General features: G+C 38.2%; 3 protein-coding genes across 4 annotated transcripts; all 3 read left to right on the forward strand.

The window, feature by feature from the left end:
- The first annotated feature begins 16,965 nt into the window (after window positions 1-16,965).
- LOC145039714 (uncharacterized) lies at window positions 16,966-18,855 on the forward strand. Its single transcript, XM_078987733.1, has 3 exons — window positions 16,966-16,986; window positions 18,033-18,425; window positions 18,529-18,855. The coding sequence occupies exons 1-3, from the start codon at window positions 16,966-16,968 to the stop codon at window positions 18,853-18,855; spliced, it is 741 nt and encodes a 246-aa protein (XP_078843859.1).
- A 13,001-nt stretch (window positions 18,856-31,856) lies between these two features.
- LOC145042060 (putative hexosyltransferase MUCI70) lies at window positions 31,857-36,461 on the forward strand. Of its 2 annotated transcripts, none has more exons than XM_078990418.1 (10): window positions 31,857-32,218; window positions 32,287-32,642; window positions 33,242-33,550; window positions 33,632-33,842; window positions 33,921-34,030; window positions 34,117-34,316; window positions 34,471-34,574; window positions 34,862-35,049; window positions 35,239-35,438; window positions 35,993-36,461. In XM_078990418.1, the coding sequence occupies exons 2-10, from the start codon at window positions 32,369-32,371 to the stop codon at window positions 36,251-36,253; spliced, it is 1,857 nt and encodes a 618-aa protein (XP_078846544.1). In that variant the 5' UTR covers window positions 31,857-32,218; window positions 32,287-32,368; the 3' UTR covers window positions 36,254-36,461. The 2 variants fall into 2 exon arrangements, with proteins under 2 accessions (XP_078846544.1, XP_078846545.1); XM_078990419.1 differs by having other exon boundaries at window positions 32,299-32,642.
- Window positions 36,462-69,185: 32,724 nt separating this feature from the next.
- On the forward strand, window positions 69,186-69,884 carry LOC145039715 (uncharacterized). Its single transcript, XM_078987734.1, has one exon. The coding sequence runs from the start codon at window positions 69,186-69,188 to the stop codon at window positions 69,882-69,884; it is 699 nt and encodes a 232-aa protein (XP_078843860.1).
- The last annotated feature ends 2,205 nt before the right edge of the window (window positions 69,885-72,089 follow it).

Below are 72,089 nucleotides of genomic sequence, written 5' to 3' on the forward strand. Positions count from 1 at the left end.
CTAGTAAAACAAAATAAACTATGTGATTTTTCATATGGTTTCTACGATTACCTTCTTCTATCGATTATATTTTTCTCCAATCGGTATTTGTCAAAAAAATCATCTATCGATCATATCTTTTCTACAATTACTGTCGTATTTCATCTCTGGCTCATCATTCTTCTACTGCTTTGGTGTATCTATCATCTTCGTTTACAGGTAAACATCTCATGTTCAATTTTTCTGCAATTAACTGTGTTCAACCATTTTTTTTTATATATTTGTAATATGTGATTCATCTTTGTCTGATAGAAAATAGCATAATTTTTTAACATTTGTGCTGCTTACTACATCTTTAGTTTCTTTGTGTGAAGTATGAATAATTTTCTTTACATGTTATGTACGTTTATTGTCGTCGTATTATAAAATTTATTTTCTAATTCCTTTGTAAAATCAACAAACTAAACAGAAAACAGATTTCATTCCTTGTCTTCCAAACGCATTTCAGCTTCTAGTACATTCATATTCCAATTCCTTCAAATTCCAATTCTTTTGACAGATTCCATTCCTTCAAAAAATATTCTGCGAAACAAACGCCACCTAAGTATAGATTGAAATCCCTGTTGATTTAAGTTACTATAAATCAACATAAGCCAAAATGATAAACTCTAAACAATAAATAAATACACTATATAAGGGTTTTCGGTATTTGGAATCAAAATTTAAATAGATTTCGGTATATGGAATCAAAATGCAAAGGCGTTTTCAGTTGGAGAATCAAGAAAGCATGGGTTTTCGGTCATGTATGACCGAAATCATCCCTTATGAGACCGAAATCACAAGGACAAGCCCATTAAGAAATGAAATATTAAAGTGTAACACCCTTTAAGGCTAAAATCTACCCCTTATATATGTGTTTAGCCGTAATCAATCCCCATAATTCACTTTTTTACACAAAAATTCTTCCCATATTTGCTCTCAAAACTCATCCGTAAACAGCATATATTCATGAGATTTTACCCAGATTCCTTCAAATCTTCATAATATCCTCAAGAACATTCATAACCGTCTTCAAATCTTCAGTTTTTCACCAAGAACACCGAAACACCAAGAACACATTCAAATAATTCCTAAGACTTTTTGTAAGTATTTATTACATAATTTAGTGTTGTCTAACACTTTAAATTATTATTTAGTTTATTATTTAAATTAATATCTTATTGATTTAAAAATGATATTGTTTACAATTATTATTAGGATACGACTACTTACATGGGTTCTAACCAAAGGATCATCGCTACCACTTCGTATCCAAATGATAACGCACATCCGAGGTGAGTTCATACCCCTATGTTGTCACTATTTTTCAATGTTTTAAGGAGGGGGAAATACAAGTAAAACACAAGAGTTCTCGTGTTAACATTCAAACGATTTCAACGATTTCAAACTATTTTGAATGGTTTCAAACTATTCCAATTTATTTCAACTATTACAACTGTTTTTATTACCAAAACATATATATATATATATATATATATATATATATATATATATATATATATATATATATATATATATATATAAGGTTCAACAAGCCGCCTTAACTCCTATTCCGTATTTGGTTGTGGGCTTAGGGTAGAATCACTTGTCCGACTGTCTTTTTAATCTTAATTATATACGTCATATATATATATATATATATATATATATATATATATATATATATATATATATATATATATATATATATATATATATATATATATATATATTGTCGTACCAGGGTCCTGGTATGTATTTCATTCAAGTATGTTTCAAAATTTGGACTGAGATTCGGCGAGTTGATGGCCCAACTCGTCAAGTAGTAGCGGTTTGGACCCGGGGTTATGTGGACGACTCATCGAGTCGGCGGCAAGACTCGACGAGTAGTCTCACACTGGGAAAAACCCTAATCCGAGGGTTTGCACCCTATTTAAACAACCTTATACAACCTCCATCACCCCTTTATGCTCCTAGAACACTCCATACAAAACCCTAATCGTGTTGTGAAGATCTAAAGGCCTTTTTGGTAATTCTTCGTGGTTTGTGGTGGCAAGAAGGAAGGAGAAGCATGGGGAACCAAGAGGTTGGCCAAAGGAGTAAAACTTGTGCATCATCTACAGTTCTTCGAAGGTATAAAGTTGACAACTTGCTCCTTCTTGTATTAGATCCCTTTTTGGGAGATTTAGCGCTTTTATAAGCCATTCTTAGTGACCAACCATGATTGCAAGCATGGTTGGGGGTTAAGGCTTTAGATCCAGGCTCCTTAAGTAGTTAGAAGGCAGAAACGGACTGCCTTTGCAGCCATGGAAAGCTCCATGCAACTCAAGAGCTTCTTTTAGGATCTTTTAGGCTCATAGTCCCATGCATGCACAAAAAGTTCGTAACTTTACATGCTAGATCAATCTTAGGAGCCTAGATATATCATCTAAACAAGTGTTGTACATCAGAAATCGAGAAATGAGACTAGGACAACCTCAACTCAGTGGGTTGTTCTTGGGACTCGGCGAGTCCGAGCCTTGACTCCCCTTTTTTGTTAAGGTTCAAAGGAACCCAGTTGAGTGTTAGAAGGGTTTTAGAGGGTTCAAGGGAGTTACCCAATGTATTAGACTTACCCATAGGCCTGGAGTTCATAGAATTCGACGAGTTTATGAGCAGACTCGGCGAGTCCAAGGCAATCTCCCAACTTTTGAAGATGAACTCGACGAGTTGTTCATACAACTTGGTGAGTCAAGGACATGACTTGTTTGTAGGACAAGGATGAACTCGAAAAGTTGTTCATACAACTCGGCTAGTCGGATGAAGGTTCATTCGAGGTTGTTTTAGAAGGATAACTTGTCGAGTCATTGCTAAACTCGATGAGTTGAAGGGTGAAGAAGGGCAGATGAAGGGTAAGGACTCGACGAGTTGGAGGCCCAACTCGGCGAGTAAGGTCAACTGGAAGTTGACTTTGACTTTGACTTTGACTTGGTCAGCGGTAAAATAGTCATTTTACCCTTGAACATTCATCAGTGTTTGACTAAGTGTTTTATGGGAATTATAGTCGAAGGGTCACCGGAGCAGCAGTCATACATCTATCGATCAGCTTTTCAGTAGTCAGCCTTATGAGGTGAGTTACCTTCCAGTAGGGGTGGGTCTACGGTACCAATGTCGGCCCACCAGTAGGTGATTATGGGTGAGATGGTTATCTTTTTGATAATTGTCCGGTTGTTATATTTGTGCTGAGTATGTGTTAGTAGTAGTGGGGCATGCTAGCCCCTAGTTACCAGTTGAAAGATACTGAAGACGATTACTACTTGAAAGATACCGAATGGGTGGACAAAACCCACGCATGTATAGTTGTATGCTTATGATATGTCACTATGTGACTCCGTATGCCTATGTATGTTATCATGAATCCAATATGTTATGATATGTAATATGTGTTAGGGGTAGGGGTGAAATAGTCCCCAGATACCGGTTGAAAGATACTGAAGGAGAGGTTAGTTCCCGGATACCAGTTGAAAGATACCAAAGGGGAGAGTAGCTCTCGGTTACCGGTTGAAAGATATCGAAGGGGAGGTTAGTTCCCGGATACCGGTTGAAAGATACCGAAGGGGAGAGTAGGTCCTGGTTACCGGTTGAAAGATAATGAAGGGGAGGATAGTTCCCGACTACCGGTTGAAAGATACCGAAGGGGAGGGTAGCTCCCTCTTACCAGTTGAAAGATACCGAAGGGGAGGGTAGCTCCCAGTTACCGGTTGAAAGATACCAATGATTATGTGCTATGGGTATGGTGGGGGAACTCACTAAGCTTCATGCTTACAATTTCAGTTTTGGTTTCAGGTACCTCTTCGTCTAAGGGGAAGTGGCCGGCGGTGTAGCATCACATCAAGCACACACACATGTTTTCCATATGGAGTTTCCTGGGAGTGTACTCTGATTTATTTTACTTTTGACAAAATGGTTTTTATGGTGACATTTTTGGATTATTGAAATATTTAGTGGGACATGAGATATCATTATGAATGTTTTTATACCGATGGATTTTATGTTATAGTTTATTTAAAAACGAAATTTTTGGCCTTGAATTTTGGGATGTTACAAGTTGGTATCAAAGCCCTGGTTTGAGGGATTCGAACACACCCTCCGGGGTGTCTGGACTCAAACCGTGGGGCTAAATGATTTTTTCTAAAGAAATGGTTTTCTAAATCTAATAAAAAGAGTTTGAAAAAGAACAAGGTTTGTGATGCATGCGACCGACCGAGCTTAAGTAAGTTTTCCCCAAGATACCCATACTTGTTACGTTATGTTATATGATATATGACCCTGAGAACTGCATGCTAGATTTGGGATAAGGATCTTGGAGGATGGCTTTTATGCCTGGTATATGTTTTCGAGAACTGCATGCTAGATTAGGGCTGAGGATGTAGGAAGGATGCCTTATATGCCTGTTGTATAAGCTACATGCTAGGACTACCTAGTCAACAGTAGGATTGCCTGGTTAGGTAATGCTTGATATGGTTACTCGGTGCATGAATGTTTCTTGCTTTGTGCTATAGGGGTCCTGGCTAACTTCAACTAACTTGTGAGCGGATATGTAATAGTATCCGCAAGCTAGTTAGGGGAGGATGGTAAGGACTCCTGGTGCAGCTGATGGCAGAGAGTAGGTCGGAGAGTGTCCTAGGAAAGCCTAGGATGAGAATAGTTAGAAAGGGATATAGGTTAAGGGACTTGGTGAAGTCAAAGCAATCCTTGAGGAAAGTACGGATAGATGTGGAAGGTAGTATGGGTCCTTACTACTGAAAGCAGAGGATCTGTACTCAAGTCAAGGAGGGCCGAGATGGAACCAGGAATCTTGGAAGATGTGTGAGACCTTTCAGGGTATGTTTTGATCCTGAAATTCATGTGTTTATTTTCAGTATAGTGACCACACGACATGGAGCAGGAGGCTCAGGATCTGGGTCAGCATCGGGATCGGGATCGGCGTGGGATCCGAGCAGGTTGATGATGGGTTACGCGAGTTCATCGCGTCTGAGATTATGAGAGGCATCCTTGAGGCGACCCCGATCATTTTTGGGTCGATCAAGGAGAGGATCATTGAGTTGATGGAGGATCGCCTCTGAGCATTCAGGAGTGATTTGGCGTCTGGCCAGGCGAGTACGCGCACACTATCCTTCAAGGACTTCAGAGGGAGTGGTGCGTCAGATTTTCACGGGGTGAAGGACCCCATTGATGCCAGGAGATGGGTCGCAGACATTGAGTCTGCGCAGTTGACGAGCTTCTACCCGGAAGGGTCGAAGGTCCGCTTTGCGGCGGGATGTTTGAGAGATAGAGCTAGAGATTGGTGGGAATCGGTTGGCAACTCATTGGGGGCTTGACCATCGAGGCTATGACCTGGTCAGACTTTGTGACCATATTCAGGGTGGAGTTCGCGCCAGCTGTAGAGCTTCAGCAGCTGGCCAGGGAGTTTTTAGACATGAGACAGACTACAAAGACTATGGCAGAGATCACCGCCAAGTTCTGGGAGAGGGCCCTTTTGGTGCCCCAGTATGTAGGAGGATATGAGGAGAACCCGCTATCACGACATGTTGAGAGCCGATATCCGGGAGCATGTCAGTTTCTCGGCATGCCCAACCACGGATGATTGATAGGGTGCAGGAGAAGGAGATCGATCTGGAGCACCTCAAGAGGAGGAAGGTCGAGACTGGGAAGGTTATAGGGGTTTTGGGGAAGAAATCCAAGGGATTCGACTATAGGTCAAAGGGCCAGCAGGGTCAGGACTGCTGTGGAAAATGCGTTCGGTCACACGAGGGAGCTTGTCGCACTGGGTCGGGTATCGGCTGCTATAAGTGCGGCAAGGCTTCGCATTTTGGCAGGGATTGTACTCCCCCCTCCCCGGCCCCCACAGTGTAGATGCCAGACCTGATTTGCTTTCATTGCAATCAGAGAGGCTACAAGAAGGCCAATATCCCTAGATTGACAGCAGCAATAGCAGCATCGCTGACCCCAGCAGTAACACGGGTTACGGATGGCCGAAAGGCCAAGGTATAGGCTCCAATGGTGCGGAGCTGAGCATTTCAGTTGACAGCCGAGGAGGCACGCGCTGCACCCGATGTGGTGATGGGTATGGTTTCTTCTCTTATTTCTTTATGTTATGTCGCTGTGAATTTTATATGTTATGTGTATGATCTGTTTAGGATCCTTCCATCTGAACGGTATCCACGTTCAAGTGTTGTTTGACTCGGGATGCTACCCGATTGTTTGTTTCTCTTGCGCTTAGCAAGAAGTTTCCTCAATCTTCGAGCATGCTAGATTGCCCTCTAGAGGTCGAGATTACGGACGACCGATCAGTGCAAGCATCAGAGGTCTACCTGGATTGTGTATTGAGGCTGTTCGAGGAACGTTACCTGGTAGACTTAGTTCACATACCTATACGGGGGAACAAATTAATTATTGGTATGGATTGGCTAAGCCCCAATGGGGCAGTGATCGACTGTGCGCAGCAGTTAGTGCGGATCAGGACCCCTAGGGGGAGAAGTGGTGATCCAGGGCGAGAGGCCATAGCGAGGACCAACCTTATGCTCAGTAGCAAGAGCGAGGCGCTAGCTTCAGTAGGGTTGCACATGATTTGTCGCCTATGTTACAAATACCCGGGAAGCGGGTAAGGCGATGGTAGGCGATGTGCCTGTGGTACGAGAGTTTATGGATGTATTCCTTGAGGAGGTGCCTGGGATACCTCCGGAGAGGCAGGTAGAGTTCAAGATCAACCTCATCCCTGGTGCGACTCTGATAGCCAAGGCACCGTATCGATTGGCTCTTCCTAAGATGCAGGAGCTGTCTACACAGTTACAGAGGAACGTTACCTGCCAGACTTAGTTCCCATACCTTTGCGGGGGAACAAGTTAATTATTGGTATGGATTGGCTAAGCCCCAATGGGGCAGTGATCGACTGCGTGTAGTAGTTGGTGCAGATCAGGACCCCTAGGGAGAGAGCTAGTGATCCAGGGCGAGAGGCCACAACGAGGACCAGCCTTATGCTCAGCAGCGAGAACGAGGCGCTACCTTCAGCAGGATTGCATAAGATTTGTAGCCTATGTTACCTTCAGTAGCGCGAACGAGGCACTACCTTCCGCAGGGTTGCGCAGGATTTGTCGCCTATGTTACAGATTGTGACATCCCCAAAATCACGGCCATAAAAGACCGATTTTTCATTTATGCTTTTAAAATAAATTCAGAGTAAATCCTTTTGATTTGAAAGAGTTGCGGAATTTGTTCCCAAAAACAAAACATGATAAAACAATGTTTACCAAAGCATTTCATAAAAGAAATGTATTTTTCATTATATAATCAAAACTCGGGGTGTCATGTTCCGATACAGACCAATAAACATAAACGATAACATTACAAGTCGTTCAACAAGTATATACATATACAGACTTGTAAACAAAACAACTTGATGGTTCATCCATCTTACACCCTTGCGCCACTTCCTGTAATACAAATAAAACTGAGTGGGTCAGGCTTGGGAACCTGGTGAGCATATAGGGTTTTCAACCCACAATAAATAATTAAATTAATTATTATCAACCAACAATAACCCAGTTACCCATTCCTGTTATTCTCACTTTATGTCCCTAAAATAACTAACACAAGGGACCTAATCTAAGAATATTTTCATCGGGGTGACAACACATGCTGCGGGGGTTCCTCAGCAATATAAGTCAAATAAGGCAACCATGAGGGGGATGGAATACAGGGAATGAACACCCAAGTTCATTAAAACCTACAAGTTATGAGCCTGCCAGCGTTCCACTAGACTGTCTAGAAAAGTCTGTGGTCGTCATCTAAATTCCGCTAGATGACTGGATCAAAACAACAATGAGGCCTCTCATCTGTTTATTACGCACCAACTATCTACCCATGTTCTACCCAACATATTAGTAGATAAAAACATACATTTTTATACATATTTTCAAAACCTGTATAGCATGCTTGATCAATACATTTTCCATATAATAGATGAGGCACACACACACAACACATATTTCATATAGAAATAATCAGATCTGTAAGATAGAAGAAAGTGAATATATATTCACACACATAACAACAAAATATACACATAACATGTATCTCGTATAAAATACTTCATAATTATACGTTAGGAGAAAGTAACAACGCACTCACACGTATAAACAACAATATACTTAATACACTCAAACCGTACTTGTATTATTATTGCGTTTATGAAAGGTAGTATACACTCACTTGATCAGAAGATGATCGGACAGCACTACGACTTGCAAAAGTAGTAATCCTCAGCAGATCTGAAAGATCTCTACAAAAATCGAACTTCTCGCGGGCAGAGCTTCGGCTCGGAAACCGCACTTCTCGGGATCTTCGGGATCTCGGGACTTGCTTCGGGACTCGGGAATATTACCGGGGCTTCGGGATATTTCTGGCATGCAAATCGAGGCAAAACGGGAGAGAGAATGGAGAAAAATAGCAAAGAAACTCGGCAGCCTCACATCCTATTTATAGGAGGCTGATGCCTCGGAGTACGCGGGGCGTACTGGTCCGAAATAGTCACTGCATGCGTCATCTGAAGTCCTCAAGTGCGAGTGTCGACATCTTCGTTGTACGCAGGGCGTACTCCGAATGAGTCTGGTGACTCGCCTTCGGATGAGGCCGGATTTTCCAATTAAAATTAAATATAAATTATTTAATAAACTTCGGAAATTCATATCTTCTTCATATGAACTCCGTGTTCGACGTTCTTTATATCCATGCGAAGGTGAGACTACACTCTACAACTTTTGTTTAGACTTCGTCGGCTAATTTTGACTTTATTTTTATTATTTATTTTTAATAGGCCGGGATAGAAAATTTCGTTATAAATTCATAACTTTTTCGTTTGACGTCCGTTCTCGCCTAACTTTTCATCGCTTTGATACTAACAACGAGATCTTCGATTCTCATTTAGATCACTAAGGCTAAATATCGCTATAACGTAAATTTCACTTTTTACGTTAATCAGCGTTGCCGGTTCTGTCGCGAAACTTCGACATGTCATAACTTCCTTGTTATAACTCAGATTTCGGCATTCTTTATATCTTTGGAAACCTTGTTTCAACTACTAAAACATTATCTAAAGATATCAAGTTTATTTTACACTTAAATTTTGACGCTTATTTTTATTCTTAATTAATCAAACCACATAATTAAGCAATTAAGCACAAAACACATAATACTCAAATAATACACTTCTATTACTTCAAAACGGGTTACAAAGGTTAACCTAGACTATTACATTGCTAAAAATGGCAAGCCCAAAACACAGGCGTTACAATTCTCCCCACCTTAGAATGATTCCGTCCCCGGAATCACACCTCAACAAACAAATGCGGATAGCGACCCATCATGTCACTCTCCGTCTCCCGTGTGAGATTCGGCCCATTCGTGTGTTTCCATCGGACAAGCACTAACTCGACCATCTTGCGTCGCAACTTCTTAGTCTTTCGGTCAACAATTACCTCTGGTTCTTCAATCAACCTTTTGTTCTCATCGATTCTCAACTCCGAAAGTGGAATTATGTCGGGAACTTCCCCTGTGAACTTTCATAAATAACACACATGAAAAGTGTTATGAATTCCATTCAGTTCTTCTGGTAGCTCGAGCTTGTAAGCTTGGTTCCCAATCCTCTGAAGAACTTTAAACGGTCCAATAAACCTTGGACTCAACTTTCCCCTTTTACCAAATCTTATAAGTCCCTTCCATGGCGAGACTTTAAGCAAAACCGAATCCCCAACTTCAAAAGTCATCGGTCTTTGCTTTTTGTCAGCATAGCTCTTTTGACGATCCTGAGCTGCTAACATTTTTTCCCTAATTATTTTCAACTTTTCAGCAGTTTGATGAACCATCTCCGGTCCCATATACTGCTTTTCCCCAGCCTCAAGCCAACAAGACGACGTACGACACTTTTGTCCATACAAAGCTTGGTAAGGTGCCATCTTAATGCTCGAGTGAAAACTATTGTTATAGGAAAATTCTACCAATGGTAAATGTTCATCCCAGTTACCTAGGAATTCCAAGGTACATGCTCTCAGCATATCTTCAAGTGTTTGTATCGTTCTTTCACTCTGACCATCAGTCTGCGGATGGTAAGTTGTACTTAAACATAACTTGGTACCCATTTCCTCTTGTAGACATTTCCAAAACCTTGAGGTGAAAGGGCTATCACAATCTGATACAATCGTTAACGGAACACCGTGAAGCCTCACAATTTCCTTCACGTAAGAATTTGCAAGCTTTTCCATAGACCATTTCTCCCTGGCTGCTATGAAATGCGCACTCTTAGTGAATCGATCAACGACCACCCAAATCATGTCGTGACCATTCTTTGTCCTGGGCAGTTTAGTGACAAAATCCATAGCAATGTCTTCCCACTTACCCATAGGCACAGGTAAAGGTTCTAAACTCCCATATGGTTTCTAATGTTGTGTCTTGACTCTTGCACAAGTCACACACTCGGCCACATACCTTGCAACATCAAGCTTCATCGTCGGCCACCAGTAGTAGGGTTTCAGGTCCCTATACATTTTAGTGCTACCGGGATGAATCGAGTACATGGTCTTGTGAGCTTCTTCCATCAGAAGATCTCTAACTCCTCCTGTCTTAGGTATCCAAATCCGATCTTGGAATACCTTCAGTCCATGACTGTTTACACCAAACACCAACGTTCTGCCCAAACGTTCCTCCTTTCGGTCATTCTTCTCAGAAGCTTCTCTTTGAGCTTTCTTTATACTTTCTAAAATAGTCGAGACAACTTCAATTCTCAACGCTCTTGGCCTTTTCCTTTCAAGATTGACTTTCCAACTGAGCGCATCAGCAACTACATTAGCTTTACCGGGATGGTAAAGTATCTCACAGTCGTAGTCCTTGAGTAACTCTAGCCAGCGTCGTTGCCTCATATTCAATTCTTTCTGATTGAAGAGATATTGGAGACTCTTATAATCAGTGAAAAGTTTGCACTTCGTGCCATAGAGGCAATGCCTCCATATCTTCAGAGCGAAAACTACCGCTGCCAACTCCAAATCATGAGTCGGGTAGTTCTTTTCATGCTCTTTCAGTTGTCGAGACGAATATGCTATCACCTTTTCTCTTTGGGTCAAAACACAACCCAATCCAACCCCAGACGCATCGCTATAAACAGTGAAGTCTTCAACTCCATCATGTAGAGAAAGTATCGGTGCATCGCATAGTTTCTTCTTTAGCTTCTCGAATGCTTCTTTATGCTTCTCACTCCAAGCATAAGTAGCTCCTTTGTGGGTCAAAGCTGTCAACGGAGTAGCGATCGAAGAAAAGTCTTGGATAAACCTTCGGTAATATCCGGCTAATCCTAAAAAGCTTCGGATCTCCGTGGGACTTTTTGGTTGTTCCCACTTCATTACAGCTTCAATCTTTGCTGGATCAACCATTATCCCTTCTTGGTTGATCACGTGACCCAAGAATTGGACTTCACGAATCCAAAAATCACATTTGGAGAACTTAGCATACAGTTTCTCCTTCTTCAAGACTTCTAACACTTCTCGCAAGTGTCTGCCATGCTCCTCTTGGCTTTTCGAGTAAATCAGAATGTCATCTATGAACACTATCACAGATTTATCAAGGAATGGATTACAAACTCTGTTCATTAAATCCATGAATGCTGCTGGAGTATTGGTTAGTCCAAACGACATAACCAAGAACTCGTAGAGTCCATATCTAGTTTTGAATGCAGTCTTCTCTATATCCCGCTCTCTTACTTTCAGCTGATGATATCCTCACCTAAGATCGATCTTCGAGAAATAGCTCGAACCTTGCAATTGATCAAACAGGTCATCAATGCTTGGCAATGGATATCTATTCTTTATTGTTGCCTTGTTCAGCTCTCTGTAATCGATACACATTCTCATACTTCCATCTTTCTTCTTCACGAATAACACCGGAGCTCCCCAGGGTGATGAACTAGGTCTAATGAAACCTTTGTCCAATAGCTCCTGAAGTTGCATCATCAGCTCCTTCATCTCCGTCGGTGCTAATCGATAAGGTGCTTTTGCAATTGGCGTTGTTCCTGGTAACAAGTCAATTCGGAACTCCACTTGTCTATCAGGTGGTAATCCAGGAAGATCTTCAGGAAATACTTCCGGATAATCACACACCACTGGAATACTCTGCATCACCTTCTTTTCCTTCTTAGCATCAATCACGAATGCTAAATCTGATGTACATCCCTTGGTCAAACACTTTCTGGCCTTCATTAGGGAAATGATTCCAGAATTCACTCGACGTTTGTCCCCATACACCATAAACGAATCTTTTCCAGGCGGGTTTACTTTAACAATCTTCTTCTTGCATAAAATTTCGGCATCATTGGCGCTGAGCCAATCCATTCCCAACACGATGTCGAAACCGTTAAGTTCGATAGGTAATAATTCTTTGTGAAACTTATTCCCATTAAGGTCGATTAAGATGTTTTTCATACGATGGCTAACAGGTACAAACTTGCCACTAGCAACTTCGACTAATAAAGCATCATCTAGTCTATCAACAGGCAAAGCTAGTTTTCTACCAAATTCATGCGATATAAAGGAGTAGTTGGCTCCAGAATCAAATAAAATTTGGGCAGGCAATTTGTTAACGAGAAAGGTACCTGAAGCGACATCAGCTTCATCCTTAGCAGCTTCCAGTGTCATCTGGAATGCTCTCGCCTTTGGCTTTGGTGGAATGTTGGGCTTAGCTGCCTCCTTCTTCTTCGGACAGTCTTTCAAAATGTGCCCCTCTTCATTACAACCAAAACACATATTTTTGTTGTTCGGACATTCATTGGCAAAATGTCCAACCTTCCCACACTTGTAGTAGGTCACATCCTCGCTACATTTCCCAAAGTGCTTTTTCTTACACTTTTCACACCACTTCGCTTCTCCTCCTTTTCCCCCACCAAACCTTTTCGAATCAGATTTCGAAAATTTGTTTTTCTTACCGGAACCAGATGTTCCCTCAAACTTCCTCTTCTCACCAACCTCAACCTTGTTGGTGGTTCTCCCCTTTATCATGTTCTCAACAGACTTGGTAGCCCAAATAGCTGCCTCTAAAGTATGTGCCTGACGTACTGGCACCTCGTACTCCCATGGGAGTCCCTTCGCATACCGGTCCACCTTTGTCAGCTCGTATGGAATGATACGCAAGGCAAACTCCATCTTATCGGTGAAGTTATTGGTGTATTCATCAACTGACATGCTGCCTTTCGTTAGTGTCAGAAACTTGTTCTCCAATTCCAACAGATTTTGAGCCGAGCAGAACTTGCGCTTGAACTGCACCAAGAACTCTGCCCATGACAATTGCAGTGACTCATTTGGGCTTAAAGTCTTCCCTAGAGTGTTCCACCAACGAACGGCTCCACCTCGGAATTGGCGCACTGCATAGATAGTCTGCAACTTGCCTCTGCAGCCACAAGTTATGAAGGCTAACTCCATTTCAGAGATCCAATCCATCACTCCTATCGGATCCTCATTTCCATTGAAGGTCGATGGTTTGCAAGTTAGAAAGTCCTTGTACTTGCATCCCATTCCATCATTCCTTCCATCATGGTTGTCTCACCTAACTATCGGTGGGTTGTCTTGAACAATAGACCCACTAAAGTTTCCACCTTCCGAGTGCCCTTCATTTAATTCAGGCTCTTCCACATGAATTGACAGTTCTTCACGATTATGTTGAAGCAACCGTCTAGTTTTGTCCATATGACGATCCAACATTGTTTGAATCATCATTTGCACACCAGCCATGGTTATTGGCTCAGGTGCTGCTGCTACAATAGGTCTTTGTTCAATCACTGGTGGTTGATTCCTGTTTTCATCAGCATTTCCAACTCCACTTCTTGTTCTCACCATTTTTGATCTACACACCGCATAAGGTGAAATTAGATCCTTATTCACGATAGATATTCAAATCATCCTTATCACTCCGAAACGTTTACATGCTAGTTCTAATATCGTAGACGTACGCTTAGAATCCTACACACATAAACTTTCTAGATCCGGTCGGCAACAGACCATAGATCCGAACAAATAATATCATATATGGCAACATATAACATTTAGCACATAAAGCATTTTAGGCAACTTTCCTAAAATAAACTAGTTCTCGTGTCTAAAATATAACAGACACACATCTCAAAATTTCACTTAGCATTCTAAGTTTAAGTCTAGAAATCCTACAAATTCCTAGTTCGCTTAAACTAATGCTCTGATACCAACTGTGACATCCCCAAAATCACGGCCATAAAAGACCGATTTTTCATTTATGCTTTTAAAATAAATTCAGAGTAAATCCTTTTGATTTGAAAGAGTTGCGGAATTTGTTCCCAAAAACAAAACATGATAAAACAATGTTTACCAAAGCATTTCATAAAAGAAATGTATTTTTCATTATATAATCAAAACTCGGGGTGTCATGTTCCGATACAGACCAATAAACATAAACGATAACATTACAAGTCATTCAACAAATATATACATATACAGACTTGTAAACAAAACAACTTGATGGTTCATCTATCTTACGCCCTTGCGCCACTTCCTGTAATACAAATAAAACTGAGTGGGTCAAGCTTGGGAGTCTGGTGAGCATATAGGCTTTTCAACTCACAATAAAAAATTAAATTAATTATTATCAACCAACAATAACCTAGTTACCCATTCCCGTTATTCTCACTTTATGTCCCTAAAATAACTAACACAAGGGACCTAATTCAACAATATTTTCATCAGGGTGACAACACATGCTGCGAGGGTTCCTCAGCAATATAAGTCAAATAAGGCAACCATGAGTGGGATGGAATACAGCGACTGAATACCCAAGTTCATTAACACCTACAGGTTATGGGCCTGCTAGTGTTCCACTAGACTGTCTAGAAAAGTCTGTGGTCGTCATCTAAATTCCGCTAGATGATTGGATCAAAACAAGAACGAGGCCTCTCATCTGTTTATTACGCACCAACTATCTACCCATGTTCTACCCAACATAGTAGTAGATAAAAACACACATTTTTATACATATTTTCAAAACCTGTATAGCATGCTTGATCAATACATTTTCTATATAACAGATGAGGCACACACACACAACATGTATTTCATATAGAAATAATCAGATCTGTAAGATAGAAGAAAGTGAATATATATTCACACACATAACAACAAAATATACACATAACACGTATTTCGTATAAAATACTTCATAATTATACGTTAGGAGAAAGTAACAACGCACTCACACGTATAAACAACAATATACTTAATACACTCAAACCATACTTGTATTATTATTGCGTTTATGAAAGGTAGTATACACGACCTTGATCAAAAGATGATCGGACAGCACTACGACTTGAAAAAGTAGTAATCCTCAGCAGATCTGAAAGATCTCTACAAAAATCGAACTTCTCGCGGGCAGAGCTTCGGCTCGGAAACCGCACTTCTCAGGATCTTCGGGATCTCGGGACTTGCTTCGGGACTCGGGAATATTACCGGGGCTTCGGGATATTTCTGGCATGCAAATCGAGGCAAAACGGGACAGAGAATGGAGAAAAATAGCAAAGAAACTCGGCAGCCTCGCATCCTATTTATAGGAGGCTGATGCCTCGGAGTACGCGGGGCGTACGCCAGTACGCGGGGCGTACGGGTCCGAAATCGTCACTGCATGCGTCATCCGAAGTCCTCGAGTGCGAGTGTCGACATCTTCGCTGTACGCGGGGCGTATTCCGGATGAGTCCGGTAACTCGCCTTCTGATAAGGCCGGATTTTCCAATTAAAATTAAATATAAATTATTTAATAAACTTCGGAAATTCATATCTTCTTCATACGAACTCCGTTTTCGACGTTTTTTATATCCTCGCGAAGGTGAGACTACGCTCTACAACTTTCGTTTAGACTCCGTCGGCTAATTTTGACTTTATTTTTATTATTTATTTTTAATAAGTCGGGACAGAAAATTTCATTATAAATTCATAACTTCTTCGTTTGACGTCCGTTCTCGCCTAACTTTTCATCGCTTTGATACTAACAACGAGATCTTCAATTCTTGTTTAGATCACTAAGGCTAAATATCGCTCTAATGTAAATTTCACTTTTTATGTTAATCAGCGTTGCCGGTTCTGTCGCGAAACTTCGACAGGTCATAACTTCCTGGTTATAACTCGGATTTCGGCATTCTTTATATCTTCGGAAACCTTCTTTCAACTACTACAACATTATATAAAGATATCAAGTTTATTTTACACTTAAATTTTGATGCTTATTTTTATTCTTAATTAATCAAACCACATAATTAAGCAATTAAGCACAAAACACATAATACTCAAATAATACACTTCTATTACTTCAAAATGGGTTACAAAGGTTAACCTAGACTATTACATTGCTAAAAATGGCAAGCCTAGAAACACAGGCGTTACACAAATAGCCGGCAGGCGAGTAAGGCGACGGTGGGCGATGTGCCTATGGTATGAGAGTTTGCGGATGTATTTTCCCGAGGAGTTGCCTGGGATACCTCCGGAGAGGTAGGTCGAGTTCAGGATCGACCTCGTCCCTGGTGCGGCTCTGATAGCCAAGGCACCGTATCGGTTGGCTCTTCCTGAGATGCAGGAGTTGTCTACACAGTTGCAGAGGAACGTTACCTAGTAGACTTAGTTCCCATACCTTTGCGGGGGAATAAGTTAATTATTGGTATGGATTGGCTAAGCCCCAATAGGTAGTGATCGACTACGCGCAACAGTTGGTGTGGATCAGGACTCCTAGGAGGAGAGCTGGTGATCCAGGGCTAGAGGACCAGCCTTATGCTCAGTAGCGAGAGCGAGGCGCTACCTTCAGCAGGGTTGCGTAGGATTTTTAGCCTATGTTACAGATACCCGGGAGGCGGGTAAGGCGATGGTGGGCGATGTGCCTGTGGTACGAGAGTTTGCGGATGTATTCCCTGAGGAGTTGCTTGGGATACCTCCGGAGAGGCAGGTGGAGTTCAGGATCGACCTCTTCCCTGGTGCGGCTCTGATAGCCAAGGCACCGTATCGGTTGGCTCTTCCTGAGATGCAGGAGTTGTCTACACAACTGTAGGAGCTGTTAGACAAGGTATTCATCAGACCGAGTAGTTCACCCAGGGAAACCCCGATTCTATTTGTGAAAAAGAAGGATGAGTCGCATCGGATGTGTATAGATTACCAGGAGTTGAATAAGGTAACGGTGAAGAATCGTTACCCACTTCCAAGGATTGATGACCTCTTTGAGCAGTTACAGGGAGCACCTTGGTTCTCCAAGATTGATTTGTGTTCGGGGTATCATTAGATGAGGGTCGGAGAGGAAGATGTATAGAAGACTGCTTTTCAGACATGTTATAGCCACTATGAGTTCGTGGTGATGCCCTTCGGGCTCACCAATGCTCCTGCTGCATTCATGGATCTCTTGAACCGCATGTGCAGGCCGATGTTGGATCAATCTGTGATAGTGTTCATCGATGACATCTTGGTTTAATCCAATACTCAAGAGCTACATGAGGAGCACTTGCGAGAGGTTTTAAATACTTTAAGGAGGGAGAGCTAGTATGCTAAGTTCCCCAAGTGTGAGTTCTGGTTACGTGAGGTGTAGTTTCTTGGGCAGCTCGTCAACCAGAATGGGATATCAGTTGATTCGGCCAAGGTGGAGTTCGTGATGAGGTGGGAGGTCCCGAAGTCTCCACTTGAGGTTCGGAGCTTCCTGGGGCTGGTAGGCTATTATCGAAGAGATTTTTAGATCTAAATTGTAGAGCATTTTACATTCAGTGTTGTTGCAATTTTGTTAATCTAACATTATGTGATATGAATAACAAGTGTGTTAAAAGAAAGAACTTTTTTAGACTCATCCGATGCATTTATAATATATTTGCAAATTCTACTAAAAGGTGGGAAATTTTGAAAAATAATTTTAAAGCTTGGAGTCATAAGTAATTGTGTCAAACTCGTTAGGAAAGCCATGTTAAGAGTGTAAAGGCTATTAAACTGCAACTTGTTGATGTACGTGAAGCTTTACTTCAAGTTAGAGAAAAAGATAATGATGTTGCAATTGCAAGTAAAGCAAGTTCACTAGCAGAAAAAGAACTTGGTGGGTTTGAATTTTTGGTATCAATTGGTATCAGGCATGAAGTATTAAACCATGTGAATATTATGAGTAAAAGGTTACAATCAAAGTATATGCATCTTGAGAATGCGATTACAGAAATAAACAAATTGATTGAGTACTTCAAGGATTATAGAGAACCCGATTTTTCAAAATCGATTCATGAAGCTAAGGAGATTGTTATTGAAATGAGTGTTGATCTAATATTTTCCACAAAAGCGTTTGATTCCAAGGAAAAAAAGGTTTGATGAGAGTTGAGAAGAAGTGTCATTTACAGCCGAAGAGAATTTCAAAGTCAATTATTTCTTATACATTGTTGATGATCAAGTTATTTCTTCTCTTGAGACAAGATCTGAACAATTCAAAGAGTATCACAAAGTACATGGTTTTTTATTTCCACATAATTTGAGGGGAATTAAAGATAAAGATCTTAAGACATCGTGTCATCATCTTGAAAAAACACTCAAGTATGTAGAAAAATCGGATATTGATGCCGATGAACTTTATATGGAGTTGAAATTATTTGAGACATTGGAAGCCAATGAATTTAGCAACCCTATAGATGTTTTGAAGTTTTCAAAAGAACTTGATTATTTCCCAAATGCATTTATTGCATATAAAATATTGTTGACTATTCCAGTAACGGTGATATCTGTAGAAAGGAGTTTTTGAAATCTTACTTATGCTCCACACTGACCCAAGAAAGACTTAGTGGTTTGGCAATGATACTATTAAGAACAAAATTTTACAAAGTATAGACTACAAAGAGTTGATCAACCAATTTGCTATGAAAAATGCTAGGAGAGTTTCACGTGTTCTCACTTAGCTATTACGATATGTAATTACTCATTAAAATACTATGATTTTGCTATGTTTATTGCTATAAAGTTTATCGCGGTTAAAAAAACAAATATAGTTTGTCTAGTTTAATTCGTTACACATTAAGGCCTAAAGACATTATTTTTCCTGTTGGTCCTAAGCATATGAATCCGTAGGACCGACCCTTTATACAAACATACATTTAGGCAATGTTTGATAGCATCTGACCGAGTCAGGTCAGACATTTTTTGTTGACTCGGTCAGCTAAATGTGTTTGATAAACAAAAATTAGGTGTATAACTCGGTCAACAATATCTGATTTAGAAAGAAGTTAGTAGATGGTTGAGAAAAGAAAAAGGATTTTCCAATGATACCCTTAAAAATTCGGCACTCAACAAGACAAAAGGGAACAATGGGAATTGAACTCATGACTTCATACTCACAAAACAACATCATTACCACTATGCTAGCAGTTTTTTTTATGTTATATTTGTTCAAATGTTTTATATAATGTATAACACTAGTTAATATTAATATTATTATTATTATTATTATTATTATTATTATTATTATTATTCTTAGAAACGTAGAGAGTATCAAGGTAAAATTATAATTTTGTATCATTCAGTACATTCAATTAGATGTATAATCAAATAATATAGTTCTTACTCAGATATTTTCTAGATCAACACTTTTTCAGTAAGCAGCTAACAAACGGGGTATTAGACACACACCACAAACATAATATACATGACCATAGACCATGTCATTATTTATGTCAATGAATTAAACTAACCTCTTTAAGGTTTTGATTGGAATAAAAAGGTTACTTTGAGGGTGTTTGGCAAAGTTTATTTGAAAAAACTTATAACTTTTTGACTTATAACTTATTTGGTGAAATAATGAGTTTTTAATATGTAAAGGGTATGTTACTTATTATTTTTTGACTTATTAGAAGTTACCAACAGCTATAAGTTGTTTTTTATCCAAACATTTTTTTTACTTATATTGGTATCAAACCGGTAATAAATCAAAAAGCTCATTTTTTAAGTTTTACCAAACACCCCCTTTGTTGACTAAAATGAATGAAAAATATAAACAAGGGTGACTCTGTATATTTAGCATAATAAAAGGTACCACTTCTGTTGATGAATAAATAAAATGGCAATCAGTAAATATGTCTGTCCCCTTTCAATAATAGACTACTTGTAGAATCAATATTTCCAGCCATCAAGAAATACAGTTGTATGAAAAGGATGATTAAAAAACAAATGAAATATGAATATTATATTTAAATAAGTATAAAAGTACAGGTGGATGAATGAGACGGGATTATAGATGATAAAAAGTTCTAAAATTAAGAAAGTAATAATTGGGATCTTCAATGATTAAGTTGACGGATTAATTAAAATATTTTTTAATTCCAAGTATATGGCCACATTCTAGTTTGTACAAGCACTCGCCAATCTTTTTGTCACATTTCTTAATTTTTTATTTTTATCTATAAATATTGATTTCATTATATGGTTTTATAATTATTAAATTATTGTATTTGTTTTTAGCAAATACAAATTATTAGTTTTACAAATATAAAAAACGTATAGCTTACAACAATTAGCAATTTTAGTAAAAACAAATTATTGGTTTCTTTTGCATGTGCTCAAGGATCAAAGTATCATTCTAACAAGAGATCAAATTTGACGATTTAAACGTAAGCCGTTTTTTTAAGATTAAGTGCTTGTTTAAAAAATATATAGAGTTAGTGACCTGGTTTACTAATTAATAGAAACTCATATTAAGTAATATCCATCATTTTTCAAGAATAACAACAGTTGGCCATAATTTTTAAAATCCAACATATGATATAAAAATGATTCAAAAATCAGGTTTTTCAAGGTCAGATATGAATTTTCCAAAACCGGCTAGAAAATCAATTTTTTTGAACTTGATTATAATTTTCGATCTCAATAATGTCTTCTAAATTCTAATTTATGACAAAAAAAATATTTTGAAAATACTTTTTTTTCTAGGAAATTTCAAATCAATTATTATTTTCTAATTGTTTTTCTATAAAAAAAAAAAGGCGGTTAAAAATTTTAAAATATTCTAAAATATGGTGTTTTAGTTTATTTACATAATCGTTTCTTTGATATCAATTCACAATCTACACTTCTCTACTTATTTAGTGGCATTATTGTTTTTGATATATATATATATATATATATATATATATATATATATATATATATATATATATATATATATATATATATATATATATATATATATATATATATATATATATATGGGAAAAGTGAATATACCCTTAAGGGTATATAAGCTTAGGTACCCAAACACATAATATTACGTCGTTTTGTATCATATATATATATATACATATATATATATATATATATATATATATATATATATACTAGCCGTTACCCGCGCACAGCAGCGGGGACAAATAGCTTCTTTCAACGATATTTTTTTTAAAGAAAAATGTTATGTTCCAAAAGAAAGTTCATGTCGTGGGTGAGAGGAAGGGCGGTAGTCATGATAGTTGTTAGTTGAAGGCGGAAGGAGGCAGAGCGGCTGTGGTGGTGGTGGTTATACTGTCTTGGTTACTGGTTAGGGTTCTTCCAGAGAGTGTGCGTATATTTCTTACTTTGAAGGGATTATGAAGATAGATATTATGAGATGGCTTGTTACCAATGTGAGAGAAGAGATCCTCTATAAATTGTTGACATTGACCGCTTTAAATGGCTGAAGTGTTGAGATTGGCGGGTTCAATTTACAAATGAATTCTTATATTAATTTGATACCAGATTTTTAGGGGATAAAAGATAGGGTTAAAGTTTTAATATTATTATATTATAAATGGGTTGTACTTCAAGCTTAATAGTTTGGACGTCTTAAAAAAATAATATTATTATATTCAATCTATTTATAGAAATAGTTAGATTTTTTTTATAAGTAGTAAAGATATATATATATATATATATATATATATATATATATATATATATATATATATATATATTATAATTGTCCAATGTTCTTATAATTGTACTTATAACTTGATTTACTTCCAAGATTTTTATAAATTTCACATTTATCTCCCTCTTACATAATTTTCATTTTCAACTATAATATATATATATATATATATATATATATATATATATATATATATATTATAGTTGAAAATGAAAATTATGTAAGAGGGAGATAAATGTGAAATTTATATATATATATATATATATATATATATATATATATATATATATATATATATATAGCCTACTAGGTCTTTGGCAAAAATATGTGATGTAAAGGAAGATAATAGTGAAATTTCGAAAATCTTAATTGTAAATCAAGTTAGAAATTGAACTTAAAGAGCATTATAATTAATATATTAAACAAAACGATGTATTATAGTGGGTTTGGGTACCTAAGCTTATGTACCCTTAAGAGTATATTCACTTTTCCCTATATATATATATATATATATATATATATATATATATATATATATATATATATATATATATATATATATATATATATATATATATATATATATATATATCAAATTGCAAATATTAAACATTTTTTAAAACAAATTTTCAAAATTAATACAAACGAATCAACCAAAAAAAAAATACAAAATTTGGGTGTAATAATTAATTTTATGATTTAATTTTAAATAAGAATAGTGATGGTAATATGATAACAATAATTTAATAAAAAGGTTTTCAAAGTCAACAACATATGGACCAAAATGTGTACCAAACCTTGTAAAATAGACTAAAATTGAAAAAGGGTTTTATTTTGAACAAAACACGTAAAAATTAGAAAGCATGAGAACACTATTTTAATTCACTTTAAAAGAAACATATAAATTATGTGGTACAACCCATGTCGCCATGAGATAATTAACTTTACTAAAGGTTAGAAGTTGGTAATTTATTGAAATTACTCCAACAATATGATTGACAACATAGATATCTACCAAGCCCCATGCATTAATAAAATCCAAAAATTCCTATAAATAAACCTTGACCATGTCTGACATGTTGGCCATGTTGATCACCATAATTTAAGCAATCACCATTTATCTTACTTTGTGAATCAAAAAACTTACAAAAGTTGAAGGCATAAGCAAGAAGCTATGAAATTATCCTAGATTCTTTAGACTGCTTCATTTGCATGTCTTCAATTGCTCAAGCACAACCTTTCTTTTTACTTAGTGGGGCTGAAATTTGTAGCCATGGACCTACTGCATCAAAGAGGACTACCCATATTTCTTGGTCACTTTAATTCCTTTTTATTTTTTGTTAGAATCATATTTTATTACGTTTATAGTCCCTCACCTGTCAAATATTGAACAATAAGTAATTGAATCCAAAATATATTAAACTTCTTAAAACTAAATTTAAAGAGTTCCAATTAATTAAGGACAACAAATATGCACAATAATACTTAGGACATCCATATTTATAGGAATAATCATAAAATTGACCAAAATTGTTGTTCTCATTTAGTAACATGATCATATTTCATCATTTTTAAAAGTTGATCATTAGTTTTACAATGAGATCAATACATATTGTGAAATTGTTTTCATTATATATTTTGACCACAAAAACTATAAAAAGATGGCATGTTGTCATCTTCGCATGTGTCATATGTAGATTCAATACCAAAACATTTTTTTGGTTGAACGTGTAAAACATAAAAATGAATTTAGTTATTGACCTAACTTCCATTTTATAGAACCATAATAACTTACAAATAAAAAAAAATCTGAATCAACTAAATCGCAATGTTATACACATAATTATTTACTTATTGTATGAGTTAACAAAACATAAAAAAATCTATTTTAATTACCACTTACGAGGGTGTAATAGCGATATCCACCTATGTGTTTGTTGCGGGTCAGAAACAACAAAAATGGTAAAATAAATGAAAATGTACAAAGTTTAGAAAGAAGAGATTTTAATTTGTACCATCATGGTAGAAATTTTGCTATTTCTTCCTTGTTTGTCCTTGTGAATTGCATCTCTTTGATATTTATTGAATCTTCACCCTTTTTTTGTCAGCAACTGAATCATTAACAATAGTTATTTCAGTTGATTTCATGTAAGTATCTTGACATGAATTAGTTCTCCAAACTACGTAAACACATGCCTAAAGGTTTCATTATGAAGTTGGATATTAATATAAGTTATGTTTCTTTATGACATTTTGTCAAACACCTTATAGCTAGTATTCATTTCACCAGGTGTGAAACCAATTCCATGAATAACATAGAGTAAGAGATTTTAAAAGATGGTTGATTTAATATAAAATTATATACATGCTTATGGGTATAATGTTATTGCATTAGAAAGTGAAAAAAAGAAAAAAAAAGAAGAAGAAGAATTACCTCTAGAAGTTATATCTGCAACTTTTTAAAGAAGTTATTTGAATGTCCCAAGACATCTCAACACACATTCTTTCCTCTTCTACCTCTTCAATTTCACTCCCCCGTGAAGCTCCCTCATTGTAATAAGGACCCCACATATCAAAAAGATTTCCGAAACAATATATTGCAGATGAAGACATTATGATGTGGAAAAAAGGTATTCACATATAGGTAATACACAAATTTTGAAAACGGTAACAAAAATAATATGTAAATAGATAATTTACTACCTTAGTAACATTAACTTTTGTTTGAGCCTTAATTCTTCAGGTTCAAGGCAAAGGACAATGCCTAATCTTTATATAATCTAGGATTCTCTCCAGAAAATGAAATTGCTAGTGTCTTTCCCCATCAATAGTCATTTGCCTTCCGGTCGAGTACACAGTTCCAAAACTGAAAAACGCAATTGATCAAGTTTACAGTCATACGCCTCAAAAGTCAAAAAATCAGTTATGCTTTCACGTTATAACATAATCTTACACTGCTTCATCTAACTAAATCCTAAAAAACGAATAAAATTATCACGTTATCCATCACAACGAAAGTGCACAAAGCAAACATACCTTGGAGAGTTCGAGAAGAGCGTTTTCACGAAGATAAGGACTATTAAGATCGGGTACCAATTGCTTGGCTGACTGCATTTTTCGATGGATATTCTGATTTCCTCGACGGCGTTTGGGAACACAAACAGATATGTGGTAATTTCGCAAATGAAAAAAAAAAATCAACAAAGGGTTCCGTTTGGGAACACAAACAAAATATCGATCGAAAAAACTTAATTGCGGCTCCAAAACCAATTACAAAAAAGAAATTGCACCCAAATCGATTGTAGCTTAGTTCAAATCCAAAATCAAAGGCTAATTACATGGATGTAGTGTTTCGACGTCATTTCTTGCAACGAACCATTGATAGAGAGGGAAGAGGATTAGGGTTTAAGAGAGAATCTACCTTCTAAGAATCGGTGAATAAGTTTGGATATGATTGATTTCTTGCTATGGAATTCCTGATTTATTGCTATCAAATTCGGAACTGATAGCGGATAATTTTCTATATCAATTAAAACTACAAACGATGAAGCAAAAAGGTGTTTGAGGAAATTCACTTTGGAATTTTGAGCAGGATAAATTGATTGCGAGGGACTGATTGAATGCCACGTGGTAAAATTGCTCTTATTTATTAGATTAGGGGATATATATATATATATATATATATATATATATATATATATATATATATATATATATATATATATATATATATATATATATATATATATATATATATATATATATATATATATGGTTTGGGATATTCATCCATAATGGGCTAAGTTTATGTAAGTTGCCATGAAGAGTTAGCCCACATGAAATATCGATCATAAACCAAAGTGTATGGATTAGGGTTTACCCATGACTCTTGGATTCCTACATATATATATATATATACACATACATACATACATACATAACCCCATGGCTAAAATCGGTTACAACAAGTGTTCTTGGAGTTCATAACCGATTTATGTGCCTAGTAATCTCTTTTAAGTCATCCAATTGTTCAAGGGTGTGTTTTGAATTGTTTGAGGCATCACATTTGAGGTGCTAAGTTCTTAAATGACAAATACATCAAGCTATAACAAAGAGGTAATTATTCTTACTATATTTTATGATTCAAGCATCAAATCATATGCTAGTTGTAGGCTTATGCTTTGGATACATCATTGTATGTAGAATTAGAGAAAACATACATCCAAAGCATTAGGATTGTATGCGCACCATAGGATATTGTAGTATACAAAACCTAACACATATAACATAATAAATATGTATGGGCATTCTGGAAATCACGTACTTGAGCTCGGCCGATTGCACACATCACACTCCTTTATTTTGTTAGAAATCCCTTTAATAAAATATTTGTTTTATGAAAAATTTACCAAATCCTCAGTTTGAGTTCTGACATACCCGAGGGTATGCCCGAATCCATCAAACCAAGGCTCTAATACCAACTTGTAACATCCCAAAAACCACAAGGTAAAATTTTCATTTTTTAACATAATTAAAACACCAATTCCCTTTTTCTCACACATTAAAAGTATTTCATAAATAAACAATTATCAGAGTAAAGTCCAAAAATCATTAAGTTGCGGAAAAACATGGGTGTATGCATTGCGATCAAGTCGGACCATTCCTTTTTGAACTGGAAGGTACTGAAACCATAAACAACAAACTGTAAGCGCAAAGCTTAGTGAGTTCCCTAAGATACCACATACCATACATATCATACATACAATAAAGCATGTTATGTGTCAACCGTAGTCTTGCCATTGTGACACGAGCCGTATCATGGTCTTTCTTTTACAAGGCAAGGGCCAATACCCTGGGTCTTACAGACAAGTGCCAAGAGCCACCTCCTGGTCTTCCATGTAAGCATCATAAAGACAACAAACATACAATCTACAACTAACAATCTACTTAACTGCCAAGGTTCGAACCTTGGTCTTGCATACAGATTTTCCAGGAGTCCCATACGGGTCTTTCATTCATAGCCAAGGGCCGCCCTTGGTCTTTCAACAATATATAAGTCAATGGGCTAACATTGGTGCCTTCGACCCATAGATACAGTGAGGAGACTCACTTCGGACCAAGATAACCAAACACTCGAACTGTTGCTACCGAAGACCTCATACTGACATCATCAAATAACACTCCATCAATAATTGATTATCGAATCAATCAAGAATTCTACCCTAAAGACCAACCTTCATGGTAAAAGTCCATTTTACCCTTTTCTTTACTTTGCCGAAAATCCAAGGACCAATCCATTAGCATCATAAGCCCAAATCCATTAAATGGCACCACAAGGCCCAATAAGGTAACCCATCATGAGCCTAACCGACAAGTCCTAATATCCTAAAAGTCCCAAAATATCCAATGGTCAATGTTGGTCAAAATTCTAGTCAATGGTCCAAGGTCAAAAAGTCAACGAATCAAGAAAACCCAACTAACTGAGTATGCCATGCGTACTTAATATGTACGCTCAGTGTATGCCTATATGACTCAGTACGCAGTGCGTACTATGAGGTATGCCCCACATACTCACTTTACCCACAACCAACTTAAAAAATGTCTTAATCCCTTAAGCCACAACGTGTCTAATGCCAAGATCTAGTTCCAAAACATGCTTTAATCCATATAGTTATTAACGTTGTGCTTTTGAATGGCTCAATGGGTCCCAAATCCAAGTTATTACTTTACCACTTCAACAAAGAGGCTAATACATATGCATGAGTTGATATCAACTATCAATATCATATTTTTATGCATTTGGGACACCTAAAACATCCAGATCTAGTATCCAAACTCATGGGGAAAGCTCAACATCATAAAGACAAACCAAAGGGACCAAAATGTGCCATAAACTGCCCCAAACAAGATCTAACCAAAGAGATGCCAAGATGAGAGCTTTATACCTTCAATAGATTGCAAAAGATGAGAAGCATCTAGATCTATAACCCCCACTCCAAGTGATATTCCCTTAACAACCTTCAATCTCTTCAAAATGCACAAAAACACTCCAAGAATCCTCACAAAAGCTTAAGAACTCCAAGATGGTGGCCAAGGGCTGAATATTAGGGTTTAGGAGGCATGGAGGCTGATAAGGAACAAGGCTTAAGAATAAAAGATGATTAAATATGGGAAAAACCCTAATAATAAGGGTTTCTAACTAAAGGGGTATGCCCCGCCTACCCCTTAGTACGCTCGACGTACTTAAGAACCACCCGCAATTAGACCAGGCGTTACGCCCAACGTACTTAGTGAGTACGCCTTACTTGGTGAGTATGCCTTGCGTACTCGACCAAGCTCCAAAGCACCTAAACTTCATTTGGCCATAACTCCCTCAATTTATGTCCAATTACGACGAACTTTATATCGATGAAAAATTGACGTGGAGCCCTACACTTCTAACAGCTCACCCCCGCCTTAAGACTTCCCGAACAAAATGCAAAATTCATAAAGGCTCGAACTGCCAAATTATGATTATACCCTTGGGCTCCGAAACACAATCGAACACTCGGATCATTTAATCTTATAATACTCACATCCAAAAGGCCTAATTCTTTCTTCCCCCAAGGCTCGAAGCCTTAAGGTAACTGATGATCGGGCCACAACCCCCAATAATGAAGCAATTCAAAGCCGAGTGTTACATTCAATCTTATGAAACTCCTAGATCTTTTGAAATTCATTGATGTTTAATATCAAATTATGTTCTCACTTTTGTGACTAGGATGTCAAGGATCACAAACAAAATGTGAATAACCCACTTGGCAACCTCGACATCATTTATCATCTCACATTGATGTGTTGGTTAACCACATACATTACATCAACAACAGTAATTTTCGAGTTGTGCCATCATTTCAACTTTATAGTCCTAAATTAGTGTGCTGGTTAACCACACACACTCCACTAACGACATATAAATTATGACGTGCGTTTTCATGGATTAACATACTTTTCACATTTTTTCTAAATTAACTAGAGTAAGATTTTATAAGAAGGTTCTAGTACTTTATATCATTATACTTTTAATGTGGTTATGTCCTATCGAATCCATTTTGCTAACGACCCTCCACTACTACACAGGAGAGTAGTGAGTGAAAAATCCACCCATTCAACGGTCATTTTATAGGCCGTTTTCGTATACCCTCTTAATAATATTGTTTCGTGAATAAGGCGTACTGGCGATTCGACTGACTTTGTCTTATACATATAATAATTACTTTTAATAATATATAAGGTGTTTTTTAAAACTTTTCAAAAAACAAGGTTTAATATTAATATCCGAATTAAACTTCTAATTAATTAAACTTAAACCGTTTATGATTAGTCTTTATCTTTTAATTAAATTAATTTAAATCACTTAATGATTAAATAATTATTTCAATTAAACAATTAATAAAATAATTCAAATTTAATCATAATCCAAAACCCTTATACTTTACGAAATTAGGGTTGAAGGTTATCAGGTTTTAATTATTCAAATTTCAAGGCTTTTAAAACAATAATTAAAAAAACCATAAAACCTTAAGGAAACCCTAGCAAATTTTGAAAATAAGGGGTGGAGACTAGGGTTTCAAGAAACCGTAGCGATATCAAAATTTCAAGCCAAAAGAATTTAATTTCTATAAATCCTAATTTTAATCCATTCACTATTATGCACAATCAAATAGAAAATTAAGGCTTTGATACCATTGATGGATTTTATAGGTTATAAATCTATGCATGAGGTAGAAAATTACTTAACTCTTAAGTTCACATGCAACCTATATGGATCTATGTTTTCTCTATTGATAGCAATAAAGTATAAACATCAAGAACCCTAATGGTAACCTATTATGATCAAAATATACATAGGATTATGGTTACATAACTCTTAATTATTGTAGCAAATAATCACACCAATATCCTTCTTGAAAAACATTGGAAAGCAAGCACCAAAAGTTTAATGCCTCTAATGTTTTGTACCCAAAACCCTAGAATGAATAGGAGAGATAGAGAGAGAGAGGGGGGGGGGGGGGGAGAGAGAGAGAGAGAAATCTTAATTATTGTAGCAAATAATCACACCAATATCCTTCTTGAAAAACATTAGAAAACAAGCACCAAAAGTTTAATGCCTCTAATGTTTTGTACCCAAAACCCTAGAATGAATAGGAGAGAGAGAGAGAGAGAGAGAAAGAGAAAGAGAGAGAGAGAGAGAGAGAGAGATAGAGAGAGAGAGAGAGAGAGAGGAAAGGGATAGAAATTGCATTCCTAATCTTGTAGGTAAAGGTATGAATGAAATTTGATGCCCAATGGGTCCTATATATAGTTTAGGCAACTTGCCGGCAAAGTCAGATTTGAATTAAATAAATAATAGATTTAATCCCAATTCAAATCATTTATCTATCTGCATCCGTGAGGCTTCTAGAAACCCTAGGAATCAAGCCAAAACCGTCCATACCATGAATAGTTCTAGAATCACTTCTTTTGTTAAACTATTGAACAATTACAATTCGGCTCTTACACCTTTAATTAATTCCATTTACTTCCGAATAAATTACAGATTAATTCTGATTAATAATTAATTAATTCTAATTGATTTCTTATTAATTTATTAACTATATAAATTAATAAATCAATTATTTAACTATTGATCCCATATTAATTTATTAATCACATAACAAATTAACAGATCAATCATCTCTTTCCAATTAATATATTAATCATATAATATATTAACAAATCATTTCCTCTCTCTTCTAATATTATTTCTAGTTATTTTTTGTTATGGGGGCAACCCAAAAATGACTTTGTTTCTATTTATAAGTTTATACCAATTTAGTTATAAGCTTAAACACCTTAATCCAACAAGTGACTGAGAGTATAACACCGTTACCAACCATTATAGATTTAGAATTACGAGGTGTTAGAGAAAGCAACTCCATATTTGTTCGAATGTTGTTAAAACTGGAGATCATCTGGTTGTGTCGTGTGAATTGACTAAAAGTCTCTCGGGTATTGATAGGAAGATGATGTGGCGTCCGGATTCAATCGTGGTTGCACGTGTTCGATTAGTTCTCTTGGATTGATAATGTCAAATTGGTGCCAAGTTAAAGAATTATTTTGGAAGCGATTTGTTGTGTGACGATGTGGTCTATGTGGAAGTTTCGAAATGAGTTATTGTTAGGTGATCAAATCCCGAAAAAAATGCTTATTTGATAGTTTATAGATTTATCGTTTCAATGATTTATAAATAGGAACTGTAAAACTAAATGTAAATGGATCAACTGGATCCAAAATCCTTTGTTAGCTATATCTTTGTAACTTTTTTTTCTAACCACTTGCTAGTTTTGTTCTCTAAAATTTTAGTTGTTCAAAAAAATAAAAATAAAAACTTGTCGACTGTTGAGCCTCCGTGCTTTGTCTAAAATACTCATGTAGTGGTAGTCAATTTTGTTTTTTTTGTTTTTTTTTTATCTCATGTTCACTTATATATGTATGTTTTGCACATTATATTTACATACCCGATCAATAGGTTTACTTATCACATAGTAAATGTAATGTCAAGAACAACCACATGATTTGTCCATCTCAAGAAGCTACCTAATTGTAAATGTAATGTCTCAAAGACTTGAAAACAAGACAAACTATATTCTCTAAAGAGAAATATAATCTAGTACCTCCCATATCTTGAAATTAAATCATTTGAATACATCGAAAGCGACCCATCCGGTTCACATTGTTTTGCTTAGTTATGTGACGTAATAATACTATTTAAAAATCAAGCAATGAATGTGCTTTTGCTCTCATTTTAGGGTAAACTCCATCACATCCCGAAAATAAAAGAAAAAAAGGTAGAATTTTGTAATGAGAACTGAAAATTATAGGATGAAAAGGTAACGTGGATTGACTACCTATAGCACCACAATAGTCTATGCACATCTTTAAAAGGATCTTTTACAACAGAAAATAACAGAGGAGCTGAAAAATGCTCTGCACATCTTGTTCATCATTTCCTCAAAACCAGAGCCTGACTGCTACTTCTCCCCTCGTTTCCATCCAATCAGCAAGAAAACTCAAATCCAGTTCTCGATAAACAAAAACATTAACGAAGTCTTTGCGGGTTTTTTCTCATAGGGATTCAAGAACACAAGAAACGATCTAGATCTGCAAAAGAAGACGAGTTGTGGCTACTGATGAGGTAAAGATTCCTGCTTTCTATCGTTTTTGGATTGAGTTAGTATGTTTAACTTCCGAATTACATTACAGCTGTGTTCACAGATTTAATCGATTGTCGGCATTGGGTGAATGAGATGAAAGAGGAAGTTGCGATTTTGGAGGAAAGACAACAATGACTAGTGGGTCATTGGGTCTAAGATCATCAAGCTATGGGTCGTTATTACAACATCAACAACAATCACAAAATGGAGGAGCGTTCTTACAACAAAAACCCAATTCAACACCACCAATTGCTTCCAGGAAGACATCGAAGATGTTTGTTAATAAAGACAAGGAGAATATGTTCATGTGGATCTTCAAATCTGTTCACAGAAAGAAAGTCGGGATGCTGTTCTTGTGTCTTGTGTCCATCGCAGCTATGTTGTGGGTATTTTATGTTGGCAAAGGTTTGATTTCGTCAATCAATTTTTATTTGAATTCGTTTAATTTTAACTTCAATTTCATCAAATCAATTTTATTATTTCGTTCCTCCACACGTAGATTTCAGCTCAATTTATTTTCTGGGTCTGTAAATTTACCTCATTCTGCAACTTTTTATCACAATTTTCTCTATTGGGTTATGACAATAATTCATCGATATCTATTGTAACTGAATTTTGCAACTTTTTTGAGCAATTTACATTTATAGGTCTCAAATTTCACTACATTTTGTACATTTTTAGCCCAATTTACTTTCTTGGTTTCTGAGAATCTCATTTTAATCAAATATTCGCTTAATTTTGGTTAATATTGAGCTAAATTATGTTTCTATATGTAGTACTTTGTACGATTTTAGCTCAATTCCTATTTCTTTTTTGTCGGTGCCAATAAGTCATTATATCAACAAACTGTATCTTTATCGATTTCGAGCTCAATTCATCTATAGGTTTTTAATTTGACTGCATTTCGTACATTTTGACCTCAATTTACTATCTTCATCTTTCGTAAAAATTCATTTTTATCACTTTAAAGTTTTTATTTTTTTACATTTTATGCGGTTTATCAGGTGAAGTTCCACAACAAGTTCACATCCAAAGCTTAGAATTCAAGAACGATTCCATCACAACCTTTTCACTGAGCGTTGATGAAGAAAGAGTTCAAGCCATTACTTTAAATGACGACACAAAAACTACAGCATCCCCACCACCTCCACCACCACCACCACCACCACCACCACCACCGCCGCCTCCTCCTCCACCACCATCACCTCCGCCACCTGTTTATTTCACTGGATACACCCTTCCTCCTGACCATCCTTGTGAAACCTTCACAATGCCACCTCCACCAGCAGACAAGAAAAGAACAGGCCCACGTCGTAAGTTTTTAAATTCTGTTGAAACGATTTCCACCATTTCTGTTTTCCATTGAGAAAATCTGTGTTTTTTCTTCTTATCAGCTTGTCCAGTTTGCTACCTTCCTGTGGAAGAAGCCATTGCGTTAATGCCAAATGCTCCATCGTTTTCCCCAATTCTTCAAAATCTAAATTACATCCATGAAGAAAATCTAACCAGAACTGAATTTGGAGGATCCGATTTTGGTGGGTATCCTTCTTTGAAGCAAAGATTCGAATCTTACGACATAAAAGAGTCGATGAATGTTCATTGCGGGTACATTTCTCTCCAAAACTTGCTTTCTTGAAATAACATTTCTTCATTTTTATTAAATCTTTTTTGATTTGATGAAAGATTTGTGAGAGGAGATAAACCAGGGCGCCAAACAGGGTTTGATATTGATGATTCGGATCTTTTTGAGATGGATCAATGTCATGATGTGGTGGTTGCATCAGCCATATTTGGTATCTATATCTATCTACCAAATTATAGCATCCTAATTTTTGAGATGGATTAGTTTCTATTGATACTAATGATTAAAGTTTTTCAGGTGCTTATGATTTGATTCAACAACCAAAGAACATGAGTGAAACTGCAAAGAAAAATGTTTGCTTTTTCATGTTTGTTGATGAAGAAACTGCAAGTTTTTTGAGAAATTCAAGTGATCTTGATGATAGCAAGAGGATTGGGTTATGGAGAATTGTTGTTGTCCACAATCTACCATATACTGATCCAAGACGCAATGGGAAGGTATAGTATTCCATTTATAGCATTGTACTTTCTTTGCTTCTTCTTATTAGGATGCTATAATAAACAGATTAATGAAAGTACATTGTTATTTCTTGCATTTTTGTAAAATGGACAATGTTCTTAATGAGGATAAAATATGTATATATGTGTGTAGGTTCCAAAGCTTCTACTACATAGGCTTTTCCCAAATGTTCGTTATTCTCTTTGGGTGGATGGGAAGCTTGAGCTTGTTGTGGATCCTTATCAAATTCTTGAAAGGTATCATGTTTTGATTATTGATGCAACATTTTCTCGTATTACGTGAGTAAATGACCAATTTACCCTTCCTTTCTTGTTTCTTTTATTCCGTGTAAAGTAACGTATGGATATAGTGTTGAATGGATAAATGATTTCCATCGGTATGGAGTAAGTTCTGTATGACCAAAGATTGTTTTTCTTAAGGACCAAATGAAATGAGTGAGAGTAAATGACGATTTTACCCTTCTGTCTAGATTTGATATTAAATTTCTATTAATTCAAAAACTGTAATCATGTGTGAATTTCAGGTTCTTGTGGAGGAAAAACGCTAGTTTTGCAATATCTCGACATTACAAACGGTTTGATGTGTTTGTAGAAGCAGAAGCTAATAAAGCAGCTTCAAAATATGACAATGCCTCAATCGATTTCCAGATCAACTTTTATAAAACTGAGGGTTTAACTCCATACTCAGAGGAAAAACTTCCTATTAGAAGTGGTATGAAATGCACTCTTTTTAATTTTAAAAAGGTTAAATGCAAGAGTTAGCAACTTACTAGTTACTTCCATTTATTTGTTTATTATCTCATCATACTTTTCATTTCTTCATATTAAAACATTCTACTTTGAAAATCGATGCCCTCTAAATACAAAACAATATTGAAAGGATAATGTTGTAATTATGCAGATGTTCCTGAAGGATGTGTGGTGATAAGAGAGCATATTCCTATCTCAAATCTTTTTACTTGTCTTTGGTTCAATGAAGTTGACCGATTTACTTCAAGAGATCAGATTAGCTTCTCAACAGTGAGAGACAAGATCATGTCAAAGACAAATTGGACAGTTCATATGTTTTGGGATTGTCAAAGGCGAAATTTTGTAGTTCAGGTAATAAAACTTTCTTGATTTTGATACACTTTGACTTTCAAAGTCAAACAATATTATTCTCTAATGCAAATCTTGATTACCATTTACTTTCAAACCAAGCATAGGATTTTGATATGAAAGTCCTTAAGTTTGTTAAATTTTGTCGGTTTTGTCCATGTGATGATTTTTTGTTCATTAATGCCCAAAGTTTGCCAAGTTTTTTCCATTTTTGCCCTTGGTTTCCTAGGAAAAAACCGACAAAGTTTGAGAAAACTTAAGGACTTTCATGTCAATTTGAAAAACATACTTAGGGTAAAAACATAAAAGATTTGTAACAAGGGCAAAAAAAAAATTGTCAAACTCTAGGCATTGACAAACAAAAAAACGTCAGAAGGACAAAACCGACAAAATATAACAAACTTTAGGACTTTTTTGACCATTCGAAAATCATTGATATAATTTCAATATTCGTACAAAAAAGTTTCTCAAGATTCAAGAACTTTATTATATTTATAGATTCGAAAAGTATTTTTGTTGACCTAAAAAATCAATGCTGTTTTTATCCTCTTTTTCAGGGATACCACCGCGATATTCTTGAGCACTGGCCGCCGCCGCCGCCACCGCCACTACCGCAGCCTCCTCCAGGTGCACTCACTGTTTTTATGCCGCCACCCTCCACCCCAATTGATGAAACACCAAATATTTCTGCCTTAGAAACATCGATGGAACATATTGTAAGTAATCCCACAAAGATCCCACCAGCTAGGCGCCGGAGAGACAGGAGATTCAATTCAAGGCGGCACCGGAAAGTTGTTGCCGGAACAAACCAAAAGTAAAAGGATTTTTATACGGAAAAGAAGTCATTAGTTATTTCCTTCCCTCATTTTTGGGTTAGGAAAATTTGTGCAAGATGAGTATTTTTTTATCGGCTTTCGTCATTATATACGTGTTAGATTTTACCAAATTTACCATTTTTTGTTGTATATATACTTTTAAAAAAGATGATTATGATGATGATAATGATAATGAATTTTGTTGTGCGAATTTGATGTCATTTTGTTATATATAGGGTGCAACTCTGCTTTGGTAGGAGTTGCAACCCGTTGAAATGCAATATCACAGCCAAAAAACACTTTGGAAGACTTACTTTGTCACTGTCCCACACTATACAGCCGATTCGGTAGTATAAGGGTGACGTAGAGGCAAGAAGTGCGCATATTTTGAAAACCAGTTTATTACTACAAAAAGAACGGACTTACTCGAAACCTTACTAAGTGCGTTGATAAAATCCATTGAGATTTCGATCCATATGGTTGGCAGAATTGAAAAAGGTTGCAATAGCAAAGTTTCCCATTTATTTTGTTGAAAATTAAGACATTTTTTACATATTCCAATAAAAAATCATGGAGAATATGTTCCATCTTCTAAACACCTTCACAGGCTGCTTCATGTGCATCAATAAGAACTCTAATTTAATGGTGAACCTGACACCAAATAAGCTCGATCATTATAAAGAAAAATGTGGTTAACTGTTCTCCTTTGGTTCCATTGAGCACTTCAGTATGCAAGGCTTGCAACTCCATCGAGTTATTGATTTACTACTGCAATTATGTAAGTATTCCATTTTAATGGAGGAAATAGCAAGAATAGAGCCTTGTTCTGAGACCTCTTCTCGTTGAGACAAGAAAAATCAAAGTCAATAAGCTTGCTTACCCAAAAAGGTGTATGTTGGGCGTACAAAAAGGTGTACGTTGGACGTACTAAGAGAATCCTGAGTACGTTGGGTGTACCACGAGTACGCTGGGCGTACACAATCAATGCCTAAACCCTATTTTCGTGGTTTGAGCCCTATTTAAGCTCCTTAACTCCCGCAAACTCACTCCATTCTCAGCCCCCACTCCTCCAACACCCCTTCCATGAAACCCTAACCCTAGTTGAGCCTTGTGAGCTAAAAGAATGTGTTTTTGAGTGCTTTGGAGTATGCATGGTGCACTTTGGAGAAGAAGGAACTTCTTGGAGAAGTCTTGATTGCTTCGGAGCTTATATATCTAGACTTTGTTCACCCTGATATATCGTCTAGAGGTATGAAGTTTGAATCTTGATGATGCATTTGTTAGATCTAGCTACTTTGGGGTGTTATAAGCTTTTGGTCATTTTAGTGCATGAAGTTTAGATCTTGAAAGTTTGTGACATAGTTATGGATAAAGTTGGAAACTTTATCCATCTAAAAATCATTGTAATTCAGATATGAAGGTTGGAGACTTGGACTTAATGGATTAAGTTGAAAAGGTGGCACTTTTGGTCCCATTTGATGCTTAAAGGCTAAATCTTAGTGGTTTGGACTACTATAATGGATAAAGTTGGAAACTTTATCCATTATAGAGCTTTTAGGATCCATAAAAACATGATCTTGATCCTTCTATACCTTCCATGAAAGTGTCATCATGTCTTAATAGAGTAATAAGTTAAGGTTTTGACTTTTGGACCTTTTCTAGACTTGGAAAGTTATAAAGGTAGAAACTTTATGACTTAGAATGATGTTGTGTGACTAGATCTGAGTGTTGGATGAAAGGAATTAAGAGATTAAGCTAGGCGTACTCAGCTTGAAGTTGAATTGTTGACTTTGACTTCTGTTGACCTTTGACTTTTGACTAAGTTTAACCTTGGGTCAAACTTGAGGGTTTTGGGTTATTAATTAAGATTTTATATGGTTATGGTATTAGTGGATTCGTGGGTGTGAGTAGTACAGATAAGGGATCATGTCGTAGTGTTTCAGGGTTCGTCGATTCAGGTGAGTCTTCTCACTATACTTATATGTGTTGTAATTTATGTGTGACCGAATGGTCTTATTAGTGTTATTGATCGGAGGGACTTATTCATGTTATTGACTGGAGGGTCTTATTCGTGTTATTGATTAGAGGGTCTTATTTGCTTATACTGAGATGTATGTTATTATGCATTATGTCTTTGTGACTTATGATGTTATATTATTCTGTGCATATACTGAGTTATGACCGAAGGGTCCATACCAAGATATGAGACCGGAGGGTCTTCACTGAGACACATGACCGGAGGGTCTATACCGAGATGTGAGACCGGAGGGTCTTCATTGAGACACATGACCGAAGGGTCTTCATTGAGACACATGACCGGAGGGTCCTTATCGATATATAGCCATGAGAGGCTATTATTTGTGTATGTTGTATTTTGGGTAACTCACTAAGCTTCGTGCTTACAGTGTTGATTTAAATGTGTTTCAGGTACTTTTGTAGATTCCAGGAAGGTGGAGGCATGATTGTACACATTCACCGACTTATGAAGATTTGAGGATTTTGGGATACTCTGATATTGTTTTGATAATAACTTACAATTTATGTGATGCCTTGAATTTACAAGTAATATTTGGAGAATTAAAAATGAAAATTTTTCTTGAAATTTGAGGTGTTACATTTCAATATCTTAACATTGTGAACACTTTAAAATATCTCTTTTGTAATGTATGTAAACAAAAAATTATTCTTTCATTTATGCAATTGATTCATCATAATAGTTATTAATGAATATGACCTTTCACATACAAAAACCAAAAAGAAATTATTCATCCGATAAATTAAAGGATGCTAGGAGAAAATATGTTGAAATAAAATGTATGTACAAACTAATCATTTTTATTTTCTCTAGTATATTTGTACTGTTTTGTTTGTAGGTGCATATGTTCTATTGTTGAAGTATGCTAAGTGAGACATTATATGGGTTTGTACGCGGGTTTCCGGGTCAAGATTACCCGGTATATATAATGTTTAAATAGGTTGTTATAGTTTACATTTGTATAGATATTTTGCTATGCATTTTCTTTCTTAGTTTTTTTTGTTCTTCAGATTAAGGTTTTTCAAACTCTAATGAAATATATGATCAACCAACATTTATCGAATTTGAAAAGGAGTCATAAGAGATGGTTTGATCCTCTTATTTTTTTCTCCAACCAAGAATTTTCATCTTTTTTGTTCATAGCTCGTTCATATAAGTGTGAATCTTACTGAGAGTAGAGTACAAACTTTGTAGTGACGTTTTGATGTATTTGTACATGTAAATGTTCTGGTTTGGTTTGAAATCAAGTTGATCATGTTTGGAAATCGTGTTTATAATTTTGTCATGGTATCAAAGCATAAGATTTCTCAGTTGACTCGATTTCTCTGATCGATCCCCGCTTGTTCGTCATTTGGATCTTCTCGTTAGACAAGGTGACTTTCTTGTTTCCTTTGTTAGTTCCTCTTCGTTTTTTATGTTTTTTTGTTACGATTGATGTTCTTTGTGAGAGAAATCCATAGATCGTACTTGGCTGTACAATTTAGGGTTTCCTCCTTCTTGATCGTTTCTCGTTTCGATTTATGTTGTCAATTCATTTTTTGTTTTGTGTTCAAAAGTTCTGCGAGTTGTACCGTTCTTTTGCAGATCTGTCATGAACTACGATCTAGTTCATTGAAAAGGGATTAAGTCTCATCCAGAAGAGCATCATGTTCATTTAAGGCTGAAGGAAGAAATAACATCAATAAACCCTTGGTATCTCCAATTTAACTATGTAAGGTAATGGATTAAGATTGTTAACTCTTACAGGGAAAGGAGCCTTAAGATGTTCTTTCTTTATGTAACACCTTGTTTTCAGATCAGATCGGTTTAGGGTTTCAAGGAGTCAAGGAAAGGTTTTTGGGTAAAACCAAGACTCAGGACGTGAGCCATAGAGACGTCACCACATGAGCAGTGATCATTTAAGATTCTATTTTAAATTGAGATCACGACGTGATCAATAAGAAATCATGGCGTGAGATACGTTGCAGCCCAAGCCCATCATCTTTTAGGGTTTCCTTCGTATTTAAGTCCCATGAACATCATTTTAGGGTTTCTAAATAGCATCCTTCATCCCTAAACTCAGTAAAACCCTAACCCTAGCCTCTCATTGTGATTCTTGAACCTTTGGTGGAGTTTTGGTGGCTTGAAGAATAAGAGATCACCATTGAAGCATAGTTTCAGCTTGGTAGTTTCATTTGCAACGTTTAGCTACACTTCTGAACCAATGTGAGTAATCAAGATCCAAACTTTATGTTTTCTCTTTACTAGATATAAGATTTTATGCATATTTATCCAAGATCTTAAGAGTTAGAGTGTTAGGATTCATAAAGTTGATAGCTTTATGGGTCCTTAGGGTCCCTTTGTGCTTATATGTCATGGATTTGAAGTTTGGAGGAGGTTTGAGTCCATGCTTGAGAATTTACTTCCTTTTTCTTCATGAATGACGTAGTTTGAGCTCAAGTTTTGTATTGGACATACAAGACCTTAAAGCATTGATTTTTATGATTCTAGTTGTGTTAGGAAACCTCATGGAAAAAGATGGAATGATGGCTTAACGGATTAAGAGGTTGTAACGACCCAAAATGCGACCCAAAAATTTTTGTTTTAATAATACTAAAAATCACATCATATATAATAAAACCACGAAATGAGCAACTCAAATGTCATAGTACTGTGTCAAACAAATCTGTATCAATCATAGTAACATCCAAAATAAACTCCCAGGATAAACTGAAGCTGTGGTGTGTGCGATGCCATCAACCCGAGTCTTTCTCTTTGCTTGAGGAAGTACCTGAAACCAAAACTAAAACTGCAAGCACGAAGCATAGTGAGCTCCCCCAAACTACCACATACCATACAATAACACATAAACAACTATTAGGCCTATCCCACTGCATCAGACTGGAGTTCGGAAACTGCATCAGACCGATGTTCGGAAACTGCATCAGACCGATGTTCGGAAACTGCATCGGACCGAAGTCCGGAACTAACCAGGGGCTTGCCCTCTGCATCGGACCGAAGTCCTAAACTAACTGGGACCTTTTCCCCTGCATCGGACTGAAGTCCGGAACTGACTGCATCGGACTGAAGTCTGGAACTAACTGAGCATAACATAGACATATCAACTGGCATAAGCACATATACTGCATACTGCATCAAAACGAAGTCCAGAACACATAACACAGACATGCTCGAATCACAAAGAAAACAAGCACACTGAACTACTACATCGGACCGAAGTCTGGGACTACTGCTAACTAAACGGACAGGCATTGTGGCCGTAGACCCGTTCTTACTGGAAGGAAACTCTCCTCGTAACGCTGGCTGCTGAGATGCTAACTCTAATGCTGGTTGGCTGCTGCTCCGAAACTGTCCAGCTACAAAACCCACAAAACACTAGGTCAGGTACTTATAAATGCCCTCAGGGTAAAATGACTGTTTTACCCCTGATCAAAGTAAGCTCCCTTGTCAAAGTCAACTTTCAGTTGACCGGACTCGCCGAGTCAGGGCGCAGACTCGCCGAGTCCCTCCATCACTAACTCTATCTTTAACTCACCGAGTCCTTTCCCCACTCACTGATTCACCCTGAACTCACAAATCGAAGAAAGACAGGGGACTCGCGACTCGACTCGTCGAGTCCGAAGAACATCTCGTCGAGTCCTAAAATGCAGATTTCATACAATCGATTCTAATCCATTCTAGAGCATCTAACTCGAAGATCTATGCTCATGGGACCCTCTGAACACGTAAAGAAGCTAACTTCACGTGTAACTAAAAAGGAATGAAGCTTTTTCACTCAAACTCTACTTTAATCGGAAAAACTCATCCGACTCGCCGAGTTGTATGAACAACTCGTCGAGTCTAAGGCAATCTTCATCGGACTCGCCGAGTTGCTCATCCAACTCGTCGAGTCCACAACTATCTTCATATGACTCGCCGAGTCAACCTTGCGACTCGCTGAGTCCATTCCGTCCTTTTTTTCATACAGACTTGATTTGAGCCATGCAACAGCTCCAAATCACATATCCAAGATTCTAGGGCATGCTGATCACCTAAAGTTACAAACTTAACGTGCATGTATGGCTTTAAAGGCTTCAAATGCCAAATCTAGGCTCCTAATGGGGTTCCAAGCTCAAGAGGGACCTCAATCACGACCACAACTGAAACTTTACACTTTAGAATGCAATGAGGGTCCAAATCTGAAGTATAACCAAATCATAAGGCTTTATCACAAAGGATTTGGGGTTTTGGACTTAAAAGCAACAGTTTGGGGACAAACAAGATCTACTAGATCAATAAGCAAGATGGAGACTTTATTACCAGAAAAGATGACCACAAGTGAGTGTGTTTTGGATCTACTTCCTCTTCCTTGAACTCTTCAACCTTCTTTTTCTTTTACTTGCTCCAAAAGTTCCTTCACAAAGTAACAATCACTCACACACTCTTTAAGGGGGCTAGGGTTCGGTAAAGGATGCTCTGAGGGTGATGGAGGCAAGGTTGGGGTGCATTAATGCGTTTAAATAGGGTGTAAACCCTTAAAATTAGGGCTTCATCCAGACAGGCGGACTCGTCGAGTCCCAACGTATGGACTCGTTGAGTAGCCAACTTAATTTGCGTGATCATCCCGTCTCTACTCGACAATTCGAGCTATAGACTCGTCGTGTACCCCTTAAGAAATGAAAATACTTTATTTAAATCACATACCAGAAATGAGGTGTTACAACTCTTCCCCACTTATCTTAGACTTCGTCCTCGAAGTCTGCTGCTGTATCTGAACATAATTCTGGATAATGCTCCCTCATCTCCCCCTCGGACTCCCACGTCCACTCTGAACCCTTTCGGTGCTGCCACTGCACCTTTACTAACTGAACCACCTTGTTCCTCAAGGTCTTCGTCCTTCGATCTAAGATCGCCACTGGTCTCTTGATATAATTCAGGTTGCCATCAACCTGAATATCCTCCAAGGGTACAACTGTTGACTCGTACGTCAAACACTTTCTCAACTGAGAAACATGGAAAGTGTTGTGGATCTGGCTAAGCTCTGCCAGATGATCTAACCGATAAGCAACCTAACCCACCCGGGACAACACCTTAAAAGGACTAATGATCCCAGGGCCCAGCTTTACCCTCTTCTGAAACCTGATAACACCCTTCCAAGGTGATATCTTCAGGAGGACCATATCGCCCATCTAAAACTCCAAGTCCGAACGCCTCTTGTCGGCGTAACTCTTCTGCCTACTCTGCGTAATCTGCAGTTTGCTACAAACCTGCTGGATCAACTTTGTGGTCTTGAGCACCACCTCGGTGCTCCCGATGACTCATTGACTGACCTCGCCCCAAAAAATCGGGGTCATGTACTTTCTTCCGTAGAGCATCTCGAAAGGAGGACGGTCAATGCTAGCGTGGTAACTGTTGTTATACGAAAATTCTGCTAGTGGAAGATATGTATCCCAACTACCACCAAAGTCTAGAACACATGCCCGGAGCATATCCTCGAGAGTCTGAATCGTCCTCTCGCTCTGCCCGTCCGTCTGGGGGTGGAAAGTGGTGCTAAAATGAAGACAAGTCCCTATCTCGTCATAGAACCACTTCCAAAATCTGGAAGTAAAACGGACATCTCGGTCTGACACCACTGAAACAAGCACTCCATGACGTGCCACTACCTCATGCACATAGATGTCAGCTAGCTTCTCAGCCGATATGCTCTCCTAGATCGGTATAAAATGCGCGCTCTTGGTCAGCCGATCCACTATGACCCAAATCGAATCCACTCCCCATGCAGTCTTGGGAAGCTTAGTGATAAAATCCATGGTAATGTCCTCCCATTTCCATACGGGAATGTCTAACGGCTGTATCTTTCCGTGGGGTCTTTGGTGCTCTGCCTTGACCTTCCTGCAGGTTATACATCTCTCCACATACTAAGCGACGCCCCGCTTCATGTAGGGCCACCAATAGCCGGGTCGAAGATCTCTGTACATCTTCGTCGCCCCTGGGTGAATGGAAAATTGAGATTTATGGGCCTTGTCCATCAACACCTGCCGTACTCCGCCCCACTACGGTACCCAAACCCTCCCATGAAGGGTCAACAATCCCCGACTATCATAATCAAAGGAAGCTACTCGGCCCACGATTCTCTCACACTTCTGCCTAACCTACTTGAGGCCCTCAACCTGTGCCTCTCTGATCTGCTCCAACAACGGAGTAATCACTGTCATCCTCAGGCATATATCCCTGATCAGGGCCGCTGCCGCCTTGCGGCTTAGGGCGTCGGTCACTACGTTGGCCTTCCCCGGGTGATAAAGGATCTCACAATCGTAATCCTTGACCACATCTAACCACCGACGCTGCCTCATGTTAAGATTCGGCTGGTCCATGAGGTATCTCAGACTCTTGTGATCCATGTAGATGATACAATGGACCCCATAGAGGTAGTGTCTCCAAATCTTGAGGGTGAACACCACTACCCCCAACTCTAAATCGTGTGTCAGATAGTTAGCCTCGAAAGGCTTCAACTGTCTAGAGGCGTAAGCTATCACATGCCCCCACTGCATCAACACTGCTCCCATACTTGAAATCGAGGCATTTCAGTAGACTACAAAATCATCCACTCCCTCTGTCAGGGTCAGAATCGGTGCCTCGCACAATCGCTGTCTGAGAGTCTCGAATGCCGCCTGCTGCTCAGGTCCCCAACAAAACACCATCGACTTCTTGGTTAATCGGGTGAGTGGAACTGCTATCTTGGAGAAATCCTGGATGAATCTCCTGTAGTACCCTTCCAATCCTATGAAGGTCTGAATCTCAGATGGAGACCTCAGGACCTCCCACTGCATCACGACATCGATCTTGGCTGGATCCACTAGAATACCCTTCTGGTTAACGAGGTGACCAAGGAACTGCACCTCGCGCAGCCAGAACTCGCACTTGGAGAACTTCACAAAAAGTCTCTCCCTCCTTAGTGTCTCTAGCACCTCTCTCAGGTGCTTCTCGTGCTGCTCCTGAGTCTTGGAGTAAACCAAGATGTCATCTATGAATACTATCACAGACCAATCCAACATTGGCCTGCATGCGCACAATCGATGTCTGAGAGTCTCGAATGCCGCCTGCTACTCATGCCCCCAACGAAACACCATTAACTTCTTGGTTAATCAGATGAGTGGAACTGCTATCTTGGAGAAATCCTGGATGAATCTCCTGTAGTACCCTTCCAATCCTAGGAAGGTCTGAATCTCAGATGGAGACCTCGGGACCTCCCACTGCATCACGACATCGATCTTGGCTGGATCCACTAGAATACCCTTCTGGTTAACGAGGTGACCAAGGAACTGCACCTCGCGCAGCCAGAACTCGCACTTGGAGAACTTCGCAAAAAGTCTCTCCCTCCTTAGTGTCTCTAGCACCTCTCTCAGGTGCTTCTCGTGCTGCTCCTGAGTCTTGGAGTAAACCAAGATGTCATCTATGAATACTATCACAGACCGATCCAACATTGGCCTGCATGCGCGATTCATGAGATCCATGAACGCGGCTGGAGCATTAGTGAGCCCAAACGGCATCACCACAAACTCATAATGACCATAACGGGTCCTAAAAGCTATCTTCTGAATGTCCTCACCCCTGAACCACATCTAATGATAACCGGAGCGCAATCTTGGAAAACCAAGATGCTCCCTGAAGCTGATCGGATAAGTCATCTATCCTCGGAAGCGGATAACGGTTCTTCATCGTTACCTTGTTCAACTCTCGGTAATCTATGCACATACGGTGCGACCCATCCTTTTTCTTCACAAACAAGATCGGGGCTCCCCATGATGAATTACTCGGTCTGATGAAACCCTTGTCTAGCAGCTCCTGCAGCTGCATAGACAACTCCTGCATCTCTGGAGGAGCCAACTGATATGGTGCCTTGGCTATTGGATTTGCACCAGAAACCAGATCAATCCTGAACTCAACCTATCTCTCCGGAGGTATCCCAGGCAATTCCTATAGGAATACGTCCGGGTACTCTCGCACCACTGCTACATCATCTACTGTCGTCTTACCCTTATCCCGGGTGTCCATCACATATGCAACATAACCTGCGCAACCCTGCTACAAGTAGCGCCTCGCTCTCACTGCTGAACAAAGAATAGGTCCGCGTTGTGGCCTCTCGCCCTGAATCACTAACTCTCCCCCACTGGGAGAGCGAACCCTCACTAGCTGCAACTCGCAATCCATCACCGCCCCATTGGGGCCCAGCCAATCCATGCCTACTATGACCTTGTTCCCTCGCTAAGGAATAGGGACCAGGTTTATTAAAAACTGCTCATCGAAAAAATGCAACGAGCATGCCTTATGCACCCTCGCGACCCTGACAGTCCTATCATCGGCTATCTCCACCTCAAATGGACAATCCAGCTCCCCTGGAGCTCTGCTAAACCTCTTACTAAGCGCCAGAGAGACAAACGATCGGGTAGCCCCCGAATCAAATAACATTGTAGCTGAAATATCGTTCACTAAGAACAACCCTATACGCAAACATATACATTAGAAACAGTCAATAATAAGTGCAGAGATAAAAGGAAAATACATACCCGTCACCACGTTAGGAGTCGCTCGTGCCTCCTCTGCTGTCATCTAAAAAACTCTACTCTTCGCCACTGGTGCCTCGGCCCGGCCTTGATGACCGTCCGTAATCCTCAATGTAGCAGGGGCAGGTGCCGACACCTTCCCTGTTGCAACTAAGATCGGGTACTGGGACTTTTTATGTCCCCTTTGATTGCAATGGAAGCAAATTAGATTTGATGCTGCAGTGGCAGTGGTAGAAGCTGTACAATCTCTACTCATATGCCCCGTCCGACCGCACTTGTAGCAGCCGGAACTCCTTGCCTTGCACGCCCCATCGTGCAATCTCCTATATTTGCCACACCAACTGTGGCTCTGCTGAAAGACCCCAACTTTCGTATTTATGAAAGACCCAAACTTTCATACTATTTCAAAAGATTTCTTAAGTTACTTCCTCAAAACATGCTACATGCATATTTATAAAACAATATTTTATATTGATAAAGTGATTACAAAGGATTGGATACAAACCGACTAAGTTTTATTACATTTCATGTTTACCCAGGAATCTACTATTCATATACATACATGAACATTAAAAATACAGAGAAATACTATTAACTATTCTAAATCTTTCAGCAGTATAAAGCTATATTGGAATACTCATCACCTGCAATTGCTAAATATTGAGAGGAATAAGTGATAACGCTTAGTGAATTCAATAAATAGATAAAATATAATCTTATGCCTTACATATACCAATATGACAGAAGCAGAAGGGAACAAGAAGACATATGTGAAATCATGTGACAAACGTTCATATCAATCAAAGACTTTATTCAAAGATATACTTTTCAATGAGACATAACGATTTCAATATTTGATATGCATCAATAAAGCTTTGGCCCAATTGGCACAGAATACATATAATTTTTGATTAACATTTTGGTAGATTTCAGGCTTATAGCCTTATCTAACCATTTGCCAATACCATAGAATAGAGTTCATTCTCTTACGAAGTCATGCTCTACATGGTCAGAGGCTACATACCATTCTTATCTAACCTTCTGCCAATGCCATAGAATAGAAGTCATTCTCTTACGGAGACATGCTCTACATGGCCAGAGGCTACGTACCAGTACCAATGTGAATCTAAGTCCTTTCACTGATCACATGGTCAAAGGTATTATAATTGCTATAAACATAGCGAATAAAATAACACAAGGTGAATAACTCAGAATAATAACACTAAGAAGCATATAGCACATATAACACATAACATACAATTTTTCCTATATATTGAACTCACCTTAAGTTAACCGAGGGTTAAAATAATAATTTGGACAACATTTCGGCTTTAAATATGACTTTCTATGTTGAAAACCGGGAGCTTAATTGAAAACCGGGCTCTGAGAAGGTAGGGCTTCAAAACCAAAAAGATAAAATTTTCGGGCTTATCAGGGGTCTCGGGACATGTTTCGGGTGCTAAAATTGATACTGGGGCTTCGGGAAAAGTCAAAATAGTGAAAATATGGAAAAAGGGGCTAAAATTGGAAATTTTCAAATTCTAGCCGGGAGGGTTCGCACCCTCCTATTTATAGGGGCGAGGTTCAGATCCGGAGGGGCAGGTGGCAGCAGCAGCGAAGGCCACACAGCAGCCGGAGCGAAGTTCGGTGGCCAGGTGCGAGGCTCGGAGTGGTGACACGAAGCGAGGCGTGTTGGAAGGCCATCGGGCCGCGGCTTCAGACCAATCAGCGACGGACACGACTCGGTGACGCGGCTTCCTCGTGCGAGGGACGTGGTAGCAACAAGGGTCTCCGGTGGCTTCGCATGTTTCAGACACCTGTGCGACAAGCATCGCTGCGAGGCGAGGCCACGTCTCCGGTGACGCACCTGCTTCGTGCGAGGTGACGTGGCTGGTACTATTCATGCGAAATTCTTATCACGTAAAGTTGCAAACTCCTAGGGCATGCTTATCACTTAAAGTTGCAAACTTTACGTGCATGCATGACTTTAAAGGCTTCAAATGCCAAATCTAGGCTCTTAATGGGGTTCCAAGCTCAAAAGGGACCTCAATCACAACCACAATTGAAACTTTACACTTTTAGAATGCAATGAGGGTCCAGATCTGAAGTATAACCCAATCATAAGGCTTTATCACAAAGGATTTGGGGTTTTGGGCTTAAAAACAACAATTTGGGGACAAGCAAGATCTACTAGATCAATAAGCAAGATGGAGACTTTATTACCAGAAAAGATGACCACAAGTGAGTGTGTTCTGGATCTACTTCCTCTTCCTTGAGTTCTTCAACCTTCTCCTTCTTCTACTTGCTCCACAAGTTCCTTCACAAAGTGACAATCACTCACACACTCTTTAAGGGGGCTAGGGTTCGGTAAAGGATGTTCTGAGGGTGATGGAGGCGAGGTTGGGGTGCATTAATGCGTTTAAATAGGGTGCAAACCCTTAAAATTAGGGCTTCATCCAGACAGTCAGACCTGCCGAGTCCCAGCGTATGGACTCGTCGAGTAGCCAACTCAATTTGCATGATCATCCCGTCTCTACTCAACGAGTCGGGCTACAGACTCGTTGAGTTCCCCTTAAGAATTGAAAATACTTTATTTAAATCACATACCAGAAATGAGGCGTTACAGAGGTTTTGGATCAAAATGACACTTAGAAAAATCTCACGACGTGAGGATTATGCCTGTCACATTGTGAGGATTGAGAGACCCGATTATCTTGTTCTGTAGTAGCTCACGACGTGAGGCCATAGATGGTCACATCATGAGGGTCTGTCTGTTGACTTTCGTTGATCGTTGACATTTTTACCAACTTTGAATTGGGTCAAACTTGAGGATTTTGGGCTATTGATTGAGATTCTATTTGGTTCTAGTGTTAGTGGTTTCGTGGGAGAAAGCAGTGCTAAGAAAGGGATCGTATCACAATGTTCAGAGTTCTTCAATTCAGGTGACTTTCGCCTCACTGTACCCATAGGTCGAAGGCACCAATGTCGGCCCACTAGTTTTGGTTATCTGTTAGTAGAGGGATGCCTTAGGGACTATATATAGTCATGTAGGATATACTGAGGACTCTTGATCTAGGCTCTTTTACCTATTCCTTATTTGGTTGTGGTTCTAGAGTGTGATCACATGTCTGGGTGTCTATCCCACCTCAGAATATATACTGTCATGCATTCCTTGGATTGTTGATATTTAGTATGCTGCTATATTGTAGTGATATGTTAGATTTGTATCCTAGTATCGAGTATGCTATTATGTTGTAGTGATCTATTAAATATGTATCTTGGTATTGAGTATGTTGCATTGTTGTAGTGATTTGTAGAACTGTATGTTATCTGTACTTGCTGGTTATCATCTGGTGGAGTGCCCTAGGGATTATCTGTGGTCATGTAGGATAGCGTGAGAACTCTTGATCTAGGATTTCTTTCATGTTCCTTGTTTGGTTGTGGCTTTAGAGCTGGATAATCTGTTCAGGTGGCTATCTCACCTCTGGTTACTTATGGTTACGCATTTCATTGAGGTTAGCTGGTAGCAGGACTGTATGATATGAGAGGACAAATAGGAGGTAGTGAGCTATATGATTGATGTTTGCATGTATTATGTGCCTACTTGATCCTGGATTGTTTTTATGTTGACATATGGTAGTGGTGAGTTATGGCGGTCCTACTTTGTGTTGTAGGCCAAGATACTCGGTGCGGGCCGACTGTAAGCCTAAGGCACAGAGGCTCAGGAGGAGCGGTTGGGTTGAGGTGGTAGGACAACAATCCATGCTATTCCGGCTCGGATAAATTGAAGGCCTGCGAGGCGGTCTAGTCAGGTCAAAGGCCCGAAGAGCGGGCGTTATTCATGCTTGTATGTTTATCGTATGTGGTAGTTTGGAGGAAAATCACTAAGCTTTGTGCTTACCTCGTTGTTTATTGTTTCAGGTATCATAAGTCATCATGGGAAGGCGAGAGCATGATTGTACACATTCATCAACAACAATGAAGATTTTGCGCTTTAACATCACTCTGATTTTTAATAAATGTATTTGGAATAAACGGGTTTCTTCATAATTGAGTTATAATTGGGAAGCTATACTTAAATAAAAATGAAAAATTTTTATTCTGAAAATGGGATGTTACACCTGATCTTTGCGGCGAAAAGCCCTGACTGAGTCGTGATATTAAGTGTTTCCGTTCATCGCTGTGAGATCTTTCCTCTCTGTATCTCTATTACTTGATCTGTGTGACATTTTCTTGGTTTTAGTGATATCCTCTTTCTTAATTCTTGTCAATTGTTGTTTAGAGATTGTTGGCTAACCATGGGCTCCTAACAAACGTGGAGTTATCTTGTTTTGTTCTCAATCTTCCTTTATTTGTTTTCTTGTGTGTAATCTATTGCAATGGCTAGTTCTGTAGAGTCTAGTAGTAGTAATACTAAGAAGGATTCCATTGATGTTGATGATCCACTGTATGTTCTTCTATCTGATAACACTATAACTAGTGCTATTAATTTAAAACTCCTAGGAACTGAAAATTTTAGGGTTTGGCGCAGTTCTATGATTAGAGCTGTAAAGCTTGCAACAAACTTGATTTCATAGATGGAATTGTTCCAAAACCTACTAATGATCCAATTAAAGAGTCTAAATGGGAGCGTGCTAATGTTGTTACTTGTTCCTGGATTCTTGGGTTTATCTCAGAAATATATATGTAAATCATGTCTGTTAAAGAACTTTTTGAAACGTAGCATAAGGCAGGTGGATCTATCATCTTTAATAATAAACTTAAGTCGTATTGGAAAGAATTTGATAGACTTACTAATCTCACTGATTGTACTTGTGAGGCTGCTGTCAGTTTTAACAATCATGCAAAACTAACAAACCTCCGTTCGTGTTCATTTAGTATTTATATTATTCACCAACAGCATTTTCAACGTGAGATACCCTTGATCCTACCAAAACAAATTAGACTTCACAACTCGGTAGTAGTCTCCTCACTAAATCTGCTATTGATTTACGAAACACCCAATCTCGATAGGTTTTCTTTTGCCAACAACAACTTAATCTACTTCTATTTATCATAGTTTTAAAATAAGTCAATCTCATTATGATAAAATTTTATCGATTTTGAACTATATGATGTGGTCTACTTCGAGGTACAAAGGTATCAACCATCATAGAAATATCAATGTCATAGTTGTCACAAAATGAACCCATCCGTTACTTCTCATTATTTTTAACCTATATTTTGAAATATCAAGAATTTCATTAAATTTATTATATACTGATTTTTTTTATGCAATATTAATATTAACTCTTTTGTGACCCCAAAAGTATTTTGCATGAAGATCAAAGTAAGCAAAATCAAATGAATGAATGAGCCAAAACAAACAAGAAATTTTTTTCAGCCATTTTGTTATAGACTCTCACTATCTTCAACTACATATTCAAAGGCTTCAAGAACAGAAAAGTCAAAAGAATTAGATCCGATGTTTAACACTTTAACATATATATGTTGCTTTTGAATCATCAAATCTTCATAAATACTCATCGTCTATATGAACTTGACATCATTCGGTCTTTTCCGGTTATTAGATTGATCATTGATGTAAGTGAGACTCATTTCTTATATCCATAATGATTCATCTCATCAAAACTTTACACCGATCAACAAAATATATATTTCACGAAACACATAAGATACTACCACCATTCAGTGTCGGTTCTTTTTGCTTACATTTAATTTTTGTAAATTGATAATGACACTACTTATGACTATTGAGGGTAGTACTTGTACCAAGCCATGTGAAGTCCCCTGGAACTGGATTGATGGGTTGTGGGTATTATTTCACGTGGAGCCATTATGGTTCATGCATTTGGGTCCCAACCTGACAATAACTTCAACTAGATCAGGGTGCACCACGTCGGTTAACCACCTCCCCCAGCTCCTCCTTAATTCTACAAATTTAACTAAAATGTACCAATAACTCGTAAACGTCATTTCATCTTTTACTATTACAAAAGAATATTCAACATAGTTTGAAATGAGAATTTCTGTTCTGCTGTCAGCTCTAGGGATGAGCATAGGCGGCTACCCACCTCATTTGGCGAGAAGAGGAACCGGAACCGGAACCGGAACTTGCGGTCCCTAAAAAGTTAGAATCGGAACCGGAATTACTCTAGGCAGTTCTTAAATGTTTGGAACCAGTTCCGGAACCGGCGGTTCCGGTTCCGGGAGCGGATAACCCGGTTACATTAATTTGGTTAACTTTTGTCGATAAAAAAAGCAATTTAGTTTGATCTAAATCAAATCAATTCAGACCAAAGACGGACAAAATCGGATCAATATATATTCTAAATCGGTCTAAGTAACACACACACACACACACACACATATATATATATATATATATATATATATATATATATATATATATATATATATACCGGTTTCGGCGGGTACCCAGCGGGTAGCGGTTCCGAAAAAACGAGAACCGGAACCGCTTAAGGCGGTTCCATAACTTTAGGAACCGGAACCGGAACCGCTTAAGGCGGTTCCATAACTTTAGGAACCGGAACCGGAACCGCTTAAGGCGGTTCCAATTCCAAAACCGGCAGTTCCAAAGTGATTCCGATTCCAAAAGCGGGTACCCGGTTCCATACTCATCCCTAGTAAGCTCTTCACATAGAAATCTTTTCAACTCAAGATATAGTTGATGGTTTTGTACTTCTTCTGGAATCTGCTGAAGACACGGCTCTAGACATCCTTGATGCTTCTAACGAGCTGTCATTGATGATGTGTTGGCCCCACTGAACCTGGAGATGGAAGCGGGAGTGAAACGGTCCACGTGGATAGGGGAGCGCCATGCTGGGTAGGGTTTGGGGAGGATGCAAAGGACAAAATTGTAAAATTGCTGGAGGAGTATAAGAGTGGGGGTGTTGTTTGGGGAGGCGTGTCAGTGTATTCGTGACCTTGGGATGCCATTTTTTAGCCATGAGGTGGTGAAGAAGGCTTTGCTAATGGCGATGATGTTGTTGCTTAAGAAGATTTATGTGGATGATGAGTTGTACGTTTACACACACAGCACGATCGATGTGACATGTTTTCATTATTTGTTGGGAGTGTGATGTATAAAAAATGGTTGTTTTTCGAAAACCTTAGTTAGCTCTCAGACTACTGGATCTTTGCATATGATCTTCTTGATACGATGAGAATATGAACCTACTACTGTTTTAGCATGGGGTTGGGGAAATACATATATTTGTATCAGCTTTCTCTTTCCATTTTCATATCTCATCTCGCCTTTGCTTGTATGGAAATTTGGTTTTGTGAATTTTAATTATTAAACTCTTGTTTTAACAAGATAAGATGAATACATTTTATTTATTTTGTAAATACAAGAATTGTCAATTGGTTGTGCAATGGGTAGCATATCCTTCTCAAACATACTGTTTTTGAATAAGGGTGGTGCAGAATTCAAGATCAAATCTTTCTTCTGGTGGGTCTCCGATACAATCAAAAACCGCATCTGCATTTGCAAAGTCCTCATCTGCTGTATAACTGTGGAAAAAAAAAAAAAAAAAAAAAACTTTTAGAATCTTACTATGTGTGTAGAACTGCATTATTTACCCACTCTTGGTGACAATACATGTCATTCCAGCAGCTTTTGCAGCTGCAACGCCTATTCCACTGTCTTCTACAACCACACATCTGCAAAGTGCAAACACCAACTCCAACACATTTTATTTAGTGTCATTGCTACTCTTTTCTTCTATTATATAATTTGTCGTTAAATGCCTACAATATCCTTTAATGTATTACACGAAAATACCATACCTTAACGGTTCAACCCCTACCTAGAGTGGTGGCTACTAAGTTGTAGATAGATCGCCTCGGAAAAGTATTAAGTATAATCCTTGTGAATACACACACACACCAAGTAGAATACAGGAAAACTTTGATCAGGTAATTTTGTAGCAAATGAATATGACAAATGAGGAGGAGAATTAGCAGTAAATTCCGCATCGATCTCCAGTAAAAATTTGGATCTTTGCAGCTCGATCGCTCAGGTCCCAAAAGAAACGATACAATATAGCAGAGACCTGTTACGAATAGTTTGTAGTTTAACTAGAAACCATACCAACAACAAAAGCTGTTTACTTTGCGACTCCAGGACGAAGTGGCAACAACTTCTTCTGGATAAACAGCTCGGTTTTTCGTTTGTGAAGTGACGCTCACGCTATAAACTATTTCCTTTCATTACATTGCTGTTTGGTTGAAGTATATATGCCGTCGTTCTCGGTATCAACGAGCACGCCGTCGCAATCAAAGAGGAGAGCTGAAGGAAGAACAGGTGAATCAACTGCCGAACATCTGAAACTACTACCTCTCGATCTTCTACTACAACTGCGAACCAATGGATTTGAAAATTTCGATGTTGAAGATCGAACCGACACTTCTTTGCCGATTACAGAAGAAGGTTGCAATGAGGGTCTGACTTGATGGGTGCTGCCAAGGCGGGAGGATGTCGTGTTGGTGATGAAATTGTCGGAGCAAAGAATAGAAGAAGCAGGGATGATGATTGATGCCATTTGGGGTTGGATGGTTGGTCTAATTTTAGTTGAATTTCATGCTTGTTTTTGGTGAACTTGTAATGGGGAAACGGGATTTTGTGGAGGGAGAGGAAGATATGTGCTTAAAACCTTATCTTCCATGTCCACTGGATTTGCATAGCCACCACATACACCGTCGTGTCGTGTTTTTGTCTGACACGACACGATACGACAAAGTTTTTTGTAACACGAACACGACACGATACGATGTCGTGTTTTTTTTTCACTAACACGAAAACGAACCAATTAAAAAACGACAACACGACATGACACGAAAAGAATAACATTACATAACTATTATTTTATTTAATTCATATTTAATCATATATAACACGATAAAAACGACAAACACATGCTCAATCGTATCAATTTCGTATGGATTTGTAAACACGAACACGACACGACACGACATCGTGTTTTTAATACTTGACACGAACACGACACGAAAACGAATTCGAATTTTGATTTCGTCCCGATTTCGTTTCGTGTCGTGTATTTTTATCGTGTCGTGTCATAAATTGACACCCATATACACCGTTCATGAGAATTGGTTGCAAAATAAGACAAAAGCACTTCCAACCTTCAAAATTATTCATTAATTTTAAAAATATCATGTTTAATATATCAATTATCTTTGTATATATATATATATATATATATATATATATATATATATATATATATATATATATATATATATATATATATATATATATATATATATATATATATATATTTCTTAGAATTAGAATTGATATAAAAGTAGTCTTATCAACCCTACTCTTTTTTATTCGTAAAAAAGTTGTTTGGCTTAAATTCATTTTAACTTAAAGTTAAAATACTTTTTTTTTTACTTTGACTACTTTATATATTTAATTCTTCTGTTAAGGAAAATCTTTTTTCACAATATTATTATGTTCGTCAAGTCACACGTCTAGACAACTTAGTTACGAGATGGAAATCATTAAACACACTTAGTTTCACGTATAAGTTGATTGTTTATAGAGCAATTCAAACTCGAATACCAACAAACCGTGTTCAATACGGAAATTTAGCTCGAGCTTAGTAGGGATCAACTTGGATTCTTAATTAACATGTATAGTTCTCTATGATATGTAAGTGGTAGTGTATAAGTAATTATGATCGTAGATCCATCAAGTACAATATTACAAGTATATGACCAAATATAAAAACTCACAAAAGTTTTTATTTGTCGAAAATTATAATGGTAGTTCTTAACGAAAGGCCTAACATATTTTAGGTTGATCACCAACAATCTGTCGCTTCTCACCGATGCAAACAACAACCAAAAACTAATTAAATTGCAAATTCATGTTTAAAAAAAATTATAATTAGATTAAAAAATCTGATTTTATAAAACTTTTAATATAAATAACTATTTTTTTCGGAAAAAAAGTATATATATTATATGTATTTTTGCAGACAACCCGTTAGAAAACGAAAAAAATAACTTAAAAACTCAAAATTTGAAACTAAAGTCAGCAATAATTGATGTCATAAATTGCAGTTAAAATAACAAACGAAAAAGAAATTACATGTAAATCCTTAGATAATTAAAGACTCACTTATATAATCAACAACTCTTTAACATTTAGATAATATTGCAAGAATGGTCCATGAAGTTTGGTCTAAAAGCATTTGGGCTTGCGGTCAAATAATTTGGTTTTATTGTAAGTTTGTTTCAATTTGGTTTGAACTTTTTTGTATTAACGATTTTGCTCTTATTATTTTATTTTTTATTTTTCTTTTATTACAACAATTAAAAAACTATTAAAAATGAAACCTCTCTCTCTCTCTCTCTCTCTCTATATATATATATATATATATATATATATATATATATATATATATATATATATATATATATATATATATATTATACTACTACTAAAGAAAAGGACAAAAGGGAATAACAGCTTAGACAGGTGATATTCTTACTACTTTGAATCACCACTAACTCTAAAAAATATATAAAAGACCAAACTGTCATCCATACACCAATTCTGGAAGTAGGCTCTAGAAGATTAGACTTTGGGCTCCTTATACCGTAAACTAAAAAAAGGATTAAAAGAAAACCATATTTACAGCTAACCCCTTGAAGAATCAAGTGCATTACATCCTTAGTACCATCTAAATCTTCTTTTGTTAGGAAAGCCCAACTGCTGGAGTTAAATCTGAATCTCAAATGAAGGAATCACAGGGGGTGTAAGTGTAAAATATACAAAAAGATACATGCTTGTTGCTCTACTGGTGTTGACTCTCGCTTTGACCATATATATATATACACGCTGAGTGGCATCCAATAGATTTTTTCCAGTTTTGCCCTTGACTGTGGTATCAGGAGGGGATTGAAGAACAGAAAACTGAAGGATCCAAACCGGGAACACTTTCCAGAGTAAAAATCTCTTAACCTGATGGATGTTTGGAGTTCAAAAATCTGGTGAATCCGGTAACCTTCAACATCATTTATGTCTTGAGTTGCTAGTTTTTATTCTTTCTACAGCATATAATTGCCTCCATTATCTTTGACCAAAACTGTAGACCAGGTTTTGATTTAAAAACTTCCACAATAATAAGTCTTTTGCTGTAAAAAGCTTTGAACTTGAGTAACAATTCGCGGGATCACTTCACTTATTAGCACATCTGCATGAAACGAATGCTAAAGGCCTAAAGCAAACCATGTTGAAGTTGACCATTGCCCCCATGTTATCAACCCTCTACCCGCAGAAGTTATTCCCCATCAAATTAGCATCTTTTTGTAGTGCATACCACAAACCCACCAACTGTTCGACAAAAATGCCTCAACCAACATTCCAACCCTCGAGACCCCCTCTTACAAACTCCCTCCAGCTTCAGCTTACGTCCATCTCCCTCTCTACCGCAAACGCTGCCATTATTGTGACTTCCCAATATTAGCTCTGGGTTCTTCTTCAACAGAAACCGCAGACGATGATCCAAGAATCTCAAATTACATCCATCTTCTTATTCGCAAAATGGAAGCAACACAAACAAATTTTAACCAACACCCACCTCTTGAAACCGTCTTCTTCGGTTGTGGCACGCCTTCGTTGCTAAGGTCCTTGATGTTGTAAATAACAAACTAATAGACGCGCAAGGAAACCGACAAATAATATTGAGAATTATATGTCGATTAGTTGCGAATAATAGATCCAATTATTATTATTATATTACCGAGTTTCATCCAGAAACCAGATCTATCCTTCTCGATTAGATCCGATTATAAGAAAGGTAGAAGAAGACTGTCATGTTATTGGACGAATTAAAGACAAGACAGAAAGGCAAAACCGACCTGTTGATTGCTGACTTGATGTTGAAGCAACTGCACGGATCAGATTCCCGTCCTTAAAGGTTTTTACTTCGCTTGTATTGGCTGTAAGCAACAGAGTAAAACCCCAGGATTTAATGCAGCTAGATCGATATTCCAACAACACTGGAAATCGACAAACACAAAGCGATTACTCGGAAACTAGAAGAAAAACCGCAGAGAGAGGGAGAGCTTTCAGATTTTCGTGAGTGTCTATATGGCTCCTAGGGAGCTGTATTTATAGGTATCGTAACCCTAGAAGGCATCAAACGGGCCCCCATAGGCCGGCCCCAGAAACCCTAGGGCGATAGCTTGCTCTCCAAGCAAGCTGTTTCCTGATCCTTCTAGAATACCCTAACTTGGCCTCCACGAAGTCAACGGCGGTCAACCATTTGACCAGATCGGTCAAACCGGCTTGACCCGAACTCGTCAAAAATAAAAGTTCCTCAGCTCCCGATGCATCGTGCGAAGTGCAAAGTGCGCCTAAATCGCGCACTCGCGGCGTCGGCTAGTGCTAGGCTAGGCTAGGCGCGCGCGTGGGCTTGGCCCATTCCCTTGATCCACTAAAGCCTTTGAAGGCTTAACAAGGGAATAGGCTTATAAACCCACAAAAGTTTCTTCCCCCCACCAATTTGGGACACAAAGGAAATTGCCAACTTGCAATTCCTTTATATATAAAGTTCCAACAATCCCCCACCAAGTTGGTAAGTTTCCTTTCACTCAGACAGATGATGTCACTTGGGTGTCACGAAGATTAAACCCTAGTTTAATGAGAACAAACAAGAAGAGACCGATTCAATGGTATCCTTATTGGTTTAAACGATGAACCTCAATGACCTCTCCGGTTTACCCCCACACACCACAAGTCATATTTGTGTTTTCCCTGAGCGCTATTATGGCCATGCGCTATAAATCCTTTTCATGACCCTTTAGAAGATAAACCACTAATCTTCACTTGAGGCGGCACCACCTCTAGATCATATAGGCATAGTTTTACAACATCTTCGTTGCTTAGATGTCTCCAAAACTACGTTAAGAGTCGTAACTCAACCTTATTCTCGGCAACGACGCACTATCCTACCTCGCATGGATCTATCATGAATGATAGTACCTTCTATCGTTAGTGATTTCATTGTTACCCTTTAAACTTGAAAATTAGGAGCACTAATGTCAAGTTGGGTTTCCATCACTAAACGATTCTATTGTGGTTTTAGACCCATGACTCTCGTGGTAGATGTAACCAAATCTCTCGTCAGAGGTTTGGTAAACGGATCTGCCAAGTTCCTACTTGTCTTGACATAGACAACCTTGATGGTACCACTTTCAATTAGTTGTCTCACAAAATTGTGACGTAGACCTACATGTCTTGACTTCCCATTATATACCGCATTATATACTTTAGACAGTGTGGCCTCACTGTCACAGTACATGGGTATTGAAGGCATCGGAATATCCCACAAACGTATATCCATAAGTAGATCTCGAATCCACTCTGCCTCTTTGCCTGCTGCTGCTAAGGCAATTAGCTCAACTTCCATCGTTGAATGAGCTATGCATGTCTGTTTCTTTCTCGCCCAAGAAATATCACCACCAGCTAGAGTATAAATCCAACCACTTGTGGACTTTGAATCACTGGTGTGATCAATCCAGCTGGCATCAGAATAACCTTCAAGTATTCCATTAGATGACGAATATGTCAATTCAAAAGTACTTGTCTTTTTCAGGTATCCTAGTACTCTACCCACTGCTTTCTAGTGCTCCGTCCCTGGATTAACTGTATACTGACTCAACTTGCTTACAGCGAATGCAATGTCAGGTCGCGTGCAGTGAGTAGCATACATCATGCTCCCAACTGCACTAGCATATTCTAGTTGGGCCACAGCTTGACCAGAATTCACCTTACGTTTCACACTTGAATCAAAAGGAGTGTTAAATTCCTTAATGTTCAAATGTTGAAACTTTGTCAGAATTTTCTCTATGTAATGAGATTGACTCAGAGAAATCTGACCACCTGTCCTCTTCACCTTGATACCAAGAATAGTATCTACTTCTCCAATATCTTTCATCTTAAAGTTCGAGGATAGGTATTTCTTCATCTCAAGAATACCTTCTAGGTGAGTGCCAATGATCAACATATCATCAACATAAAGACATATAACTACTATGTAATCAGATGTATGTTTAGAGTAAATACATCTATCAGCACTATTATGCTGAAAACCAAATGCAGTCACAGTGGTGTCAAATCTCTCATGCCACTGTTTAGGAGCTTGTTTCAACCCGTACAAAGACTTAACAAGTCTACATACTTTGTTTTCTTGTCCAGGTATTACGAAACCTTCAGGTTGCTCCAGGTAAATCTCCTCTTTGAGATAACCATTCAGAAAGGCTGTCTTTACATCCATTTGATGAATATACAATCCCTTCAAAGCTGATATTGCTATGAGAGTTCTAATTGAACTAATTCTAGCAACTGGGGCATAGGTATCAAAATAATCGATCCCTTCTCGCTGCCTATAGCCCTTTGCAACCAACCTTGCTTTATAAGCAGATATGGATCCATCAGGATGATATTTCTTCTTGAATATCCATTTGGATCCTATGGGTCTTCTCCCCTTGGGTAGATCAGCTAACTCCCAAGTTCCATTACCCATAATTGAATCCATTTCGTCATTGATTGCTTCCTTCCACAGAGGAGCATCCCGAGACGTCATGGCTTCAGTAAAGGTCTTAGGATCATCATCCAAATTAATTGAAAAGATGACCTCTCACGTCACTTTCTTTTGTGTTCCTTCGACCAAATAAGAATAGAAATCATCTCCAAAGGTTTTCTCAATTCTAGCCCAAGTACTTCTCCTTGGTTCCTCCACACTGGGAGGAGGTGGGAGTATGACTAGAGTTTTCTTCATCCTTAGAAAACTTGTCCTCAAAGAATTCCACATCTCTGGATTCCACAACAACACCAGAATTAATATCTAGTAATCGGTAAGCCTTGCTATTTTGAGCATATCCAATAAATATACTCTTATTAGCTCGTGCTCCCAATTTGGTTCGCTTAGGATCGGGAGTCCGATAATAAGCAACACACCCCCACACTTTCAAATAGTCTAGGTTAGGCTTTCTACCTTTCCACAACTCATAAGGACTTGTAGGAATCACACGACTAGTGATCCTGTTATGAACATAACAAGCAGTCAATAGTGTTTCCCCCCACAGATTGTTTGGTTGACCCGATTGGTTCAACATACAGTTGACCATCTCACAAAGAGTTCGGTTCTTCCTTTCAGCCAAACCATTCTGTTGAGGGGTGTATGGTGATGTTCTCTCATGTTTGATTCCATTCTCTTCGCAGAATGTGTCAAACTCTTGGTTGAAATATTCTCCGCCTCTATCCGAGCGAAGAATTTTGATGTGTCTTTCAAGTTGATTTTCGACCTCAGCCTTATATCGTTTAAATGCATCAAAAGCTTCATCTTTTGATCTTAGCAAATAAACATGTAGATATCTGCTGAAGTCATCACAAAATGTGATGAAATACCTTTTTCCTCCTCGAGTAAGGATTCCATTTAACTCACATATATCAGAATGAATCAACTCAAGTAAAGATGTGTTTCTCTTAACTGATGGAAATGGTTTCTTAGTGAACTTTGATTTTACACATGTTTCACATTTTTCAAAATCTTTTGATTCATATTTTAACATACCTTTAGTTTGCATTTTTTCAATGTTTTTAACATTAGTGTGAGCTAAACGTTTATGCCATAAAGAAATTGAACAAACAATATAACAAGAAAAGTTCACTTTATTCACATTTGCAACCAATCCATCAATTACATCATTTCCAACACTAGACACACTAGCAACACCACTCTCAACACTAGGACCACTCATATTACCCTCATCACTAAGACATAAACGATACATTCCCGAAGTGTTGTTAGCCCTCCCTACATATCTTCTGCCTTTAGTGATCACAATTTTACCTCTCTCAAGCACCATCTTGAACCCACCCTTGTCAAACTTGTTCGCAGAAACCAGATCCTTCGAGATAGTAGGAACATGAAGAACATCTCGAAGAGTCACCCATTCACCACGTGTGAACTTCAACCGAACATCACCCCTTCCTAGAACTTCAACTCTATGGCCATCAGCACAGACGACAACCGTCCCATGAGGCATGGGTTGGTAGGTACAAAAGCTCTCTCGTTGCCCACAAACATGCACAGTGGCTCCAGTGTCTACGAACCAACCTCGAGCATAGATTGCTTGAGTAGGAGAGGAGATCATGAAAATCTCTCCAAGGTTCACACTAGCCACCATTTCAGTTACCTTCTCGACTGCATGTGCAACCGGTATGGATTTGCGATCTTTGCATTCTCTCGCATAGTGCCCAATCTCTCCGCAGACGTGGCAAGGACCGACCCTTTTTGGCTTTGAGTTAGGATTTTGATGACCCGGTTTCTTGAAGCTTTGTTTCTTGGGCCCAAAATTCTTCTTGTTCTGTCCCCCATATTTGCCTTTGTGGCTAGAATTCCCACCTGACACATGATGCACACTTTGTCCAACTTTACCTCGCTTGTCCCTGATGCGAGTTTCCTCCTCAATGCGGAGGTATTTCATCAGATCATCCAAGGAGTAGTCCTCAGATTTGTGCATCATTCTCTTAGAAAAATCTTTCCACGAGGGTGGCAGTTTTGCGATTATCGCACCAACATGAAAGAGTTCTGGAAGAGAGATGGTGAGTGCGTTCAACTTGTTGACCATGACTTGGAGTTCATGCACTTGCTCCATAATAGGTTTGTCATCAACCATTTGAAACTCAAGATACTTGGACACAAGGTACTTATTAGTACCTTCTTCATGTGCCTTATACTTGAGTTCCAACGCACTCCATTGCTCTTTAGGATCTTTGACCGGTGAGTAAAGATCATAGAGCCGATCAGATAAGGAATTCTTGATGTGACCCACACACAATTCCTCGGATTCTCTACGCAAAATCGTTTGTTTTTCCAGTTCTGCAATGACCGCTAGGTCCACAGATTCCCCTTCCTTTGGAATTGGATCATCAGGAATTGGTGCCAGTTTTGGGTCCAACAAAAAGGAGAGCTTCAAGACATGAAGCATGAACTTGACCTTTTCGGCCCAACGAGTGTAGTTCTGACCATCGAATTGGTCAAGTTTGGCAAAATCTTGGTTCATGAAATGGAGGCTAGCAGTAGAGTCCATTAGTCTGTTGATTGATCACAAATAAAAACCTTTAAGATTGTTGTAAATAACAAACTAATAGACGCGCAAGGAAACCGACAAATAATATTGAGAATTATATGTCGATTAGTTGCGAATAATAGATCCAATTATTATTATTATATTACCAAGTTTCGTCCAGAAACCAAATCTATCCTTCTCGATTAGATCCGATTATAAGAAAGGTAGAAGAAGACTGTCATGTTATTGGACGAATTAAAGACAAGACAGAAAGGCAAAACCGACCTGTTGATTGCTGACTTGATGTTGAAGCAACTGCACGGATCAGATTCATGTCCTTAAAGGTTTTTACTGCGCTTGTATTGCCTGTAAGCAACAGAGTAAAACCCCAGGATTTAATGCAGCTAGATCGATATTCCAACAGCACTGTAAATCGACAAACACAAAGCGACTACTCGGAAACTAGAAGAAAAACCGCAGAGAGAGGGAGAGCTTTCAGATTTTCGTGAGTGTCTATATGGCTCCTAGGGAGCTGTATTTATAGGTATCGTAACCCTAGAAGGCATCAAACGGGCCCCCATAGGCCGACCCCAGAAACCCTAGGGCGACAGCTTGCTCTCCAAGCAAGTTGTTTCCTGATCCTTCTAGAATACCCTGACTTGGCCTCCACGAAGTCAACGGCGGTCAACCATTTGACCGGATCGGTCAAACCGGCTTGACCCGAACTTGTCAAACATAAAAGTTCCTCAGCGACCGATACGCTCCACGAAGTCAACGGCGGTCAACCATTTGACCTGATCGGTCAAACCGGCTTGACCCGAACTCGTCAAAAATAAAAGCTCCTCAGCGTCGTGAGAAGTGCAAAGTGCGCCTAAATCACGCCATTTCGCGCACTCGCGGCGTCGGCTAGTGCTAGGCTAGGCTAGGCTAGGCGCGTGTGTGGGCTTGGCCCATTCCCTTGATCCACTAAAGCCTTTGAAGGCTTAACAAGGGAATAGGCTTATAAACCCACAAAAGTTTCTTCCCCCCACCAATGTGGGACACAAAGGAAATTGCCAACTTACAATTCCTTTATATATAAAGTTCCAACACTTGACACGTTGAGATCGAAATTTAGGTTGTGTTTGGACGCCGAGATATCAATGGAAATGGACCCCGGAACATTTGATGCAAAGAAACTCAAAGAGTTGATGGGATTGGGTGTGAATAGGGTGTGGATGGTTTTCTTTTGGGCATGTGGTGTTTTTAGATGATGAAAGAAGAGAGATTAAAGAAGATGAGTTTAGTTCTTTGGTTTTAGATGATGAAAAGTTGGAAAATGAGATTCGATCTATTCGGTTAAGTGATCCGGATGTTGGCTTGAGTTTATTTTTGTAAATTTCTTGTGTTAATAAGAATATTTGACTTGCTTGAAATTTTGTTTGTGTCATAGGAACAAAAGGTCTCTTCCAAAGGATCTCATCCTCTACACTGATGAACACGAATGGTCATCCTCTACATTGAGCTTCGTCGAGCTACATTACATTAAATTTTTATCAAGATTCAGCTATTTCAATCAAGTTTTTTAAAATTTCATTATTTCAATATGCATTTGTTCTTAATATAAAGTGGAATCAGTTTCATGATCTCAACTAAAAGTTTTGATTTTTGTTTAAATTGTGTTACACCCTAAAGCCCATCTTGAAAGTTTCATAAATACATAACATCAAAAAATTTAAAAATCCTACTGTTCACGGATTAACTAACATGTGCATATAAAGATTCTGCCTACCAACATATATTGCTCAAATTATGGTGTGATGTAATGTAACTCAAAAAAGCTATTGAGACCATGATATGAATCTGCATAATCTTTCCAAAATATATTCTACCTCATACTCAATACTTATTTCTTGGTCCCGCTAAATGGTAATATATTGGACCCTTGACTTAATTGCACTGCCCTACTAGACAAGTCTCTCGCCGATTAAAGTAAATTTTGACTTTCTTTATTGAAATCTTAAAAACAATATATAAAAAAACTACATAATTGAAAGCTTTTAATCAAAGATAATGATAAACAACCAAAGGCCCTTTCGCATACGGGTATTAAGAGTTGATGAATATATCTCATTAGCCAAAGGTTGAGGATTCAAATCACTTTCCCTGATCATCACCTGATACGGTTTTGGTGCCATACATAAGGCCGCCTCCATGGCCAGATCCTTTAGTGACACTAGAACAAGCTACAGGGACGGACGCAGGATTTCATAGTAGGCGTTGCACCGGAAGATTAGGCGTTGCACCAGAAGATTAGGGGTTGCCGGTGCCACCCCGGAACCCCCCTAAATCCGCCACTGATAAGCTAGCCTTTGTGACACTCTTTGAAGACAGTTTACTATTTGCCACTAATACCCTTGCATGGGTTTACCCACGTCTTTGCTGCCATGTTGCCTACGAATTCCATGTCCCTTATTATGAGTATTTATTACATTTTATTTATTTATTTATTGTATTTATTTATTTTCTAGCAAAAGTAGACTAGCAGTTACACCCATGTTTTTCATTTCCTAGTTTTTAGCCATTTGCATTATTATTTATATAGATGTAATTGCTTTGTTTTGAATAGAGAAGAATTTTGATGAAACTAATATCTCTTTCAAGTCTTATTTCTTTAGGAGATTAGTCATCTCGAATCAGCCCTATCTTTGAGATTGACCATCTCGAATCGGTCTCTATCATCACCTATAAATACAGGTAATGACGGAAACAAACAAAACCAGCTCCACTACTAGTGCCTTAGTAACCTTATGACTCTTCTTAATCCAAGTATGGATCCTACACTTCCGGTAGTACATGCATTTACTTCTTTTCATACCTACGCATACTTGTCTCAAGAATCGCCTCTCAATTCCCAAGTCACCACACAAGAAAAATTTACAAAGCAATTTAACAAATATTTATGTGTTCAACCGAACACATACAACAAATTTCCTTAAACTCCACTAGGATTTTCGTGTCTCAATCAGGCGCTCTAAGAACAACCATGCGCTTTACGCACATACAAAATTTCCTAGATTCTCTTTCTAGAATCCCTAACAAGCATATGCCTACTCTAGCATATTTTAACTTTACATTCCTTTATTTCGGCATCAATAATCCACATAAACTTTCAATATCAAAGTGATCCTTAGGAATGCTTCTACTGGAATATTTTCTTCACAACATGTTCTTCTCCCCCACTTAGTCATATCCCAACAGTAATTCGTTTCATGATAGAATATAGCAACATCTTGTCTTCAAGATTTGTTTGGTGGCATAATTGCATATAATCACCAAAATTGTTATGCTCATTTATCAAAACTTATAATCTTACAAGAATCCTCTAAGGCTTACTTGATAAGGATTCATAAAGCCTTGATCGTGTATTCAATAACAATTCCACTTTCAATTTCTTCGTATAGATTCTTTCCGGTGTCCATTTAGCATGGCACACTACGTTTGAATTTATTCTAGTAGCATGGAGACAAACGCTCTCTAACTACATGTACCACCTTCTGATTCATTTAAATCACCATGCATATCAATTTATCGCCAATTACTCTATCGCCATTTACTCGATAGGAGTCAATCCTAGAAAATCTGTTTCTCATGTTTTTCACGACTACTTCATAGGGATCAACCATAAGAAGTCTGCGTTTCATCTTCATCTTAGCATGTCCTACTACCTTCCACTTTGTTCTTTGTTGTCTCTTGACATTAACATTTATCCCCGTGCAATACTATAGATGTATCACCACTTCAGCTGAACATTCTAACTTTACTGAAAATGATCGAGACCGATCCGAATAAAGACCGAAAAAGACCGAGACCGGTCCGAATAAAGATCGGACCGAAAAAGACCGGTCCAAAAAAAAACCGTTTGGGACCTGTCCTAAAAAAGACCGGCTATTCCAAGACCGACGTCAAAAAAGACATGACCGTTTCGAGGCCGACTTAAGACTGGTTTGGGACCGCCAATGTGCAACTCTAATCACAATATTAAACCAACCGGCAAAATGATATAAAAAAATTATAAAGAATTTCATATATGTTATTATTAAATGTTAAAATATCATATTTATCCAACCTAATATTTAAGTATCATATTTGTCGTTCTTAATCCTTTAAAATATCATATTTGTCAAAATTTATTTTTTTAAATACTTTATAATACTTTTTCTTTTGAAAATCATTAAAACTGAATGAAAAAACTAAATTGACCATATTACCCCTTCCGTATAAAAAAAAACTTAGGGATTATATAGCATTAAAGGTTTTACCTTCTCGTCGGCATTAGCATTAGCAATAGCATTAGTGTTGGAACTTTATATATAAAGGAATTGCAAGTTGGCAATTTCTTTTGTATCCCACATTGGTGGGGGGAAGAAACTTTTGTGGGTTTATAAGTCTATTCCCTTGGTAAGCCTTCAAAGGCTTTAGTGGATCAAAGGAATGGGCCAAGCCCACGCGCGCGCCAAGCCTAGCCTAGCCTAGCACTAGCCGACGCCACGAGTGCGCGATTTAGGCGCACGACGCATCGGTCGCTGGGAGCTGAGGAGCTTTTATTTTTGACGAGTTCGGGTCAAGCCGGTTTGACCGATCCGGTCAAATGGTTTGATGCCTTCTACGGTTACGATACCTATAAATACAGCTCCCTAGGAGCCGTATGGATACTCTCGAAATCTGAAAGCTTTCTCCCTCTCTCTGCGGTTTTTCCCTTGTTTCCAAGTAGTCGGTTTTTGTGTTTATCGATTTCCAGTGCTGTTGGACTATCGATAAAGCTGCATTAAATCATGGGGTTTTATTCTGTTGCTTACGGCCATTACAAGCGAAGTAAAAACCTTTAAGGACAGGAGTCTGATCCGTGCAGTTGTTTCAAGATCAAGATCAACAATCAACAGGTCGGTTTTACTTTTCTGTCTTGTGTTTAATTCGTCCAATAACAGGACAGTCTTCTTCTACCTTTCTTATAATCGGATCTAATCGAGAAGGATAGATCTGGTTTCTGGATGAAACTCGGTAAATATAATAATAATAATTTGATCTATTATTCGCAATTAATCGACATATAATTCTCAATATTATTTGTCGGTTTCCTTGCGCGTCTATTAGTTTGTTATTTACAACAATCTTAAAGGTTTTTATTTTATTGTGATCAGTCAACAGACTATTGGACTCTACTGCTAGCCTCCATTTCATGAACCAAGAGTTTGCCAAACTTGACCAATTCGATGGTCAGAACTACACTCGTTGGGCCAAAAAGGTCAAGTTCATGCTTCATGTCTTGAAGCTCTCCTTTTTGTTGGACCCAAAACTGGCACCAATTCCTGATGATCCAATTCCAAAGGAAGGGGAATCTATGGACCCAGTGGTCATTACAGAACTGGAAAAACAAAGGATTCTGCGCAGAGAATCCAAGGAATTATGTGTGGGTCACATCAAGAATTCCCTATCTGATCGACTCTATGATATTTACTCGCCGGTCAAAGATCCTAAAGAGTTATGGAGTGCGTTGGAACTCAAGTATAAGGCACATGAAGAAGGTACTAATAAGTACCTTGTGTCCAAGTACCTTGAGTTTCAAATGGTTGATGACAAACCAATTATGGAGCAAGTGCATGAACTCCAAGTCATGGTCAACAAGTTGAACGCACTCACCATCTCTCTTCCAGAGCTCTTTCAGGTTGGTGCGATCATCGCAAAACTGCCACCCTCGTGGAAAGATTTTTCTAAGAGAATGATGCACAAATCTGAGGACTACTCCTTGGATGATCTGATGAAACACCTCCGCATTGAGGAGGAAACTCGCATCAGGGACAAGCGAGGTAAAGTTGGACAAAGTGTGCATCATGTGTCAGCTGGGAGTTCTAGCCACAAAGGCAAATCTGGGGGATAGAACAAGAAGAATTTTGGGCCCAAGAAACAAAGCTTCAAGAAACCGGGTCATCAAAATCCTAACTCAAAGCCAAAAAGGGCCGGTCCTTGGCACGTCTGCGGAGAGATTGGGCACTATGCGAGAGAATGCAAAGATCGCTAATCAGTACCGGTTGCACATGCAGTCGAGAAGGTAACTAACATGGTGGCTAGTGTGAACCTTGGAGAGATTTTCATGATCTCCTCTCTTACTCGAGCAATCTATGCTCGAGGTTGGTTCGTGGACACTGGAGCCACTGTACATGTTTGTGGGCAACGAGAGAGCTTTCGTACCTACCAACCCATGCCTCATGGGACGGTTGTCGTCTGTGCTGATGGCCATAGAGCTGAAGTTCTAGGAAGGGGTGATGTTCGGTTGAAGTTCACACATGGTGAATGGGTGACTCTTCGAGATGTTCTTCATGTTCCTACTATCTCGAAGGGTTTGGTTTCTGCGGACAAGTTTGACAAGGGTGGGTTCAAGATGGTGCTTGAGAGAGGCAAAATTGTGATCACTAAAGGCAGAAGATATGTTGGGAGGGCTAACAACGCTTCGGGAATGTATCGTTTATGTCTTAGTGATGAGGGTAATATGAGTGGTCCTAGTGTTGAGAGTGGTGTTGCTAGTGTGTTGAGTGTTGGTAATGATGTAATTGATGGATTGGTTGCTAATGTGAATGAAGTGAACTTTTTCTTGTTATATTGTTTGTTCAATTTCTTTATGGCATAAACGTTTAGCTCACACTAATGTTAAAAACATTGAAAAAATGCAAACTAAAGGTATGTTAAAATATGACACAAAAGATTTTGAAAAATGTGAAACATGTGTAAAATCAAAGTTCACTAAAAAACCATTTCCATCAGTTAAGAGAAACACTTCGTTACTTGAGTTGATTCATTCTGATATATGTGAGTTAAATGGAATCCTTACTCGAGGAGGAAGAAGGTATTTCATCACATTTTGTGATGACTTCAGTAGATATCTACATGTTTATTTGCTGAGATCAAAAGATGAAGCTTTTGATGCATTTAAATGATATAAGGATGAGGTCGAAAATCAACTTGAAAGACACATCAAAATTCTTCGCTCGGACAGAGGCGAAGAATATTTCAACCAAGAGTTTGACACATTCTGCGGAGAGAATGGAATCAAACATGAGAGAACATCACCACACACTCCCCAACAGAACGGTTTGGCTGAAAGAAAGAACCGAACCCTTTGTGAGATGGTCAACTGTATGTTGAACCAATCAGGTCAACCAAACAATATGTGGGGGGAAGCATTATTGACTTCTTGTTATGTTCACAATCGGATCACTAGTCGTGTGATTCCTACAAGCCCTTATGAGTTTTGGAAAGGTAGAAAACCTAACCTAGACTATTTGAAAGTGTGGGGGTGTGTTGCTTATTATCGAACTCCCGATCCTAAGCGAACCAAATTGGGAGCACGAGCTTATAAGAGTATATTTATTGGATATTCTCAAAATAGCAAGGCTTACCGGTTACTTGATACTGATTCAGGTGTTGTTCTGGAATCCAGAGATGTGGAATTCTTTGAGGATAAGTTTTCTAAGGATGAAGAAAACTCTAGTCATACAACACCTACAAGTAACTCTCAAGAAATACTCCCACCTCCTCCCATTGTGGAGGAACCAAGGAGAAGTACTAGGGCTAGAATTGAGAAAACCTTTGGAGATGATTTCTATTCTTATTTGGTTGAAGGAACACAAAAGAAAGTGACGAGAGAGGTCATCCTTTCAATTAATTTGGATGATGATCCTAAGACCTTCACTGAAGCCATGACGTCTCGGGATGCTCCTCTGTGGAAGGAAGCAATCAATGACGAAATGGATTCAATTATGGGTAATGGAACTTGGGAGTTAGCTGATCTACCCAAGGGGAGAAGACCCATAGGATCCAAATGGATATTCAAGAATAAATATCATCCTGATGGATCCATATCTGCCTATAAAGCAAGGTTGGTTGCAAAGGGCTATAAGCAGCGAGAAGGGATCAATTATTTTGATACCTATGCCCTAGTTGCTAGAATTAGTTCAATTAGAACTCTCATAGCAATATCAGCTTTGAAAGGATTGTACATTCATCAAATGGATGTGAAGACAACCTTTCTGAATGGTTATCTCAAAGAGGAGATTTACCTGGAGCAACCTGAAGGTTTCGTAATACC

This window comes from Lactuca saligna, chromosome 4 (assembly GCF_052625555.1).
Source record: "Lactuca saligna cultivar CGN05327 chromosome 4, ASM5262555v1, whole genome shotgun sequence".
Taxonomy (NCBI): domain Eukaryota; kingdom Viridiplantae; phylum Streptophyta; class Magnoliopsida; order Asterales; family Asteraceae; genus Lactuca; species Lactuca saligna.

What these genes read in the sequence shown, in the direction of transcription:
- LOC145039714 (XM_078987733.1), top strand. Translation starts at nt 16,966, where the DNA reads ATGGTGGGCGATGTGCCTGTG. An exon ending in TGGTGGGCGATGTGCCTGTG is followed by an intron (nt 16,987 to 18,032) that starts GTACGAGAGTTT and finishes CAAACTCGTTAG; the next exon opens with GAAAGCCATGTTAAGAGTGT. An exon ending in TTGATTCCAAGGAAAAAAAG is followed by an intron (nt 18,426 to 18,528) that starts GTTTGATGAGAG and finishes TCTTCTCTTGAG; the next exon opens with ACAAGATCTGAACAATTCAA.
- LOC145042060 (XM_078990418.1), top strand. Translation starts at nt 32,369, where the DNA reads ATGACTAGTGGGTCATTGGGTCTAAGATCATCAAGCTATGGGTCGTTA. An exon ending in TCGATGAATGTTCATTGCGG is followed by an intron (nt 33,843 to 33,920) that starts GTACATTTCTCT and finishes ATTTGATGAAAG; the next exon opens with ATTTGTGAGAGGAGATAAAC. An exon ending in ATCCAAGACGCAATGGGAAG is followed by an intron (nt 34,317 to 34,470) that starts GTATAGTATTCC and finishes ATATGTGTGTAG; the next exon opens with GTTCCAAAGCTTCTACTACA.
- LOC145039715 (XM_078987734.1), top strand. Translation starts at nt 69,186, where the DNA reads ATGAACCAAGAGTTTGCCAAACTTGACCAATTCGATGGTCAGAACTAC.